At 42.8% G+C, this 72,089-nt stretch overlaps 1 protein-coding gene across 1 annotated transcript; it reads right to left on the bottom strand.

Moving 5' to 3' along the window:
* Positions 1-25,034: 25,034 nt before the first annotated feature.
* Positions 25,035-68,485, bottom strand: IDO2 (indoleamine 2,3-dioxygenase 2). The gene is made up of 10 exons (XM_082680282.1): positions 68,231-68,485; positions 57,277-57,372; positions 50,134-50,253; positions 47,885-48,003; positions 46,840-46,854; positions 45,305-45,404; positions 43,897-44,014; positions 33,601-33,652; positions 27,450-27,598; positions 25,035-26,170 (listed from the first exon to the last, which is right to left on the bottom strand). The coding sequence occupies exons 1-10, from the start codon at positions 68,327-68,329 to the stop codon at positions 25,815-25,817; spliced, it is 1,224 nt and encodes a 407-aa protein (XP_082536408.1). The 5' UTR covers positions 68,330-68,485; the 3' UTR covers positions 25,035-25,814.
* Between the last annotated feature and the right edge of the window lie 3,604 nt (positions 68,486-72,089).

Here is a 72,089-nt window from a genome sequence, read left to right as displayed (position 1 = left end):
TAATGCCTGCGTATCAGTCATTTTACATATGATTTCATTCATTTATTTCATTCGTTCACTTATTTCAGCTAACTGTGAGTTAAATACTGTGGTGGATGTTATTGTTTTCAGTGTTCATACCTGAAAAATGAGGACAATAATACCATACTCTTTGCTTCCAGATGAGTCAACTGAGCAACAGAACAGTTGATTGCATGGCGGGCTTTGAAGCCAGAGGAGTCTGACTCAAAACTTCCTAACTCTTGACTTTAGGACACTCTCTATTATTCTAAGGCAGGTTCTGTCCGAACTGCCTACACATTCATACAATGTATACATACAACAAACGTCTAAAAGGGCTTGTGAAGTAAAATTCATATTTTATGGCAAGAAAAGAGAAATTTAAACATAAAAATTTTTCTCTGCCCTTTGCCCTCCTCTCTCCCCGCACTGTGCATTGTGTATCTGCATTAGGCATCGACCAAACCTCCCCCATCGGCAGAAATACCTGCTCAACCATGAAGAGCAGCATTCTCCTAGCATCAGTAAGACAACTCCTTAAAAGATAACATTCCTTCCTGATCTTGCAAGGGGTCACATGACCCACCATGATGATGCTTAGATCTGGATTATGTGAACTGTCAATCATACATCATTTGATGTACAACCCTCTGTCTCAAAAAACTTATATAATGGAAGGAACAGTTCTCAGAGCTTTCTGAGAAGCTCTTTTTGGGTCATAATCTTCAAATTTGGCTGGAATAAAATTTTCCATTTCTTTCTTAGATAGACTGATCAATTTTTCATTGACAGGCTAAAACACAAGGAGAAATCATAAGCCCTCTAACGTATGATTTGCCACATCTGTTGCTAAAAGCAGCCTCTTCCAGAATTGTGTGTGTCGGGGGAGGATCTTTTCTAAATCTCATCACCCTTCACACTTCCTCACCTGGCCCTTTCTCAGAGTCGGGAACTACATGCCTCACGGCAGCTACATCTCCGTTCTGGGCTCAAAAGAGGGAACCTTGAGGGAACGGGGGATTTGCCTGTTTCAGACTCTCGGGGAAGGTCTCTGACATTCATTTTTCCTTTCTAAGTGCTTCTACTGAGGTCTGGGAGTGAAAGGCCCCAGGCTTCCCTGAAGTGTCAGAGTTAGTCAGCCCTTCCTGAAAGCAAAAGGTACTCCCATGGAAGAGTCACCAGGCTGAATCACCTGCTGTTAGCACTTTCTAAAAGGAAGTGTGTGCAGACAAGTGCCTTCATTTGCAGAAACCACTGGTGTTTGTTTTGGAGACTGCTTGCTCCAGAAACTCCAAGGAAACTAGCCTTGGACTAAACATTCTAACAACCTGTTACAATTGCTGGTACGCTGACTTCCGGACTTGGGCGCTGTGGTTTTAATGTCTTTTTTTTACGTTGAAATCGGAGTGACAAAGTGGTCACATGTTTCCATCTTGCAAAGTTATTTCCCATGAGTGGAACAATGCTCCCCTTTACTTGCTTCTTACCTTAGAGACTAAGATTTGATAACCTTACGAGAAAGTTTATCACCCATAAATTTTGGACGTGTGATGGTGATTTCTGGTTTCATTAGACATTGACAGAAATTAGAATAATGTTTTTGTTAGAGCCTGGAAGTATTTTTTAACTATAACAGTATCGGCTTTGTAGGATGTCCATCTCCAATTAAAATCATATATTTTATATTCTGACATCCAAGTACTATGGTTAAGTACCAAAGTTGGTATTGTGTCTCATTCTGTGAAAGACTTGTCAGCTTGCAAAATTGCAAGGGAAAATTTTGATTGGAATATAAGATTGAGCTTGTGGGGAGTGTAAGAAAACAGTCTCGTGACTGATGGGGGTGGGAAATGTGTCCTGACTGAAAAAAAAAAGCCTGTAAAGAAATGAGGCAACATACCTGAGCAAAAGCCCGCCCCAGGCTCTGCTGGACTGTGGCAGAACAATGGGAAGGTTTTACCTTTCGTGTCTCTTCCCCTCTACCCCAGTTACATGTCCAATGCTAATGAGTTGACTTTGGGAGCCTCTGTGGAAAGGTGCCACGTGGGTCCTGTGTCACCCAGACCAGGGTGGGCCTGCAGCATGGTGGATGGAGACCGTATCTCAGCCACCTGAGACGTATATACATATATATACGTATATATATATATATATACGTTTTTAAGAATACTCATATAGATATATGAATCACTTTACTGTACACCAGAAACTAACACAACATGGTAAATCAACTGTATGAAGCAAGGATAAAGATCTTGGTTGGTGTGAGGTCTGCAGGAGCTGTGGGGAAGGCAGCCCTGTGTCAGAAGAGATGCTCTGCAGGAGGTAGTTCTTGTTATCCAGCTCCAGTGGTGGCCTCGCTGCAAAGCCATGGGACCAGGACAGTCACATCCATAGTCAGCTTTTCCTCTGTCAGCAGCCAAGGTGATTTTTCTGTGCTACAAAACAGAATTACGTCTCCTCTTTCTAAACAAATGTCCTTGAGTCCCTATTGCCCTCCAGATAAAGTCACACCCCCGATACGGCTCCAAGGTCTTTTGTCATCAGAACGCTGGGGACCTCTAGGTCCCACCCTCTCCTGCCTTTCCCACCCCTCACTCCCTAACTGCTCACTCCAGCCCTCCTGGACCGTGTTCAGATCTTAGTTATATTATATTCCTTTAGATCTAGGCTGGGCCTTCATGCTTCAGGTCCCCTCTGTCCCCACGCCTCTCTATCAGCCCTTGTTGAAACACTCCTTTCCCTGTTCACCAGGCTAACCCTTCATCTTCCTGTAGGACTCCGCCTAGACATCGCGTCTTCCAGGAAGCTTTTCTTGAGCCTCCTCGAGCTTGAATAATGTGCTCCTCTTTGCATGCCTCTAGTACCTTGTACTTATTCCATCATGGCTACACTTCTGCTGTGACCACACTTCATTAAACTTCCTTTCTTTTCTTGATTTATATCCTCCAACAGACTACAAGCTCCATGAGAACGAGAACTACAGTGGTCTTATTTACTGTCCTATCTTTAATGTTTAGCACAGATTCTGACATGTAGTAGGCAGGCATTCAATAATATTGGTGGAATAAATAAATTCAGTGTATAATACTGTTTGGTTTTATGCAAATATCTACACAAGTACTTTCTCATTTTGTTCTCTTAAAACTTCTGCCAGCGAGACCGCACAGATCTTACAGATTTCATTTCACAGACATGGAAATTGAGATCTAAAAACACTCAGGCAACAGTGTAGAGACACAAAGAAAGAAAGGGGTGGAGTGACTACCCGTTCCATCGTTCCATCGCAAGCGCCTTGTTTATGTCACAACACTTCTTGCCCTGGCTTCCTCTTTCATATAACGGAGATTCCTCCTCTCTAGGTATCTCTTCAGATGCAAATTTTGTGTGTATCTGCTGACTGCAGCAGACACTACTGATGCCCCAATTCCCTGTCCCCATGGCCCACCTCTGAGTCCACCTGTGGTGGCAGTAGACGGCTTCCAGAATGTCGAGAACTTTCCACCTCAAGCCCCTCCATGTCTCTTCCCCTCTCCCCCGGGATTTCTTCGGCACCCCTTGTGCTCGCTGTCTGCATACCAGTGCAACCCAGCAGTGTGTGGAAGGGGTTTCAGTGACTTTGGAAGCAATTCCCAATTAATGGGGACGGAAGCTGCTAGAGACATCATGCAAGCTTCCGCACTCTCTGGTGGCACAGGTCTGAGGTGAGTTCCCTTCTCATGGTTCCTTACAGGGTCTCCATCGGGGTGGAGCCCCGCCGCCTGCAGAGCTGCATCCCCACAACAGCGCACCTCGTAATGGTCATCACTCTCTCATCTGTGCTTCTACAGATTATGTCACAGATAAACTACTGGCAGCCGAGCCTTTGCCCCAGGGACTTCTTTTGGAGAAAACCAATCCAAGATATTGATAAATCCATAACAAGTAGGAAGGACGTGGGGAAAGGACACTCTCCCGCCATGTTCCCCTCCTGCTTCCTTACCAGATGATCTTTCGGAACCCCTTTCATCTCTGAAAGGTCACCCATTCTACCCTGGGCCCTTCTTGTCCATCAAATGCCAAGCTTGGAGATAACTGTCCTTCCCAATGCAGTGTTCCTATAGATACCCAGGCCCCCTCAGGGCACTGGCCTGTGGCAGCCTGGTAACTGGCACAGAGCAAGCAGTTTCCTACCTCTGTGCCAGTTCTCTCTGTCCTTTGTTTATCAGAACTGGCTGGAATTACTGCCTAGATTCCCTGGGGGAGGACAGACATTGCAAACAACCATGGCCATCACCACTTCAAGAGCTGAAGCAGACAGAGCCGGCAGCACAAGAGGGCATTAACTTCCAGACATACACATTTAATTGCAGAGAGTCTATGAACAAGGGTGGACGGTGCACAGGAGAAAACATCCCCACGCAGCAAAACGCCAAGGAGCGGCACACCAACCGTCCTGGGTCAACTCTTGCACAACGGGTTCCTGAAACCAGTGTTCCCAGAGCTGCTGAAATGTTTGTTTGTTCAAGGGGCCTTTCTCTAAATTCCAAAGGTCAATTTCATTGATGCATGTCAATGCCATCTCCACCAAGAGATGTGTGCTTCTGACTCGCGTCCTTCTCTCCCCTCTCCCCGGGGATAAGGGTGGCTACCTGCTTAGCGCCACTGGGCACCAGCTTACTCTCTTCTTCACCCCCAACTACCTTAACTGACTCTTTGAACCCTGCTCCACCACGCACTTGGCCCCAGCAGGAAGAACTCGCAGGCACAAGGAGGCAAATGAGTTTCACAGGCAGTGCGTTATATTGGATCAAACTTTGGGCATCTGACTAAATTTGCCTGTTTTATCTTCATATCCCTTTCCTAAGTAGAGGCTCTGGCACTTAGCAGTTGCTCATTAAATATGTGTTGAGTCTCATTAAATGTGTGTGGATGCACGCAGGAGTGGATTCATGAATATATGCATAATTCTTTCAGTTTGAAGGATTGGGACTAATGCTATGAATATATTTCCTGAATAATTAGCTTTGTGCATAGTGGGTGCTCCATAAATGTGCATTAATGGATCAATAATGTGCCTAGAGAAGAACAAATCACTACGGAAGCCTGTGGGTATGCTCCCACCTTGCTGTTGGAGGGCTTCACGCTGTACCCCCTGAGTGATTATAGTCTCGTGTAAGTGATTTTCATGGTAGTTTGCACTTCTGAGACTGGGAAAGCATCATTTGAGTTGGGCTTTCCATTTTGGCATATACCCTTTTTCCGTATCCTGTTCTATGTTAGTCTTTTGAGGCATCTAGGAAGAATTAGATAGTGGGGGGAGATCAGGGCTATAATTAGGTTCCAGACAAATTCTCTAATTGAATAAGAGTTTGTCTGTGATCTTAAGTGTAGCCAGTTAGTCCCCATGGGCAAGTACCAGCTATGTTATCTATAGTACACTGTGGGCACGCAATACATTTTATAAAACCATAATAGAGTAATGGGTACAATCATTCATTGTTATCTTTATCCATTTAAGGCTGTTTCAAAGTGTCATATCAAATACAGCTTTTTTTCACTTTATAATAATACTGTAGAATTGAGGTAAATTTTTCTTCTCTCATATAGCATCGAATATTTCCAGAAAGCTGTATAGCTTGGGCCAACCTCTCTTATGTAATAATAATAATAATATGCTAGCACCTGACATTTTTGAGCCTTTACTGTATGTTAGACTCTGTACTAAATGTTTTATATATGCATCATCTTATTTATTCCTTGAATTAAACTTTTGAAGCATTTATCATAATTTTCAGTTTACATATGAGGAAATGGAAATTTAGAGCAGTAATTTGATCAGTATCTTATAGTTGGTAAATAGAAGTCTGTTTGATTCGAAATCCTTTGCTGTTAATTACCTTACTAGCATGCATGCAGGAACACTTTACAGAAGGCTGAAATTAGGGCCATCATTTTAAAAACTGGGACTTAGACTAACAACAGCTGTCATAAGATGCTGTGCTATTATGTAAGTTGTCTCAGTTAAAATTTAGGCTGTGTGCCTAATAAATTAGGTACTATAGCCCCTTTATACAGATGAGAAAATTGGAGCTCCTAAAGGTCATGCGATTTGCTACAGACAATCAGAAACTAGGTAGTAGAACTGTGACCTACACCAACTCTGTCTGACCTTGCAGCTGTATCAGCACCCTGATAACACTCTACTGCATCTAATTGCCAAAGCGTCTATCTAATAGACATTTGTCATTTTTTTGTCTGTATAGCATCTGTTCCCCCTTCTTATCAACACCTTGATTTTGCATTTTACTTTTTTTGTGGGAGATTACCTCTTCTCGTGTATCTGGAGCTGTTGGGATAATGAACCCACGTTTCTACCTTTTACTAAAGAAGCTGAAAGGACCAGATTTTACCTTCAATCAACTCATGTTGACAAAATGTGGACAGAAGATCTAACGTGACAATTGGTATACGTTTTGTTTGTTTGTTTGTTTTTTCAGGAACTTGAATCTTGACAGTCTGATGCAGGTAGTGGAACATTGTTGGAATGTGTTAATCTCACTTCTTTTCCATCAAGTTTCCCTGCTATGAGATTATTCTTGTGATCCCCACATCACTTTAACTTCCCTCTGGCATAGCCCTGAAGCATAATGAAAAAAGAAAATACTTCCATGAGCCGAATTCTAAAGAGCTCATTTCATCAGCTTTGATTAGGAGAGATGGTCAGAGACGAGACCCTGCCTTAAACATGGGCAGTGGCTAACAGTCTGCTCAGACAATGAGGATCTTGGAAGGATCCTGGTTAGGGAATTGATGACAAGGACCTTTTGAGAAGTATGTCGACGGATCTTGATGAATAGATCCTATATTACATATTTAGGATGAGTTGCAGCTTACTACAGCAGAAAATCCTACAAAACAGTAACCAAACAACATGGAAAGTCAGTTTTTGGTTTGCTTTGTTTTCTGTTCACATAAAAAAGAATTTGTAGGTGGGTGTCCAGGACTGATATAACTGCTCCACGGTCATCATGGTTACTTCCTGGTCCAAGATGTCTGCTGGAACTCCAGCCATCATGATGGAAAGAAAGAAGAGGAGAAAAGCAAAAAGGGAAGCATGTCTCAGCTGAGTCAGCTTCTGTTAAGCAATCTTCCTGGATATTCCATATGGTATTTCCGTTTCCATCTCACTGGTCAGAATTTAGTTTCATGGCTACACTTAGGTACAATGGCAGCTAGGAAGTACAGTTTTGTCAGGTAGATGGTTTGATACTCTAAATAAAATCAACATTCTATTTCACATAAATTAGCACAAGCAATTCACCACTGCAAAAGGGAATCTTAATAATCAGGTGGACAAACTTGTTTTGTACAATGCTAAGTTCCTTTACTGGTCACCCCAATTTGCTCAGTACACTCTTGAGCAAAGACCAATTTCTTGAAAAGCATAAACCATCCAGTGGTTTGAGTTGAAAAGCACAACTCATCCAATAGAAAATATATTTTAAGGAGAATTGAATACCCCTATAACTATTGAGGAGATCAGTTACCAAAAACAAAACAAACCACTCTCAAATAGAAATCTCTAGGCCCAGATGGTTTTTCCAGAGAATTCTATCAAATATTTAAAAATTTATTTTCTACATAATCTGCTCCAGAAAATAAAATAAGAGGGAACACTATGCAATTATTTTATGAAACCAGTATTTACCTAAAACCAAAATCAGACAAAGCCTGTACCAAAAAACAAAGCAAACAAAAAAGACCCTCAAATTATAGAACCTGCATAAGGATTGTTCCTAGCAGCTTTATCTGTAATAGCCAAGAACCGGAAACAGTTAACATCACCCACAATGAGTGGCTGATTAAGCAAACTGTGCTCCATCAGTATAATGGAATACTGCACAGCAATCCAAAGAAACTAGCTTTTGACAAACAACAACCCTGATGGATCTCAAGGGCCTTATGCTGAGTGAAGAAAGCCAATCTTAAAGGGTCACATACAGTGTGATTCCATTTATATAACAATTTTGAAAAGACAAAATTATAGAGATGGAAGACAGGTAAGTGACGTTGGGGAGTTAGGGATGTTGAGGGGGGGATGAGTGCAACCATAAAAAGAAATAAAAGGAATCCCTTGGTGGTGACTGAATAGTTCTGTATCCTAAGTGCAGTGGTGGTTGCATGAATGTAGGTAGGACCATACCGATATGCCAATTTCAATGTTCTGTTTCAATATGTTGCGCTGTTAATTACATAAGATGTAACCTTTGAGGGAAACTGGGCGTAGGTTACATAGAACCCTTCTGTACTACCTTTGCAACGTTTTGTGACTCTGTGAGTACATAAATAAAGTTTTGACAGAGCTGGTTATCTAGGCTTCCTTCAGTTCCATTAATTCCTAATATCTTTTCAATAAATCCCTCTTTTGCTCAATATAGCATGTCTTGCTTTCTTCTGAATTATCTTGATATGCAGCATTGATGTAAGTGATTCATCTTACCCTGGGAAGGGTGAGCAGGAAAAAAACTTCTAGAAGATACGCATTGGAAAAAGGGATCAGAAATCACCTGTCTCTTTCTTCTAAGTCAGGTTGTGTTAAATTTGACTCGTGTTTTCCTTTCTGCTGAACACAATTACACATTTCACGCACACACCCTCACCGCCAGATCCCACCCCATGCCACTGTGTCTTCGTCTGTCGGGACAATCACAGTCATCTTTATCTTTGGTAAAGAAGACACTACAATTTTATAACACTTACTGGACTTTTATGGTTGGTTGCAAGGGGCAGAGAGTCACTGCGCTAGGTAAGCACCAGGAGCTCAGTTGGAGAATATTAATTTCTTTCGTGTAGAGTAGTTTGGGAAATGGGCTTTCCATAGATATCCAAAATCAGGATCTTCAAACTGTATTTTTTGAGTCAAAGTGATTATTCACGGACTTTCTTTGAAATTGTCTAGTGTTCCTTCTTCGGCATGAATCAAATATTCAAAATGTAGGTGCTTCTCTCTGTCTTTTCTACTGTCACCTGTTTGACTCCGGATCCCAAGAGGACAAGGTAACACAATACAAAACATGACCCGTTAGTTATCAGGAACCATAGGTGGAGCAGATTTCCTTAGAAGGGAATGTGAACAGAGCAGGAAATGACCAACATCACGAACGTGGCTTTGCTTGGAGAAGCCTGGGAAAGCTTCCAACCCCGCTGACCTGTCGCACTGCTTGAAATCTCATCTGTACTCTTTTTCAGTTGAACACATCTTGGGTTTCAGAATGCAGACGTACCACTGGAGTACTAATGTGGACATACGCCTTCAATTAGGGTATTTTCTTTTCCAGGTTACCTGATATTCTGAATGGGGATTCAATATCATCTGTCCATGCATAGACACAATCTGTGTGCTTTCAGGACAAGTGAGAAAAGTAAATAAAACCAGGAATGGGATGAGATAGAATGTGAGCTTAAATGGGCTGGGGTCATGGGGGCAAGTGAGACTCTCAAACATACTTATGAAGAAAAAACAGAGCCAAGGGCGTGGTCAGCATGAGAAACCTGCTTATCACCAGGGAGGATATAAAACCTTATCCTGGAATCTGTGAGTGTGAAATTCTCTTGATAGCTTTGAGGTCACATCTAGCAGAGTTTAAGAAAGAAGCCATGTACAAATTCCAGGACAGGTACATAGTGAGGAGAAATAGCTGTAGACAGCAGTTCATTGTGTCTAGACCTTTTTTTTTTTTTTTTAATGTAATGGAATTTATTGGCTTATGTAACCGGGAAGTCCAAGGGCAGAGCTGGCTTCAGTTGCTATGGCTTGGAAGGTGTTTTCTAGGTTCACTCTCTCTCCCTCCCACTTCTTCAGGCCCTGCCCCTCCCACTCTTGACTCCCTTCTCTTTTTCTGTTGGTTTTGTTCTCAGACAGGTTCTGTCCACAGCCATCCCCAAAGTGACTTTTCCATTAATTTCTCTCAGCACCCAGATATCTAAAGTAAGAAAAGTGTCCATTGACCCTGTGGGTCTGGCCTGGGTAACAGAACACTCTGTTCAAATGTGATCACGTCACCTATCCATCTCTGTGGGCAGGAGAACTGCAATTGGCTCCACTGTAATACATGAAATGGAAAAAAGCCACTCTCACCTTGACCTTAAACGACTCAAGGGACTGGAAGGTGCTCTTACAGGTAAGATAGACCCAGTCTGGGGAATTAGGACTTGGGCATAAAAGCGTTAAAATGCTTGAGGGATGACATAAAAGTAAACATAGATGGGGGAGGGCACTGCAGGCCAAAAACATTTCCTTCAGCGTTTTGTCAGAAAAGATGTGTGTGGGAGTGAAACCGTGCAACTCAGACTGGGACTCAAACCCACATTCTTTTAACTGAGATCACACACCTGGTCTCAGGACTTAATGAAGCTCAGGTTCTTGATGTCTCATTGCAGAAAGAATTCAGTGAGAGACAAAGTGATAGGTAAGAAGTGGATCTATTTAGAGAGAAACACACTCCACAGACAGAGTGTGGGTCACCTAGAAGGCCCCATGGGACGGGGTTGTCAGTTTTTATAGGAGTGGGTAATTCCAGAGGCTAATTAGTGGGAAGAGTATTCCAGCTATTTTGGGGAAAGGGTGGGGATTTTCAGACATTGAGCCACAGCCCACTTTTTAACCTTTATGGTTGGCCTTGGAACTGTCATGTCACCTGTGGGTGTGTCATTTAGCATGCTGATGTGTTGCACTGAGCAGATACCAAGGCTCAAGGTCTAGTGGAAGTGGATTCATCCTCCATATTGGACTTATTTGGTCCTAATCAGTTTATATCGTGTCCTCAGGCTATGTCATTCTTTTCAAGGTTGTGCCCTGCCCCCTTCCCTCCTGTTTCAGGAGGAGGCCACACATGGAACAATTTTGACATACAGATGCCACGTTGGGATAGTGACACAGAAGATCAAAGGAGGAAACATGGGAGCGCTGTTTCCCTGTGTCCACACCAGGCTGTCTCTGCACTTAACAGTTACCCCTAGGGAGTGCTGACATGGAGTAAAAGTCATCCAACTCAGGAAGAAATGGAAGACAGATGTGCTAGGCCAGCCTGGAATACTCCTCAGCACTGAAGTGAAGAAACTGAAAATCTGGACCCTGGAGTAGCTTTTAGCTACGCTTCAAACATGTGTGAAATAGCAAAGGAACAGGTCAGGAGTACAGCTCATAGAGCAAGTCCTATTAAAATACTTAGTACTCACGGAGTGAAGGATGTTTTGGAGCTTTTCACCTGATAACACCACCAACAGCTAAAGCATCATTTTATGCCTGAATCTCATGGTTTTTAGATACAAGACAAGGCACAGAGTTAGTTCTGGTGTTTTGAAAGTTGCCCCATAACACTAGCAGTTCATCCACACTCTTCTTTTTTTCTTTTAAACATCTTTATTGGAGTATAATTGCTTTAGATCCACACTCTTTATCTGACTTTCTGTGTAGGATCGCAGCTCTTTGAGGACATGTCTTGAGACGATTCTATATGTATAGAGTATAGAACGTATATAATCTAGCGCCTGACATGTAAAAGGTGCTTTAAAATTTATCATAAGATGATACAGAAATGAATGCTCTAAAGACAGGCACCTGAAGTATGTCTTTGGTTTGGAAGCATAAAATCTAGTGTCTTTTTTTTTTGCAGTACGCGGGCCTCTCACTGTTGTGGCCTCTCCCGCTGCGGAGCACAGGCTCCGGACATTCAGGCTCAGCGGCCATGGCTCATGGGCCCAGCCGCTCCGCGGCATGTGGGATCTTCCCGGACCGGGGCACGAACCCGTGTCCCCTGCATCGGCAGGCGGACTCTCAACCACTGCGTCACCAGGGAAGCCCGTGTCTTATCGTTTTTAGCCCTTTCTAAAATCACAAGATGATTTTACTGGGCTCTATATGAAAGATTATACGCTGACACTGATTCAGCCCCTTAGCTGTAGGCAGCACCCACCTCAGGCGGCTCTTTGACCGTGTGGCTGAGAATTTCAGTCTAGGATCTACCCCTCTGTGCTTGGGACAGGAAATCAAGCCTTCCTTTCCTCTTTGGACAGAATAATCGAGGTATATAGCTTTTTGATAATACCATTAGGGTTTCAGAAATGGGCACTAAATGGAACCATGCAGAACCCTGTGGGGCTCCTGGGCAAGGGGGCCGTTCAACCAGCTGCTCATCAGGGAAGGGAGAGGATGCGGAGACAAGGGAGGAGCAGTCACGAAACAACAGTGTAGCCTTGGGGCAGGTCCTGGCTCCGCCTCAAGGGATACAGTGACAATGTCTTTGAGCTTCTACAGCACAAAACCCCCACCAGATGGAAGATGTTCCAGAGAAAAGGTCAAGAAGCTCATCAGGAGACCACCTCAGGCCAGACTAAAGGAGTGCAGGTCCTGCACACACCCTGACCCTTATCAGCAACCCAGCCCTGGAACTATTCCTATGAAACGCCTCACCAAATCCCCCTGAGTTGGACACAGAGTTTTGAGAGGCATGAGCCTGCTGTGTCCCCACTTTGCCTGGCAAAGCAAGAAAGCTATCCTTTTCTACTTCATCCAAAACTCTTGTCTCCAAGATTCAATTCAGCTCTGCTGCACAGAGGCCGAGGCTTTGGTATCATAAGGAAGCACCGAACCAAATCTTGCTCTGTTTTCTCCACCCAGGGCAGCCCTGTTGAAAGCTGGGGAACATACTTCAAAGCCACATCTATGGAATTCCTCTGTCACTGCTGCAATAAAGGGTGATTTATGGCGATGCCTGTCCTTGGTTTATCCCAGAGCCAGGAGGACAGATGACGAAGGCACTCTGTATTACTACCTCTCTCACCATCGAGGAGTCCTGGAGGTGACCACAAGGATGGGCATGGTGGGGAAGATGCTATATTAATGGTGATTTTTACTGAGAACCAAAGGGGACCTCTGCTTTCCTCTTCTGTTCTCTTTTCTCTCTGTAAGGGGACTTCTGGCAATGGGCATTGCCATTGCTCCCGACTTTTAAATGAAAGCTTCTGAAGTAACTGGCACTGTTTATGGAGTATGAATTAAAGATGGAGTTAAGTGGGCTGACTCACTGGCGATTGGTGGGTGATTCACTGCAGGGGAATCGCTCCCCAAAGCCCTTAGTGTAGAGTCACCAATTAGGGCCATCACGTTGGGACCCCGTGTCTCTGTGTTTCGGCGGCCAGAGCAGCACAGACGCTCAGAAATGGACACTGGGACAGGAGAAAAAGCTACAGAAAGCTGAGGCTAATGGACTGGGTCTGTTTAAAATAAAGAATGTTGCAAAAGACAAGGAAGGACACTACATAATGATCAAGGGATCAATCCAAGAAGATATAACAATTATAACTATATATGCACCCAACATAGGAGCACCTCAATACATAAGGCAACTGCTAACAGCTATACAAGAGGAAATCGACAATAACACAATAATAGTGGGGGACTTTAACACCTCACTTACACCAATGGACAGATCATCCAGACAGAAAATTAATAAGGAAACATAAGGTTTAAATGACACAATAGACCAGGTAGATTTAACTGATATTTATAGGACATTCCATCCAAAAACAGCATATTACACTTTCTTCTCAAGTGCACATGGAACATTCTCCAGGATAGATCACATCTTGGGTCACAAATCAAGCCTCGGTAAATTTAAGAAAATTGAAATCATATCAAGCATCTTTTCTGACCACAACGCTATGAGATTAGAAATCAATTACAGGGAAAAATATGTAAAAAACACAAACACATGGAGGCTAAACAATACATTACTAAATAACCACGAGATCACTGAAGAAATCAAAGAGGAAATCAAAAAATACCTAGAGACAAATTGCAATGAAAGATAATCCAAAATCTACGGGGTGCAGCAAAAGCAGTTCTAAGAGGGAAGTTTATAACAATACAAGCCTACCTTAAGAAACAAGAAAAATCGCAAATAAACAGTCTAACCTTACACTAAAGGAACTAGAGAAAGAAGAATAAACAAAATCCAAAGTTAGTAGAAGGAAAGAAGTTATAAAGATAAGAGCAGAAATAAATGAAATAGAAACAAAGAAAAGAATAACAAAGATCAATAAAACTAAAAGCTGGTTCTTTGAGAAGATAAACAAAATTGATAAAACTTTAGCCAGACTCATCAAGAAAAAGAGGGAGAGGACTCAAATCAATACAATTAGAAATGAAAAAGGAGGCGTTACAATAGACACCACAGAAATACAAAGCATCATAAGAGACTACTACAAGCAACTATATGCCAATAAAATGGATAACCTGGAGGAAATGGACAAATTCTTAGAAAGGTATAACCTTCCAAGACTGAACCAGGAAGAAATAGAAAATGTGAACAGACCAATCACAAGTAATGAAATTGACACTGTGATTAAAAATCTTCCAACAAACAAAGGTCCAGGACCAGATGGCTTCACAGGTGAATTCTACCAAACACTTACAGAAGAGCTAACACCCATCCTTCTCAAACTCCTCCAAAATATTGCAGAGGAAGGAACATTCCCAAACTCATTCTATGAGGCCACCATCACCCTGATACCAAAACCAGACAAAGATACTACAAAAAAAGAAAATTACAGACCAATATCACTGATGAATATAGATGCAAAAATCCTCAATAAAATACTAGCACACAGAATCCAACAACACATTAAAAGGATCACACACCATGACCAAGTAGGATTTATCCCAGGGCCACAAGGATTCTCCAATATACGCAAATCCATCGATGTGATACACCATATTAACAAATTAAAGAATAAAAACCATATCATCACCTCAATAGATGCAGAAAAAGCTTTTGACAAAATTCAACACCCATTTATGATAAAAACTCTCCAGAAAGTGGGCAAAGAGGGAACCTACCTCAACATAATAAAGGCCATACATGACAAACCCACAGCAAACATCATTCTCAACAGTGAAAAACTGAAAGCACTTCCTCTAAGATCAGTAACAAGACAAGGATGTCCTCTCTCGCCACTATTATTCAACAAAGTTTTGGAAGTCCTAGCCATGGCAATCAGAGAAGAAAAAGAAATAAAAGGAATACCAATCGGAAAAGAAGTAAAACTGTCACTGTTTGCAGATGACATGATATTATACATAGAGAATCCTAAAGATGCCACCAGAAAGCTAATCAATGAATTTGGTAAAGTTGCAGGATACAAAATTAATGCACAGAAATCTCTTGCATTCTTATACACTAACAAGGAAAGATCAGAAAGAGAAATTAAGGAAACAATCCCATTCACAACTGCAACAAAAAGAATAAAATACCTAGGAATAAACCTACCTAAGGAGGTAAAAGACCTGTACTCAGAAAACTATAAGACACTGATGGAAGAAATCAAAGATGACACAAACAGATGGAGAGACATACCATGTTCTTGGATTGGAAGAGTCAATATTGTGAAGATGACTAACTACCCAAAGCAATCTACAGAACCTTGCAGATCCTCCAGCCCAGCTCACTCTCTTCACAATTGAGGACCCTGACTCTCAGTGAGGAGGGGTGACTGGCCTGTGGTGGGCAGGCAGAGGGGAGTAACACAACCATCCCACCAGGCATTTTATATATTTATTTGCAGAAGAATCCTGATTTATATGGAAAATTTTTCCAGTGCTGTCTTTTCTCACTAACATTTTCTTTTTTAATTTTTACTTTATATTGGAGTATGGTCGATTTACAATGTTGTATTAGTTTCAGGTGTACAGCAAACTGATTCAGTTTTATATATGTGTGTGTGTGTGTGTGTATATATATATATATATATATATATATATACACACACACATCCATTCTTTTTCAGAATCTTTTCCCATATAGGTTAATATAGATTATTGAGCAGAGTTCCCTGTGCTATACAGTAGGTCCTTGTTGTTTATTTTATATATAGTGTGAATCCCAAACTCCTAATTTATCCCTCTCCCCCCTACCCCCCCTTCCCCTTTTGGTAATGATAAGCTTGTTTTCTGTCTGTGAGTCTGTTTCTGTTTTGTAAATAAGTTCATTTGTATCATTTTTTAGATTCCACATATAAGTGATATCATATGATATTTGTCTTTCTCTGTCTGAACTTTTGAAGGCGTATTTTATCCATTAATTTTAGCACCACTTAAGAAATATGCCAAACTTGTTTCAACTCAAGTACCAGAATCAGTCTCCCCTCAGATAAAATCATGGTTAGTCAGCAGTTGATTTGGAATTTTACCATTTGGAGGAAACTCTTCATCTCCTTTCCTGTGTCTTTTGGCCCAAGCTGTCTTGCATTTTTTTTACTATGTCCTTCGTTTAACAGTAGTATTGTTTTTTTCTTTTCCTGAAACTTGAATTTGTGTTCTACTTCAGTTGAGACTTAATGGTGCAAGAGAATGATCAGAAAGAATTGCCTTTTATATAATAAAAACAAACACTTTTATCCAAGTTTTTGGAGAGGGATGGGTAGCCAGGCTATCAGAAGAGACGTAGGCATTTTTTGCTTCTTATTCGGATGATGATAAAGAATTTATGTTTTCTGCTTCAGAAAACAAAACCCTTTTTCATTAAATGTGAGGTGAATTATAGGTAATGGTTCATGGTCTCCTTGCCAACAAGGGAAAGAGGAGAACGCCATTAACCCGTGGGTCTCAAACTTTAGCTTATAATGCCGTCACCCGGAAACTTGTTAGAAAAGCAAATAATCAGGTTGAACTCCAAATCTACGGATCAGAAACCCTGCGAGTGCTCCAACCCCATGTTTTATCAAATCTCAGGCAATTCTGACGTAAGCCTAAAATTTGAGACATACTGGGTCAGCCAAAAAGTCCGTTCAGTTTTAAGTAAAAATAAAAGATGCGGGCTTCCCTGGTGGCGCAGTGGTTAAGAGTCCGCCTGCCGATGCAGGGGACACGGGTTCGTGCGCCGGTCCGGAAGGATCCCACATGCCCCAGAGAGGCTGGGCCCGTGAGCCATGGCCGCTGAGCCTGCGCGTCCGGAGCCTGTGCTCCGCAACGGGAGAGGCCACAACAGCGAGAGGCCGGCGTACGGTAAAAAAAAAAAAAAAAAGATGCATTTTTCATTCTCACAAAGAACTTTACTGAACACCATATTCACTAACCAAACGAACTTTTTGACCAACCCAATAGATTGCTGGAAACTAAGGAATACAACCCATTTAAGAATTGACTCCTGACTATGAGAACAGGTAGAATTTCTTCCAATCTGAGAGCAGCTATTTTATCGAGGCAGGACCTTTTCCATATCAGTGTAGCTGCAAGGTGAAGATAATATTACAGCTTTTAGTGCAGGCTGACTGGCCCGAGGGGAGGAATGAGTTGTCAGTGTGCGGTGATTTCATACTCTGCTCCTATCAGACACTGTCTCTGCTCCCTGTATTTGCCTCTCCCTCCCTTGAAAGTTTACTAGTAACGTTTAATAACTATACTTAAGGCTTTAATCTTAGTATACGTCAAATACCTTAGGGAGGAATACTTTCATCCTTTACCAATCTCTTATACAATGAACTGAGTTTTGGACTCCTTTCTGAGGAAAAGTTTGGAGAACCATGAAAGACACAGAGAAAATTAGACTATTTAAGGAAGGTATAATAAAATATGTCTTGTTGCCTACCTCAACAGGCATTCATGCCTTCTTCCTTTTTTTAACAGAATCCTATTTTTTGTTACGTATACAGCAATTCTGCCTCTGTTGTAGCTGGGAAAGCTATGAGATTAAGATATAGTCAACAGAAAGTAAAACATCCATAGAGGACTTCGTGGAAGTCTTCTAAAAAAAGAAATTGTGGGGGCTTCCCTGGTGGCGCAGTGGTTGAGAGTCCGCCTGCCAATGCAGGGGACACGGGTTCGTGTCCCGGTCCAGGAAGATCCCACATGCCGTGGAGCGGCTGGGCCTGTGAGCCATGGCTGCTGAGCCTGCGTGTCCGGAGCCTGTGCTCTGCAATGGGAGAGGCCACAACAGTGAGAGGCCCGCATACCACAAAAAAAAAAAAGAAAGAAAGAAATTGTCCGTATTTCCCTTTTTCTTCCCATCACCTGGAAGGCAGATATAAAGGCTGGAGCTCCAGCAGCCATATTAAACCATGAGGTGGCAGAAATGTCCTGAGATGTCTGAGTGGAGAGAGAGCAACTTGAATTATTAATGACTGAATGGAACCAGCATTCCATTCCTAGATATGTTAAAACATGAGAGAGAAACAAACTTCTATTCTTGGGATTTTTTTTTTGATTATATAAAATACAACATGATATAAAAGATGGTGCCAAGATGGGAGTGGACAGCACAGAAAGGGGGGATTAGGAGTGTGGAAGCTAAATTTTCCTACTTACAGCTTAGCCAACCCTGTCAAGCAGTAGGATATTAAATTCCTTCTCCCAGAAAATTAGCTCCCCCTTGCCAACCAGCTCATGAGTCTTTAACTCTGTAAGTACTTGTTCTAGTTTTTCAAACTCTATAGTATCTCCACTTCCCTCAAAGAGTGTTGTAAGGTCTCACAACAACACTGACATGATTTCAGTTATATGTTTTAAAGCTAGATATTTTATGTCATTTAGAATCTAGGAGTGGGATTGGAGAAGGTCTTTTATAGTGAACTTGACAGTAATCAAACAGTCAGAAAAATATTTCTCTAAAAAGATGACAATGTAATACCATAGAAATTTCTCAGTTTTCCCCGCGGCCTTCCTCTGGGGTTCTTAGGGCAAAAATTCCCTTCCAGGTGAACAGAAATGAGCAGAGCTCTTCTATGACTCTATGCCTCGGGTCTAAGAAAGCACGTTTCCTTCCACACTGTTCAACTGTGAGTGTAACAGTCCCTGGAAATTCCTAATAGCACCAATCATAGCAGCAAATAGTTACATGGTGTTTGCTCTTTGTAGACACTGGTCCAAACGTTTTATATACAGTATAGTAACTCATATAATCATCATTCCCTATCATGTATGAATCGTCATCACCCTGAAATTGACTCACAAAGATGTCACAAACACATTGAATGGAGGAACTGGAATTTGTACCCAGGCAAGTGACATGGAAAGGAGGATGTTATGAGGAGATTTCCGTGGGCTTCGTGCTCTGTATCGAAATCTGTAATCCCAGAGTTGTTTACTATGTGGCTATGGGGCATTTTGCAGCATAGAGTCTACATTTGCTTTTTTTCATTAGCTTCACATCAGAATTGATTCTCTGTTTTAATTTCTGTATTGGAAATTAATGGGCAAGGGAGATGATAAATACGGACTCTTTAAGTTTCTTTTCTGTTTATGCTTGTTTTGTATTTTAGAAGAAGGGCGAACGTGGTGACAAGGAGCAGATTGGTTAGATGTCACATTGTCTGTTCCTTCTCCTGTCTCTGTCCACCCGAAAGTTCCCCTCCAGAGTCTGAATACAATTTCAGTGATTGCCCTGATAGGACACGTTTAAGTGAAGCGTCTATTTGCCTGTGCAGATTTCATCCCTGTGCTCTTACCACAGTAGGAATTCCACAGGAGTCACACATGGCTCCGCGTGCAGTGGATCGGGATGGGGGGTGAAGGAGGCAAAGAGGAGAGAAATATGTCATCAGTGATGACGTTTTTCCTTTCCTGTAGGCAAAGCCCCAACTAGTCTCTTTCTAAGTCCAAGGCAGTTATTTGGCTTTTCCTGTTTGTAGTATTTATGTGATCTTCCTTTTCAATCCTTAGTTGTGTTATTAATCTTCTTTTCCCAATCCGCCAGCATTTAAGCTTCCCTGACAGTAAAGATTCTCGTATAACAGTGGTCACTGAGGTAGGAAGAAGAATTCCTCTCCAACTTTCAAAACAACAGGGAGTAGAGTTTTCTTTTTGATAAAGGAAACTCTTAAGAAGAGGAATCCAAGTTATCCACAGTTCTACCACCCAGAATATCCCTATTAAAAATTTACAAATAAATAAAATAAGATTTGCTTTTATTTATTATTTTTGGCTGGGTTCAGTCTTCATTGTTGTGCATGGGCTTTCTCTACTTGCGGCGAGCAGGAGCTACTCTTTGTTGCGGTGCGCGGGCTTCTCATTGCGGTGGCTTCTCTTGTTGCGGAGCACGGGCTCTAGTCGCGCGGGCTTCAGTAGTTGTGGCTCGTGGGCTCAGTAGTTGTGGCTCGTAGGCTCTAGAGCGCAGGCTCAGTAGTTGTGGCGCCCGGGCTTAGCTGCTCCGCGGCATGTGGGATCTTCCCGGACCAGGGCTCGAAACCGTGTCCCTGCAGTGGCAGGCGGATTCTTAACCACTGCACCACCAGAGAAGCCCTGATTTGCTTTTGGACACACAGAGAGCTGTCTGGATGGATTACTGTGGCTCTGTCTGGTGCCATGGCCCTGGGGGATAACCTCTCAAAATTCCCCAAGTTCTACTGTGGAGAAAGAGTTAATTCTAAAACATAGGAAAAGCTTTTGTAAGGTACTTGGGAAACCGCCCTTGCTCGGGCTGGTGCTGTCTTGCAGGTCGCTGTTGCCCTCTGGTGGTGATAGGGCAGACTTGCAAGCAAAGTTTAAACTTTTCAAGCCTGGGACAGAGCGAGGCAATCCTCACCCCTGATGTCTGCCAGGGCCTTTGGGGTAAATGGACATCCACATGTCATGTCTACACATATGTAAAAGTGATAAATCAAGAAGCAAATTATTTTAAAAGGTTTCCATCATCCCACCTCGAAAAAGATACTTTCGTAATAAGCTGGGGGCCCATCTTCAAGTTAAAATTCCCAGACCCCTGAGAATCCCATATGAAACCCGGAGGCCTGGAGACAGTGGGTGTCAGGCGTGGCTCACTCTTCCCAGCCCCGCTCTGTTGCACATCTCCAGGGACCGCACCATCGCACCATGACACCCCAGCCTCCTGTCCAAACACCATCCCCATCCCTGCTCTGCAAAGAGTTCCTCCTTCCCACGCACTCGCTGTGAGTCCACGGAACGAACAGCACTGACCCCATCAGGACCAAACCCAGCAGAGGACTATGCAAGTTTCAGAAGCAGTCTTGGGACCCCTTGTGCGAGGATTCTGTGCTTCTCGTACCCAGAGCATGATCTAGAAGGTGGCAGTGGTGGAAGTGGTGTGGACTCTTGGGGGCAATTAGGGTGACCTGACTGGGTTGCCTGCACCTGTCCTGCTCTCAACACTGAAGTTCCATGTCCTGGGAAACCCTTCATCGGGATGTGAAAAATTCCACTTTTCAATCTTGTGTCCAAAGATTAAAGGAGAAGGGCAAAATGCACATGACAGTCGCCTAAACAGGAGCTGAAAGTAACACAGTTTTCAACGTCAAACCGATGTGTTGTAGATTATCCCTCTTCTACAGTCGTGGTCACGGATGTTGGCAACTGTGGTCCATGGTTCACAGCCATAGGTCCCCCACGGATGCTCACTCCGAGGGATGTGCCTTATAATTGCGAGTGTTCACAATCTGTCCAACTTTGCCTGTGGACTGACTATGATGTCTTCTTTGTATTGAGACAGTAAGAGAGTTTGATTTTTCACAGTGTCTGCAATCATGTTTACTGAACCCTATTGAAAAGTTTAGATAATTAAAGTGAGAATAAATACATATTATTGGTTTAATCAGTCCTACTCTTAACCACTACTATTCCCACAGTTAAGTATATTTTTGACGATGCTTATGTTCAAGAACTCAGTTTTTTAATGTTGCAGGCAAGCAGATGCTAAGCTGCAAAAATTAGAGATGGCATTTCAGAAAGCGATGATATCCGACTTCTTTATTAAGTTTGCTGTTAAGCGAACAAAGAGAAAAACATTTCTTCCATTAGCAAAGCAAATAGGACATCTGTGCACAAGGAAATGCAACACACAATTTGGTGGGTGAAATTCATTGTCGTGGAAGGAATAATTGGCTTGTGGGTACAGAGAGTTTTCTATCCCAGATCTTAAATTGGATAAGATCTCACAGGCTTTAAACATTTCTTTGTTGTCATAGTTTAGTTTCATTTTGATTTTAACCCTGGTTCGGAAACAACGGAAAGCAAAGTACAGATTAACAGTGAGGAAAGGGAAACTCAGTCTCTGAACCTCTCTGTCTTGATGTCTTATAAGTTGAGAGACCTTTGCAGATCTTTGCATCCAAGTTTGACCCAAAGGCAGCCCGGGGATCAGGCTGGCGTGGGGCTTGTGAGCCCACATAGGGAGCATGACATGTCAGCTGTGTTTGTTTTCTTGTAAAATCATTCTGGAGTCTTCAAGTCCTCCCTTTCTTTCAGGCATTGTTGTCGCTCTTTCTTCTGAAAAAGACAAATAAAATTAAGTCTTGCCCCGAATAAACGCATCATTTTGAATGAAACAGTGGCTAATCCCTCATGTCCCTGCGGCCCCGTCTAAGTAAAGACACTCATTTTTCAAAAATAAAAATAAAATTGTCATGACAAAAATAAATAAATAACCAACATTTTTGGGGGGTTACAAAACTTCCTGTAGTCTGAAAGCCTGAATCTTTAAAGTCTCTTAAAAAATGACCACACCCATCCTAGCCAGACAAGAGCACAGGATGGAAAGGACTCAGTGCTTCCTTGTCACCAGCAGTGGTGGGCGGTGGCAGCTGCCAAAGGGAAGCTGAGTCTCGTGTACGAGGCTTAGCACTTGAAGGCCTCATCCCTCCTTCTCAGGTGAAGATTTGTCCTACATTCTCAACCTCGGAGCAGTGGAGTTTTATTGTTATTAAGAGAAGCAATGGGGACTTCCCTGGTGGTCCAATGGCTAAGACACTGGGCTCCCAAGGCAGGGGGCCCCAGGTTCGATCCCTGGTCGGGGAACGAGATCCCACATGCAGCAACTAAGACCTGGTGCGGCCAAATAGACAAACTAACAAATAAATAAATAAGTGAGGCAATGGTGCCATTCCACGCAGATCACCCAGCGTGGTGGAGCCTTTAGTTGGCCCTAAGTCAGCTTCCTCTAGGTGGTGTTCCTTGCTTCTCCCTAGTGGCTTCTACCCAGTCCACTGCTGCACCCCTCCCTGGCATGTCTTAGAGAATAGCTCTACTTGGTACCATTTTTTATCTCCTTGCCATCGTTACAAAGGAAGATTCTTCTGCTAATACAGAGTGTGGGGAGAGTGTGGCGTTAGACACCATAACTTCTCAAGGAAGCTGGGGATGGCTAAGTTTAGACATCCGCTGGGCTGGGCCATGATGCCCAGATATTTGGTCAAACACTATTCTGGATGTTTTGGAGGGGGTTTGGGGATGAAATTAACATTTAATTCTGAGGACTTTGAGTCAAGCAGATTGCCCTAACCCTAGGAGGGTAGGCCTCACCCAATCAGATGAAGGCCTGAATAGAACAAAAAGGCTGATCTTCCCCATGAGAGAGAAGAAATTCTCCAACAGTGACCTTCAGACTTGAACCACAGCATTGGTTCTTCTCTGGGTCTTCAGCCTGGGATATATATAGATGTGGATATAGGTACAGATACAGATATATATGTAGATGTAGGTATAGGTATAGATACAGATACAGATGTAGAAAGAGTTTCTAAGCCTTCACTTTGGCCTTCTCTTCGAGCTTGCGTTAACATCCTCACCTCATCATGGTCATGATCAAATCATTTCTACCATTAGTTATTTTTCCCACTGACACAGATTCCCTTTATCTCTAGAGATCTTGAGGAAAATGCATTCTCTTTTGTTCTGGAAGCTTTACTTTCACACTATGCCATAACGCTGCACATGGAACTCACTGGCCCTGGAAATCAAAGCTTGAACGTGAATTAGGAGCTGGTTCTTTGGCAAAGGAGCTCTTCGGTTTGCACTGATTGCATTCTTGTGTAAAGACAACAAACAAACAAACAAACAAACAAACATTCTGAAAGCTTTGAAAGACTACACTTTGTTCACTCCCGTTTCAGCCCCCTTTAATCTATCTGGTTTTCTAATTCTTCAACATTTACTGAAAACCTGCTCAGAGCCAGGCCCTGTGGTCTCTTTGTGTGGACTTGGATCTGTTGAAAGGATACCAGGGAAGAGGAATCTCTGTTAATCCTGTCACTCTCAGGGAAATGTTTTTTTTTTTTTTATTCATACAAACCTAGATTTAAAACCTAGACTGAACTGGCATGCTTTTTTTGTTTTTGTTTTTGTTTTTTTGTTTTCGGTACGCGGGACTCTCACTGTTGTGGCCTCTCCCATTGCGGAGCACAGGCTCTGGACGCGCAGGCTCAGTGGCCATGGCTCACGGGCCCAGCCGCTCCATGGCATGTGGGACCTTCCCAGACCAGGGCTCAAACCCGTGTCCCCTGCATTAGCAGGCAGATTCTCAACCACTGCGCCACCAGGGAAGCCCGAAAAGGCTTTTTGAGTGATGACAGTCTCGGTCTTCTGAGCTGCAACTCTGACTTAAACGGTAGGCAGAGAGGACCTCATCAGACCCAGAGTTTCCCTTGGTCCACTCAGACCACATGCTCTTGGCCCCTTCATGCCCACCTCCCCATTGGCAAGGCCACGCCCTGGGAGGACGTGGGGCAGTAGGAGCCTTCCTGGCACCCCAAGAAATATACTGGTTCGTGACTTCTCACCAAGGGCCCTGGGCATTGAGGAGAGTCCAGAAACCCCTGCCCCACCCCCCATTGCACTGAAGAGTGGAGATTGTGCCTACAGCTCTGGGAGATGCTCTGAGCCGGTCTGGTAGTCGCCCAACATTCCTGGGGGCTGTGGGAATAAGTCAGTGCTTCTCTAGGTGGCGCGATAGGACCTTGAGGGCTGAGCAGCTTTTCTGGCTTAGACAGGATGAGGCACGCTGCGGGCTCCATTAGACCACTACCCACATAGGGAGGGGGCCTGCTTCGCAGATGCTCACTTGCCCACCAGCCCGATGATCAGGTGCCTCTCCCTGATGCTGTGATATAGATCAGCCCTCCGGAATTTAGAACTAGCCCAGGGACGTGTGTGTGCACAGTGAGGGCAACCCTAAATTAACGGAATTCATCCTAAGATTAACGTTTTCTAGTTTTCTACTGCCAGGCGGAGTGAGATCTTGTGATATAAACCAAGTCAATAAAAAGTGACATTTATTTGCCCACGACACATGTGGATTTCCCATGTATTCCCATTTCACTCATTTACTTCCAAAGGGTTCATTCATTTTACAAATACAAACTTTCAGCGTAAGGAGGAAGAATCATTCTTCTAAAAAGAAAGAAAGAAACCAAAATAGAAAGTACAAATTTCTGAACTTTGTGGCTAAGCCTCACCCGTTCCCATATCGTTAACTTCTCGTTTCCACACTGGTGATTTCAGAGTCTTATCAGCAGCTGCCTCTTCCCTTCACATGTCCACTGGAGCATCTCCAAACTTCTGCCCCCAAATTCTGCACACGTGGGGAGAGAGGACTGTAAAATCCCTGCTGTAACCCCTAAGCCAGGACTCAGTATGGGCTGAGTAAGTCAGTAAGTGAACCAACGAATGCAGGAATTTAAATTTTTTTTTTTGAGAAATCAGCAAGGTGATCTGTCCACAAGCAATTTTATTTGATTTGTGAAATTATGTTAGTTTTCTAGAATAGGGGTACACTCACTCCTCCGTGGGGTTCTGAATGAGGGGCTCTCCAGAGCTGTTTGCTATTACCCAGTGATCAGGGAGGGAAAGACAAGTTCCTGGCCATGAAAATTCTCTCAACATAGGAGAAGATGGTGCTCTGTGCAGCGAGAACATGAACGGGTCTGAGGTCCCTTTCAGATTATTCCAGACAGAACCCTCGTCCTCATTCTCCAGGCCCACCTGCTGTCCAATGAAAGGAGGATAAGGAAAGATCTGCATGGTTTGCATTGCTGGGGAGAAGGGCAGTCTCTTAGCCACTTTGGTGGAGAATCGCCTCTATGGTCTTATCCCTGACACTCTTCAGGAATCTCATGACTGCCGTTCCGCCTGTGCCCCTCTCTTCTAAGGCCTGAGGTGGCCCCGGGAGATGGCTCGTCTTCCGGCCCTTTGCTTTGGGTGCGGCCGTGATGAGGTACTTGGTCACCATGGCGAGGTGGTAGCTGCGCAGGGCTGCCAGGGCCTCCACGCACTGGTTATAGGCTGTCAGAAGCTGGCTGTTTCCAGAGGACAGGATGTGGTCCCTCAGGGAAGGAGCGGAGTGAATTTCTTCTATGAAGGCCCTATGGGAAGGAGGCATGTAATCCCTCATTCTGTGCAGAAAATCAGCTGAAAGAAACAAGGCAGAGCAATGCCATGAAACAAGGCAGAACGATGCTGGAGCTCCACGTGGAAAGGTAAGAGAGCCTGTCTGCCTTCCCAGACATCAACACAGCAGATGCTGCTGCTGCCCTCCTAACCGCTCATCCCAATGGCGTCTAATCAACTTGGCTGGCTCTTTTGCATACAGACATCAGATCCTCCAAACGTAGATTGGAGATGAGGCAGGAAAAGAAGCAAGCCCATCACAAATAACTAAGATGGAACCAGCTCTACCGGCCAAGGTATAAATATTTATCATCTACCACATGTGGGCCACATATCTTGCCAGTTACACATGAGGTATATCTACAAATGTAAGGCATGAACCCTTAAACTGATGAGCTAAATACTCTGCTGAATTTTGTTTCCTGAGTGCTTCGTTGTGGAGGGAGTGCTAAGGAAGAGGAAAGTAATAGGGTTTCTAAGGACAGGAAGATAAAGAACAATCAACTGTTTTAGTAGCAGCCTCTTGAAGTCAAATGGTTTAAAAATCAAATCAATAGATATTTATGGGAAATACAGGTAGACGAGAGATCATGTACAGGAAACTCATTATGGGATTAATATTAGGCATGGTACATCAACTACTAACCTCATCAAACCAAAATTCTGTGAAAAGTGATCATGGTTCTATAGAACAGACTTTTGTGGATGAGACTGGACCCTATGACACCGAATTCTAGTCATTGATTTTTTCTTAATCCAACTTGAAAACTCTGTACCAGGAAGTGCCTTTTTGCAGCTGTTGAACATTAGGCTTGATGCCGGCAGGTAAGGAAAGGAGCCATTTCAAGCTTGTAAAACGGCAGAACCCCTCTTCTGGTCTACGTAGCCTTGGCTTGCGGCCACACCATTTTTACGGAATGGGCTTCACGGGAGGAGCCCATCCCCATCCCCAGCTGCATCCAGACCTGGCAACATAGTATCACAGCCCTGGATCTGCAGATCTCTCCCCCACTCTGCAGAAGCAAGCTACTGCCTAAGGACCCAAACAAAGTTACAGGGAACAGCTGGAAATATAGGAATGTTTTAAGATTTAGAAACAAAACCCAATATTCAGCTGAGCTCTGATACTGATTGGCTTGACAGTCCCAGACGGCAGGTGCACAGTCTCCTGGTTGATCTGGAGAAGTATAGACTTCCTGAGAGTTTCATTTACTTACTTGGACATATCAGTTGATAAAAACACCACTGTTCTTCCTCCCTGTTAAGGAAAAAACAAGAAAAAGAAAAACGTCCGACTTACCGCTTTCCTTGCTGTGACGAACACCCAAGAATTCATCAAAGGCATGCAGCACTGTGCTCTGAGCAGCGCTCGCGCCGGAGTAATGCAGGGGCTCTTTGGAGACGCCTTCATATAACAACCCCGCAGGCATTGCTGGGTTATCCTTCCAGCTAGGCGAGAGTAAAAGTCAGAGAGAAGAAGTGGGTGCTAGGAGTTAAGAGTATATTTTCTGATATGGAAACAGAGATTGAGCGAGAAAGTGAACACAATTTCAATGGCAACTTTAGGGCAAGAGGCTGGATATATTTGTAGGATGTGTACTTAAGCATTATCTTGACCCAACTTCCTAACAGGCCAGCCCTTCTCTTTGCTCATATAAAGGACTGTTCCAGAGAAGTAAAAGATATTTAGAGAGAAATCATTGGCATCGGTCCTATGACATGTTTTTGGAAATTTCAATTATAAAGATGACGTCAGTGCTGATCAACAGGAACCATTAACATAGGGGATCTGGAACAATCTTCACTCCCTCTGCTAATCTCAACCTTGATGACCTTGATGCCCGTAACTCCACAAGTAGAGTTTTGAAAATACATGCGCGTGCACACACACACACACACCCCCAAACACCGACACAAACACACAAATATACATACAAATACACACACATCTTTTGCCTTCCCTAAAAGTTATAGCTATAACAGTTTTCACATTAAACTTCAGTTCTAAATGCTACCTAACTTCATGGGAATGCCTTTATCAGATAGTGTGTTGATGGTAGGTGTTAATAATAAGGGTAGCAGCAAAGAGAACACAATACAGCCATGCAGATCACCAGAATCTACGGTCAAGGACAGGAGGAAGGACCGGAATTAAGGCTCAGATTAAATGGTTTTTCCTTCCTTCTCTCTCCTCTCTTCTCTTCTTTTCTCTCCTCTTCTGTCGCCCTGATTCCACGTCTTCATCTTTTTGTCCTTGAGTCCCCCTCTTCCTGAGGACCCAAGCCACTTTACTCAGTTCGCTGTCTGACTTTTTATAGGGTCTTGAACCGTCACAGAGTGTATGTGGGTGACTCCACAATGAGACAGTCAGCAGCGCCAAGAACACACCACATCTGCCCTTACGACGCTTTACAGTTTACGTATCACAGTCACATCCATTTTCTCGTTTGTCCTCTTTGGAGTAGATCAAGGCAGGCATTTTAAAATCCATTTTACAGATAAAGAAATAAAGACGCAAGGCACTAAGTCTCTAGGACCACGTTGTTAGAGAGAGAGGGAACCAGAACTTGACCCCCAAACTTGTCATTTTCTAGTTTCACTTCCCAAGACCACCCACGGGTAAATTTCTACTTTTACTAAAGAACAGAATCGTTTCCTTTTATTGCCGGGAACCCTGTTGTTAACGGTTTTAAATAACAGGCTTATGTTGATGTCTCTCCTTCTTCCTGTAATACGACAAGTCATTCTGCTGGAGAGAAGGGAAACACACACATCTCGTACACACAAAAGCCGCAGACAGACTGCTCAACTCGCATCCGTGACCTTTTCCAAATACTTCTCTGAGGTAGGAAATGCTATTGTTTTCTTTGGGGGCTGTTTTGCGTTGCCTGTTCTGTGGTTTCACTGGATGAATATCGTAGTGACCTTTGCAGTTGTAGCAATATCACTATGGAAAGAGATGACACTGCACAGCAGGGCAGGGGACAAGTTAGAGGAAACCAGGGAGGATTCTGAGTCTAAGATCACAACCTGCTGTCGCTCTTAGGAGAGAGCGCTCTATCTTAAGCAGATATGGAATGGAATCTCAGCTTTGATACTTAGTAACTCTGAGCCTTGGGTGAGTTAATTAACTTCCTGGAGCATCAGTTTCCTCATCCCAGTAATATTAGTATCTACCTTACTGGGTTGTGAGAACTAATTAAAATAATACCTGGTCCGTGCCTGAAAACTATTAAGCATTTGATAAATATTAGCCGTTTTATCATATTATTCACAGTGAATTTGAACCTCTGCTCCCTCCTTTTGTAACTTTGTACAAACCCTTCTGAGTCTCAGTTCTCCTGACTTGTACCTACTTCCTGAAGCTGCTGGAAGAATCAAGTGGATTCCACAAAGGTCTACTGACTCCGCAGAGTTCAGGACACTGGTCCAATAAAATTTCTAAGCAACATTTTATGGGGCAGAAATATTGAAGACCAGACCACTATTGTGTGGTAAGTGGACCAAACACGATGGCTGTACTGGTTCAGATTTTATTCTCTGTAATCCTGTTGATGGTCTCATATAGTCACTTTGGTCTCCTTCTCTAGTTCCTTCCCTTCACGACCACTTCTACGTGCTGGACACTCTCAGGACTCATTCCTTGGGCTTCTCACTACTCTCACTTCCCAAGTGATCTCATCTAAGTCTCCTGGATTTCAAAGCCAACTATATTAGGATTACTGACAAATGTGCACTTGGACCTGGATCTCTGCCCTGTATTCCAGAGACGTGTATTCAACTGCCTACTAGACATCTCCATGGGAGGGGACACATCCCAAACTGACCTCTCGATTCCCCCTTCCTTTGGCCAGACCTGCCCCTCCCATGTCTCCACCTTCAGAGAAAGGAAAATGGCAGCTCCATTCTTTCCATGGATCCGGCCACACACCTCGAGTCCTCTCTGAAGGACCTCATTCTCTTCCATTCTACGTGCAATCCCAGAGCAGATAACTTCAGTCCACATCCAGAACTGCCTGTTTCTCAAGGCCTCTTCTGCTCCTGCCTAGTCCAGGCCACCACCCTGGACTGTAGTCAGAGTTTCTTAGGTGCGTTCCTCGGTCCATTCTATTCCCCACTCAGAAGACAGCGTGGCGATTTGCGACTTCACACAGCTCGTGTCATTCTTCTCAAAACTTGCCTGTGGTGCTCACCCCACTCAGAAAAGGAGCCAACGAGCCTCTACGTGATCTGGTCCCCCCACCGCTTGTATTTCTCATTCTCCCCACATTTACTCCATGGGAGCACTGCTGGGCTCGGTGCAGCTCTTCCTCCAAAAGTGCTTCCACCCCAGGGTCATTATGATGCTTGTTCCTTTCAGGCGGAGCTGGTACCTGGGTGGTTTGCTACTCTTCCTCACCTCCTTCACATATCTGCTTAAGCATCCTTTAGAAATGTGGCATTCGCAGATCACAATAAATAAATAAGGACTTCGGCTACCACCCCTAACACTGCATAATGCTCTATTATCCTACTTTCAAGTTCCCTGTATCTCTTCTTGTTGTAACACATCGAGTATGGTATTGCCTTTGTTATATTTATTTATTCATTATCTGTCTCCCGTGATTAAACTGTAAGCGCCACACAGAAATGAAGTTGCTGTTTTTACTGCTCCATCCCCAGCACCTAGAACTGTGCCTGGCATTTTGTCAGCCCTCGCTAAGTATTTGGTCAATGAGTGAATGAAAAACTAGCCCTCTATAATTAGGCATTATCTACGTAGAATATGTAAATCCAAGTGTATTTGTTGAAAGGACCTGGTCAGCTTAAAAGAAGATGATCGAGAAAAAAAGAGCATGAAAGTCAAAAAAAAAAATAAAAGGAAGGCATCTACTTTCAAAACCCATATTCTCCAACTATGATGAGATTACTATGAGGAAGAAAAATTGGGTTTCTCTGAATAGCCCAAGGATTGCTCCCATGCATTCTCAGGCCCAAACTGCTGTTTGTGAAGAAAAGGAATTAGTTTCCTTACAAATCTCTGTAGGCAAGTTTATTTTTAACATTTCTTGTAGCATATTTCTAGCAAACCCCAGAAAAGGGGAAGTTTAAACAGGAAAAAAAAAAGAAAGGAAAAGAGATGACTTTTATCCATAGGGGCTAACTTCCCTGAGGAATTTGACGTGAGTGAGAAATAAAGGGACTATGTTTCATTTACAGATGGAATTTCTTAATGCTCCTAAATAAAAATGTTTTTTTAAAAAGTCAACAAAAATAATGAGTCAAGCATAAGACAAATCAAGAACACAGGAGCAGATTTAGACTTTTCAAGACAGCCCTACTGGGAACTCTCAACCACCCAGATGCTTTTAGCCACCAACACGTTTAGGATTGGCTACTGGCCACTTAGTTGAGCTACGTGGGAAATAATTTTGAGGATCAGAAATAGAAAAGAGGCCTTTATGTAGATCACAGATAAAAGGCATCACTGACTCAGAACTTATCTTAATGAAAATGAAGTCACCCTTTGGTATCCATTTAACTATGATAGATGGAATTCTAAAAATGTTGTCCCAAGATTCCCATTCTAACTCCTAGAACTATTAATATGATAAGAAAGCATGCCTGTCGATATGATATATCATAAGGCAAGGCAAAAGGGACCTTGAAGGTGTAACTAAGGTCACTAATGAGAGACCTTAACATAGGCAGTTATCCTGGATTATCTAGGGGAGCTTAATCTAATCACACAAGACCTTAAAAGCAGGGAGTTTTCTCTGGCTGATGACAGGAGATCTCTGAATTACCAGAAGGATTGGAAATATCACTGCTGACTTGGAAAGCATACTGGAGGCTTCTAGAAGCTGACAGCAGATTCTGCCAGGAACGAATGAGAGACCTCAGTTCCCAACCCACAAAGAGCTGATTCTACCAAAGACCTGAATGAGTTTGGAAGTGAATTCTCCCCCAGATTCTCCAGATAAGAGCTCAAGCCCAGCAGGTCCCGACTTCAGGCTTTTGAGACCCTAAACAGAGAACCAAGCCGAGCTCACCCAGACTTGTGACCTACAGGGGTGTGAGGTAATAAGTGAGCCTTGCTAAGTTGTGGTGATCTGTTATGGAACAGCGGCAACTAACCCCAACTCAGAGAGTTGAAGCACAAGGAGATTTTCCAGAATTAGGTCTTCCTAAAACGCAGCCTATTTAAAACGTGTTGGAAAAATGGCCCTTTTGTTCTCCCCTCTGATCCTACCAAAGCCTGGCTGCATGCTTTGCTTAATATTTGTTGCTAGAATCTCTATTTTACGATCAGATCTTTGTATTGACCCTGGCTACATGCAAAAGATACAGAGAGCAAAAAGAGGTCCACAGGATGCATAATCCCTTTGTCGGGGTTTCAGGAGTGAAGGGTACATAGGAAGGTGTAAATTGTGAGATACGCTCTCAATTCCACTCCTTTGCTCTTCCCCTTTCCTTCTCTTTTCCCCATAAAACCAGGTACCTGTTACTCTCAAGTTATTCTCTAGAAATTTTGCTTCCACTCACTACCCCTACAATGAGGGGTCCCCACCCAGGCTGGCCTCCCCTGAGAATGTCTCATACTACAGACCTACCCAATCTAGAGAAAATACTTAATACACATGGTCACTCCCTTCGTGCACCCATGGAATATACCACTAAATCTACGGATGAATCAGTACATCTACTGATGTTGGAATTCGGCATGACTCTTGCTACATCCAGACACAGCTTCATATTCTTCCTACCAGCAGCGTTTCAGGCACCTCCTAGTTATCAAGATGGTGCTTTAGATGATGTCTATTTCACATTTTCACCTCTTCCATCCATCACCTCCACCTTTCACTCTTCAGCATTAAAACAAAAACAAAAACTTAGTTTCTCTCAGTTAATGTGAATAGGAAAGCAATCTCATTAAAACATGTCACGTTATGACAAATGTATTTAAAATAAGACATGTATCTAAGAGTAGAGTTCTCTATCTGGAGAAATTGCAGGCCAGGTGACCAAAGAAGAACACCAGAAGTATGAAAAACTGTCTTTGTTGTAGCTATTCCAAGAATGTTAGAAGGAAGCTTTTAAGCTACTGCCTATGCCTCCACCTGCCTGCATAACAGGCGGGAGAAAAGATACACATAATCGAGCTTTGTGGGTGGCACACTGGGCTGTGTTCCCCTCTGTCATCCAGTGGTTTTCTAAGGTGAGTACATTGAATCGAAAGTGATGGCCTCAGGACAATTACCCTAAACTTAAATATTCAATCCTTCAGTGTCATTTATCATGCAAATGGTTCCCCACTTCTTTTATCCAGGAACGGATCCTGGTGATTCCTTTGTTAGCAAGGGTTACTTGGTGTGTTTCTTCCTCTGGGAAGCTTCTGTCTGTTTCTCCCCTCATAAATCTGGGAAAGGCTACAGATGTCTCATGCAGGAGAAGAGTTGAACTGTACTTACCCAGAGAAGAAGATCCGGATGACTGCGTAAAAGATGTCTGGATCTACATAATCTAGAGGAGCAATCAAAATGGGAACTTTACTACAGGCAAAAAAAGCAATTGGTTCCACATGCACGGGCTCTGCTGCCCTCCCAGGACACCCCCTCTATCTGATCTGCACAGAAACCTGGAGGGAACACAGCAGCAGGAGGGGGAGGAATGTTCCCTTCTGTCGCTCCCCTCACTGGCGCTGACGGGAGGGTTAAACGGTTCCAAATGCTGCCTTTTTCTATTTGTGGTTACTTCCCTCTTCTGCACTTAACAACAATCACCAAAAAGAGAGGTCAAGGCCATCTTTAAAAAATTAGTATTTTAAACAGCCAGAGAGAATGAAAGAATGTGGGAAGCAGAAAGGAGAAAAGCAGAGAGAAAGAATCTGCTCTCTTCAAGGCTTTCAGAAGAGAGGACCCCTGAACCCCTGGGTGCATTTCTGTGTCGTCAACAAAGGGCAGAGAGTGGAGGATCCTCTGCTCAGGCTCTGCCACACTTGGTCGGACACAGGCTCACTCATTAGTCCGTGCAGCTCGTTGTGTGTGTGTCTGTTGTTGTTGTTGTGTCTGTTGTTGTTGTTGTTTCTGTTTGGGGGGGTTTTTCTTTTGACGGTGCCACATGTGGGACCTTAGTTCCCCAACCAGGGATCCAACCCACGGCCTCTGCATTGGAAGCACCTAGTCTTAACCACTGGACCACAGGGAAGTCCCTATGCTGCTATTTTGAATGTAAGCCAATGCGTGGGGATAACTGATCCCACTCGCTTGTTAACTTGTGTGTGTAAGGAAGCACGTCCTCACGTTTGCACCGAATTTCTTTTCATCCACTTTTGAACGTTATTCTCTCTTCTTCTCACAATGGGGCCCCTCTGGGAGCTGACATGTTCCTCTCATCCAGATTCCTGTCTATGTCTCTTTGTTTCGGAGAAAAAAAGAAACATCTTTTTGATGAGACCTAAATAATGGCATCTCTACACCATCAATTGACCTTTTCCACCATCACACCTGATCTCTGGTCTTCCATCTCTGTCTTCTCTGAAGCCCCCTGGGCTCAGGTAACTCACATCTCCCATCAGCCTCAGGGCTTCCCAGGGCCTCTGAGGGCTGTCACATCCTCCCTGCTCATTTGCGACACCATCCCATGTGCTGGACTTTTCTCTGGGCCCTATTTCTGGGTCTTTCCCATTTGGTGCTCTGTTCCCACAAATATGCTAAGTACTATGTACAAATTTTTGCTGAAGCAGTAATGACTGGAGATAATTTAATGTTTTACCCAACTTATCATATTTAAGGAGGAAAAGCCAAATGATTACTTCAGTAAATGTGAGATAATTTTTTCTTTTTTTTTTCTGGCTGTACCACATGGCTTGCAGAATCTCAGTTCCCTGATCAGGAACTGAATCCAGGCCCTCGGCAGTGAAAGCGCAGAGTCCTAACCACTGGACTGCCAGGGAATTCCCAAATGTGAGATAAGTTTGATGTAAAATTTTCAATAGATATAAAAAAATCCATTCATGATTAAGACAAACAAAAAATTTTAGCTAATTAGGAATAGGAGGGAACATCCTTAAACTGATAAAAGGAAGCCACAGAAAGCCTCCAGTGCACGTTATACTTAACGTTGAAATATTAAACATGTCTTTTAAAATGTCAGACAAAACCAAGTATCAGCACGTCCATTCAACACCGTGTTAGGCATCCCCTCGCCTGAAGAACAAGAATAAAAATTGAAAGAAAAAAGTTATGAGTATTTAAATGAAAAAACAAAACAATGTTATTCTCAAATAATATGATTTCTTCATAGAAAACCTAGATAATCAACAGATCATCATTAGAATGAATAAGAGTGTTTATCAAAGGGCTAGATTCAAGGTTCACACTAAATATCAATTTCATTCTATAAACCAAGAACAAACAGGAATTAGTTCAGTCCAAAGACGCCATGTTGGCTAGAAACAAAAATATAAAGTAACTATGAATAAAGCAGAATGTAACTCAATCTCTTACGTTGAAATAAGTCAAAGTAATTTAAGAAAATGTGTCTTTGTTCATGGACAAGAAAACTCAGTATCAATATCCAGGAGAATAAACGCATCAAAGAAGAGTTTTTTGTTTTGTTTTGTTTATTTTGTTTTTATTGTATATTCAAATATTTAATGTAATTACTGATATGTTTGGGTTATATATACACTTTTATTTATTTTGTCTTTGTCTCCTATTCTCTGTTCCCTTTTTTCTTCTTTTTTGACTTTCATGAAAAGATGTTTTAAATTATTTTATTTCCCCCCTTATTATCATTAGTTTCCCCCTCTTAATGCTATTCTTTTAGTAGTCATTCTTGAGATTACAACAGGTAGCTTTGATTCAATAGATCTACGAAATTGAGTACTTTGACCACTTCCCAATCAATACAAGGTCTGTAGAATACTTTATCCTCTTTAACCCCTTTGCCTTTTGTGCTATTGTTATCATTTATTTTATTTCGACGTACATTTTAAACCTACATTATTATTGTTGTATAAATTCAATAATCATCTGAATTTAACCACATAGTTACCATCTCTTGCTCTTCATTCTGTCCTGTATTTCTGTGCTTACATCTGGAATCTTTGTACTTTTGCCCGAAGAACTCAATCGAATATTATTTTAGTGTGGGTCCTTTGGCAATAAGTTTTCAGAGTTTTTATTTGCCTGAAAATATCTTTGTTTTAGTTTCAAATTTGAAAGATATTTTGGCTAGGTGTGTAATGCCAAATTGGAAGTTATTTTCTTTCTGCACTTCAGTGGTACCATTCCATTTTCTTGGTTTCTTTTTTTCTGTTGACAAGTCTTATTTCTTTAAAGAAGAGTTTTCTATCTGGATAAAGTTCAGGCCATGTGGGAAGAGAAGAACGCCCAGCAATATGAAGACGTGATTCCGAGAGCACGTTAATGTCTTTACGTTAGTCTCCACCTGTCCATCCGCCCTGATCAGAGGACAGAAGGACCAGATAGAATATCAAAATCAGGTAATTTTTCTCCAAATTAATATACAGATTTAATGCCATTTGAGCAAAATTCTTAACAGAATTTTTTTATTGGGATTTGACAAGCTGATTCTAAGTTTATATGAAAAGCAAAGGGTCAAAGACAGGATGCGCGCCCCTGGAGAAGAGAAAAGTGAGGGGGATTTTCTCTACCTGAAAATGAGAAATACTATGAAGCTATGGTTCCTTTAAGACGGATGGTTTTTGTGTGGGGAAAGACAAACAGACAATGAAACAGAATAGGGAGCCTGGAAAGAGATCCAATCATTTAAGAAAATCTGCTGTAAGACAGTGTTAATATTGTAGGTTAGTGATTATTCACAGAAGGGAAATTGAATTTATTTCCTATGTCATACTGTATAGAGATAATAATTATATGTGTATTAAGGGGTGAAAGGTGAAAGACAAACAACGTCAACTACAGAAAAAAATGTAGAAAAATATATCTATGACCTCTGATTATGAAATTATATCTTATGCCACACTTCCTAAAAATAAACTGTTACAAAAGAAACTACAAATACTTTGACTATACTTAAATTAAGAACTTCTGCTTTCACAAGGCAGAATGAGAAAAACCACAACACTTGCAATCCATAACTAACAAAGATCACCCTCCAGAGTGTACCCAAAAACTTATTAAAGGCAATGAGTAAAAGATAAAAGACATTTCCAAAAATAAGGAAAGCCATGCATTTCGCAAATCAGGGACGCACGCGATGAGCACGCAGGAGCACAGGCCCTTCCACCCCCATCCCAGACACACAGACGGTTAACTCATTAGAAAACAGGGAGATGCAAGAGTGACATCATCAGCATGGCAGAATAAGAGTTTTCGACTGTCTTCCCCCCAAAGAACATTGTTTTAGACAGTCACCCGTGGATAAGACAGCATTTGTGGAAGTCCAGGAGTCCAGCGAAAGGTTCCAGAACACCACTGGAGCAAAAAAAAAAAAAAAAAAATCTAAGAGTAGATGCACTGAAGAGGGTAAGAAGAATATTTCACTTTACCCACATCACCCCTTCCCCAGGGCAGCACAGCACAGGGCCAAGAGAGACCTTCTTGGCACACTCCTGAGGGTGGCAAGAGTGAGCCTTTGCAGATAGGTAGCGAGCAAGTACAGCGGGACTCTGTGGGATTGGGAGAAAGCAAACACACTTGAGAGTTTAGCACTGCCCTAGGGGAAGCAAAGGAAGAATGTCAGCTCCTGGCCTGGCTTTACAGGATCCAAAGAAGGCATGCACGACGATGAGTACTAGAAATTCTGCCACAAGAGGGAGCAAAAAGATTGGAGCAGGTGTATCCATAGACGTGTGAAAAAGCCTCAGAATCCCTACCGGGGCTGACGGAAGGTATTTCTCTCCCTAAACCAGATAGAGAACATCTATTAACGTGGGGCTGGTGAGGGACAAGGGCCACATAAAAACTCTTGCTTCTGGATCTGATGTGTGTACACTTGGGCTGAGAAGGGCAGTTCCTGAAAGCCAGTGCCATTATCCTGCAGGGAGCATAGAAGACCCAAGAAGACACCTGAGTTACGTCTCCCCCCTTTCCTCCCCTGTGTCTTCCTAGAGGAGTGGAAAAATGGCCCCATGGACTGCAGTTTCTGCCCCGATGGCCAAGCCCAGGTGCACTTAGTGGATGGGGCTAGACGTCTTCCAAAGTTGCTGTTGTTATTGTTCAGAAAAACACAAAACACTTTGGTCAAGTATCTTGTTCTTTTAAATCTAAGTGACTCTCAAGAAAAAAACAATGTCTGCTTTTGATTAGTTCACTCTCATCTCATTCTATCATAAGCATTATTTTTGTTTCGCTTGGAAAACCTAAGGAAACTTGTTTTTTCAACTTTTCAGGGGTAGGGATTTAGGTTTTATACTGAGAAGTGGCCTTTAAACAAAACAAAACTCAGCAAATCCTTGCTTTGGGTCAGTACTAAAGCCACAGACCCAGAATCACCGCAGTCTTTTCATATGACGTCATTAATGTTCATTATGGTCATCCTACCCAGAAAGGTAAGGCAGTCAATGCTCCATTACTGACACCCAAAACGAAGCACTGTAGGTACATAACTGAAATATACATCTGATCGACCTGACCACCAAACTGTCTTTTTTGGGTAATTCCCACTTTTTTTTTTTTTTTTTTTTTTTTTTTTTGCGGTACACGGGCCTCTCACTGCTGTGGCCTCTCCCGCTGCGGAGCACAGGCTCCGGACGCGCAGGCTCAGCGGTCATGGCTCACGGGCCCAGCCGCTCCGCGGCATGTGGGATCCTCCCGGACCGGGGCACGAACCCGCGTCTCCTGCATCGGCAGGCGGACTCTCAACCACTGCGCCACCAGGGAAGCCCGTAATTCCCACTTTTAAAGCCACATATTTCCACTGAGTGTCTCACCATCACCTTAAATGTGACATGTTTCAAAGCAAGTATTGTTTCCTTTCTCTGTGTTCCCTATTTACTTTGAAAATCAACCTGCCAACCAAGCAGAACTTGATTCAATCTTCCAAATAACAGATCTTTGCCAGAGGCCTCGTGACTTTTTTCAACCAGCTTTGAAATCATACGTATGTGTATACCCTTGACCCCTCCTCCTGCCTTGGCTCACACCTAAGCTCTGCCAATCCTCAGCCCTTCTCCTCGGGGAGTCTTGTTTATTTCTCCTGTGGCTCCATCCCTTGCCCCATTCCTGGGTGTGGCAGCATTGCTGATAGGGTTTAAGCAGCTATAGATGCCTGGATGAGACCGGGGCTTAAATCTGAGGGTAAACAGGAGTTAAGTAGGCAGAGGGTGAGTTAGGAAGAATGTCTGAGGCAGAAGGAATAGTCCGTACACGAGCCTTGAAGTGGAAGAAGTTCTTTTCAGGAGCTAAAAGCTAGTGTCAGAAAGAATAAGTGAAGGGAAAGATGATGTGAAATAAATTAAAATTAAAATAGCCTGGGGTCAGTTCATCTTGGGTCTTGCAGAATAGGTTAAGGATTTTGGCCTTATCCTTAGAATAATGGATAAACTAGTGCTTTCGGTTGAAATCTAATGTGATAGACACGTGTAGTTTTAAATTTTCTAGTAGCCATATTTCAAAAGGTAAAAAGAAAAGGAAAAATTAATATCAATACTATATTTTAGTTAACTCCAAATATCAAAAATACTATCATTTCGGTATGTAATCAATATAAAAATTATCAATGTGGTTTTTAAAATTAATTGTTTGAAATCCTGGGTATATTCTTATAGATTTAAAATTTATTTTATACTTAGAGTGCATTTTAATTCGATGCTGAATTTTCCACAGTTAAGTGAAAGGTAATCTTTCTAACAATGAAGCTGCATCTAACAGAAAAGTATGTGACACTGATTCAGTTTTTCGACTTCAATTTCAATTAGCTAAATTTAAATACAATTAAAAATTTAGGGCTTCCCTGGTGGCGCAGTGGTTGAGAGTCCGCCTGCCGATGCAGGGGACATGGGTTCGTGCCCCGGTCCGGGAGGATCCCACACGCCGCGGAGCGGCTGGGCCCGTGAGCCATGGCCGCTGAGCCTGTGCGTCCGGAGCCTGTGCTCCGCAACGGGAGAGGCCACAGCGGTGAGAGGCCCGCGTACCAAAAAAAAAAAAAAAAAAAAATTTAGTTCCTCAATCACACCGTCCATATAGCAAGTGTTCAGTGGCCGTGTGTGGCTGGAGATTACCATATTGGACTGTGCCAGGAGGGCAACGGGAGGGTTTTAAGAGTCAAAGTGATGCAACCGATCTGCACTCCTAAGAGTTGATTCAGGCTTCTGTGAAGAGCATGGATTCGACTAGGTAAAGGACAGATGAGAGAAAGGATTGAGAAGGCCACTGCAGGAGTGCTGGCGGGAGATATGATAGCCAGGTGCAGAGGAAGTGATGGTGGAAACACAGGGAAAGGAAGAGATGACAACAGTACGCCAGAAAGAGACTTCCCTTTGTGGTAATGGAATGTTGTTTTACTTGGACCTATCCTTCCCCTGACAAAAACAACAGAAAGCTGGGTAAATGTGAAAACATCCTAAAGGCCATCAAAGAGCTCAAAAGACAGCAAGGAACCACCGAGCAAACATTGCAAGGGAAAGCAGAAACCCAAGGAGGTAGAAAACAAGACCAGCAGAGATAGCGTTCCCTGAAATCACTTGCCCATCCGGGTTCGCCAGGGCTCTGGTTAGGTGGCTTCTCTGTACGATGGGAGCCCTGGTCCCAGCTTTGGTGAGGAATTTTACACCAGACTCTCCTCATATTATCCACAGAGCCCCAAATGCCTATACTCACAAGTCCGAGTGAATCAGGGCCCCCCTGTACCCCCGTTTGCCACAGGAGACAGAATTAGAACTAACTTTGGCACCAAGCCAAAGAGGATTAAAAAAAAAATCTATCCCTGAAAAGTCGTGACCTTTTCTTTTGCACATTTTTAGCCCAAGTTCAGTTGTCGGGTCCTTACGTGTTCAACATGATTTAAGATGATCCAGAATTTTAGAGTGCCAAAGAACCAGGAAGAACCAAATACAAATATTTCTCTCTCCTAGCCCCAAAAGTCTGCCTACAGATGATGTTTCAAAGACAATGAACATTACAAGGTGAAAACAAAATCAAGCATAGAAAAAAACATGGCAACCACTGTGAGGACTGAAAAAGGAAGAGAAGGTTAAAAAACAAGAAGGAAACAGAAACCAGTTTCAAATATTAGAATGACCACATCTTTAGGCGTGACTTTGAAAATTCCTGGAAAGGAGGGTTTGTACAGGAAGGGAGTACACAATTCGTGCTAAAGTTTGGCTCCGAAAGAAGAATGGTTGGGTAAGCTCCATTTGGGGGAGGACAGCAGTGCAGCTGGGCTCTATTTATCAGGCAGAAGAAATTCAACAACCATAAACCACAATCAATCACTAACAAGTCCGTGTGATTCCTTACCCCTTGAAGTTTTTATTGTTCGTGATCATTTTTTTTTTTTAATTGCTGTACGCAGGCCTCTCACTGTTGTAGCCTCTCCCGCTGCGGAGCACGGGCTCCAGACGCGCAAGCTCAGCGGCCATGGCTCACAGGCCCAGCCGCTCCGCGGCATGTGGGATCCTCCCGGACACGGGAGGGGCACGAACCTGTGTCCCCTGCATCGGCAGGCGGACTCTCAACCACTGCGCCACCAGGGAAGACTGTTATCATTTTTATAATTTTACTTTTCTGGTTACTGTGGCTGCATAACAAACCACTCCAAACTCAGTGGCACAAAATAACCATTGTATTATGCTCACGGACTCAGGGCAGGAATCAGGGCGAGACACAGTGGAGATGGCCTGTCTCTGCTTCTCAGTGGTTGGGTCCTCCGCTGAGGAAATGGAAGAGTGAGGATGCCTGGAAAGTGGGAACTCAGACTCATCTGAGGGCTTATTCGCCCCTGTGCTAGGTGCTAATTGGAGCAGCTACAGTTGGCCTCCCTGTGTGGTTTGACATCTTCATTCACAGCCCTGGTGGCCACAGAGTAGATGGAGTTTTTACATGGCGGCTCAGTATACAGGGTGGCAGCTGCAACACTTTTTCTAGCCTTGTCTGGGAAGTCACGCTGTGTCACTTCCGCTGAGTTCTACTGATCGCGAGCATGTCACAAGCCCGCCTACGTCACAAGCCAGGACACGGGCTTTGATGAGAGGAATACCCGGGCCACATTGTAAAGGAGCCCTGAGGATGGATGGCGGTGTTGTGGCCATTTTTGAAAACTGCAGGCTGATACATTCATCTATTTCGCTGCAGTGACTAGTAGTGAAACCTTTAAAATACAGGATGTCGGGCTTCCCTGGTGGCGCAGTGGTTAAGAGTCCGCCTGCCAATGCAGGGGACACGGGTTCGTGCCCCGGTCTGGGAGGATCCCACATGCCGCGGAGCAGCTGGGCCCGTGAGCCATGGCCGCTGAGCCTGCGCATCCGGAGCCTGTGCTCCGCAGTGGGAGAGGCCACAGCAGTGAGAGGCCCGCGTACCGCAAATAAATAAATAAAATAAAATAAAATAAAATACATGATGTCTGTGTGGGAAAATTTGCCTTTGGGGGACACAAGGGAAATCACCCCATCACCTGCCCAGGCCATCAGACCTCCTACAGAGGATGATCAAGAAAGCATCAGGGTTGGCCTGGGTTGAATACGTGACTTTGAAAATGAGTGCTAGGGAAGCGTGTGAGAGCCAGACAGGGCTGTGCCACCTTACTGGGACACGCCCTGGGACAGGGTGGAGGGCCTCCCGTGACCTTCCAAACCACTCACTGCTGCTTATGCCTAAGATCTGAAGACCCTGCAACGCGCCTCTAGCGGTCTTCACATCCTGAGTAATAAACGCAGGCCACCTTGCAAAACTAAAATCCATCTCCCTGAGCTGGGAGAGCTTGTTTGGCAGGAGACCTACTGATGTGATCGGGAGGAATTTACAATTAAAAATCAGGGCAATGGGGAGATGTGAGTCAAACGTGTAAAACAGGGGCCTTGAATGGAAAGAATACATAACCCGGTGACTTCCGATGGACGTCCCAGAGAGTCTGGGATGACAAAGAAATCTATCCTTTGAATGAAAAGTCACAAAGCTGAGTACCATCCGGTCTCCGGCTCCCTCCCTCCTGCCCCGTTTCCTACAAACACTCTCTTTTTCCAGAATCTGTTTTGTTTTCCAGTGAAGAAGGACTTAGGGGAACTGATACTTAGCTGCTTTTCCCTTGCTAAACAGATCACGCCCATTTTCCCCCTTAAATTTTTGAGATTCTCCTGCTAGGGGAAGTTGAAGAGCTGCCCAGACATTGGAGAGGAAGGCAGTTGCCAGAATAATATGTAACCAGTTGCAGCAAGGGTGGGCCCCTTAAGTGGCCACACTTGTGGTAACCCATCCCTGCACTGGTCACAGACGAGGGCTGAAGAAGCCAAGGTCAGTCATGTCCTCCGGTACCAAGGTCACTGCTGGATAAAGCAGGTACAAGCCATGTAGTGTGCCCTTCCCCTCCTCCCAAGCTTCGTGCAAGACCTCAACGCACAAAAAAATACGTGGCAGCCGAAGAGAGGAAACTAGCCTAATCACATGAAAATAGAAAGACTGTACCAGGAGAGTATCCCTGCCAACTGAGAGATCATTTTCCAATAGCATGAGCGGCAGTTACCTAAAACAAAGCTAGCACAGCAGTGCCATCTCATGGACGTTGCCAACCTCCAGGCCCTTTCTGCCCCGCAAGCGATCCCTCAGCCTTCAGGAGCCCCTTACCATGCATTTGTCCCAAGGCTCTGGTGATGTCCTGAATGGAGAGCCGCAGTTGCTGCAGGGCTTGGAGCAGGGAGTCTGGGCTGGGCAGCAAGACGGCATTCACCGCCTGAACCAGGGCCTGGGGATGAGATTCGGTCTCGTAATGCATTAGCATTCACTGAAGGCCCACTGAGATGCAGTGAGCCTCAGAGATGGGGGAATCCAGGAAGGGCAGCCCTCCGCCTGCTGGACTGTGTGACAGGGCTCCCCAGGGAGTGCTTCTAAACTACATTTGGCCATGAGGTCCTTCTCAAAGGAGAATCTTCCTGGTCACCTCCCAGATGGACCTGGTTAGGTCTTTCTGGATCTTTCCACTGGCTGATACTTCGTGTGCCTCTCAGGGGCCTCACTCTGTCATTTTCCTCCTTTCTGCTTCTTGAGTTATTACACATAATACTCCTGCGTCTTGACTCCTGCGTCTTGACTCAGGACGGCCTCACCCCTGAGCTCTGTCTCACAGAAAATCAGAATTGTGGAGCCCTCAGCTCAGACCCCCCCTTCATTAGCAGTCTCGACCTTATCTGAGCTATATTTGGAAGACCAGTATTTTATTCTGTATCTTTCTATGGAATAAACACACGGATGAGAAGTAAAGTGACCCCATAGTTTCACTTCTGAGAGTGCAAGAGGGAGCTATAATAATTGTAGCCCGATCTGGTCACCCTACAGTAGGTACAGTAGGCACCCAGGGAAGGTGGTGAGGAAGGACAGAGATCTAACTTCAATATCTTCAGGCAGGGCATGGATTCTCTGACAGACACCTGACCTTTCTGGGACCTGCCTGACCCCTAAAGGAATTCAAGTTTACAACCCCAGGGCCAGGTAATCTCAAGGATGATTCATTTGAACTCAGAGCCCTTGCATGGTAGTTCCAGGCATCAGCATCTCTCTCTGTCTCTGTCTCTCTCTCTCTGCTTAATTCCTTTACATTACTCAGGTATTAACTTTCAAACCTGTCATTTCCCTTGGAAAGCTTTGCCCGACCCTTCAAGTCTGAATTAGGTTTTAGACGTCTTTTCATGAAACACGGCACTTTTTTTCATGTTACTCCCTCCATCGATGCACCCTCCTCCACTGGATCCTGAGCCTCTGTGGAAGCCAGAGCAATGTCTGTCTTATTCCCCCAGATATCCCACTGCCTAGAACAATGCTCGTTTGTTGATGGGTAAACGGTCAACTGCGTGTTTTACAGTAGTTTAGGAAAGGTAGATACCTCTGTGGGCCAGAACTTAAATCTCTTTGCTCAACTAACCAAGTAAGATGAGGCCTGTATTGATGAATTCACTGCAGGGAAAGGGCCTGGGTGGGAAGCAAAGCTCAGACTGACTTTTCATTTAGAAAAAAAAAAGTTCTGTGTGTGGGAAGATACCTTAATCCCGGGTACAGCTGCTTTCTCCACCAAAACAGTCACCAGTATAAAACCACGCAGGCTTTCTCCCCCTGGGAATAAGACAATGGGGTCCAAGTTCCTTGGGAGGGACATGACCACGTGGTTAGAAAGGTCTGGACACAGTGGGTACGCACGGCCCAGCGGTGGCCTCGAGTCAGGTAACTGCTATAGTCCAAGGTGGAACCAGAGGTTGATGCTCTCCTCTCCACAGGGCAGCCCGAAGATGGGCCTCTTCCCTCCAGCAACATTCAGGTAGGAAAGAGACAGATCTGCTCCAGCCCAAGTTCACCTGAGGACTCCCAAGCTAGCATGGCCCGGATGGTCCCAGACCATCTCCCCCACCCCCCACCCCCACCCCGCTGTGGAACTGCTAAAGCACGAGGGGACAAGTAGGGTTGATTCTTCACAGGGCCAGTCAGGGGCCCATTGCACCCTTCCCGTTAGGAGCACAGTGTCTTAATGCTGCAGTGACCACAGGCAACAGCTAATTCCATGCTCCTTTCCTACAGACAGAAAACTATGGCCCGAAGAAGCAAAATCGCTTCCCCAGTTGCATCCAGCTGCTTAGTCACTGGACCTGGTCCAGAGCAGTTTCATAGCTCAGGCTAGTGCTCTCTCTCATTAGTCATTTTCCCCCCCCAAATTCTGTATTATAATAGTGAAAGCTGAAGACTGTTATAGAGGGATCATTCTTAAATGATCTGTTATCACACGGATTCAAATAGCCCAGAGGCGGATCCAGTCTACAAAACATAAAACTTCATTCCATAAGTCACTTCTGCCTCTAAAACATGAGAAGACATGAAAATCAAACACAAAAGATAACTCAGTCAGGGACCCCCGTAGTTTCAGCAGAGTCACGTTAGTGTGGAAATGGGGTCTTCAGGCTTCATCTCTCCATCTTCTGAGGTACAGCTTTTATACTGAGCCCCTTTATGGAGTTGAGGTTTGGTGACCGGAGAGGCAGTGTCAACTTAGAGGTTAACTGTGCTCCCTGGGGAAACAGGGGCCTAAGAACATCTGGACCAGACTTGCCCCACGAGCTCCAGTCTATGTAATATTTCAAAGGGATTCTGTAGCTGTAGCAGCCACAGCCTGCAATTCGGCCTTTCAGAGAAGTTACAGTGAGACCAGAGATCTTCCTCAGATCATTAGACTTCAAAAAATCACAGAGAATTGGAGAACTGGTGAAGTTTTGGTGTTTGGGGGGGTTTTGGTTTGTTTTTTTGCTCTTCTTACATTGCATTTTACTTGTTTTATTATGTACAAATTGGAAAATGTAGTCAAGAAAATTAATCCCTTAATCTCTACAAAGCAGAGACAATTACTGTTAACTTTGGGGCTGTTGATTTGGGGTACATTTCCTTCTACTATTTTTTCATGCATTTTTATATGTTTTATGTACTATACGTACAATGTGGTATGCTTTCTCTTTTTTTTGCTTGTTGTTTTTATTGTAAGCTTTTACAGTTAGCAAGAATTCTGAAGTGAGTGAAGGATTTCTGAGAACTTACCTGATTTCCAGGGGTCTAGTCCAATTTCAGTTATTGACAAAAGGAAAGAAAAAGAAGAGAACAAATCAGTTTGCAAACCTGATATGCCTTCTAGGGTCACGTGGACACAGGCATGCACACTTGTGTGCAAATGCACGCACAGACACACACACATCGTGCACAGTTTGGATGTCACGGGTTGTGACTAGACCGTGGGCCTGAGGGGAGCAGAATAGACCACCTCAAATATGCCACTTAGTGGATTGATTATTTTGAATTAAAGATACTTGAGAAACAGCCGGTGCCAAAAGGACACTAGGACCTCTTTGTGCCGCTGAAAGTAGGAAATAAATCTCCCATGTGAAGGTCCCCCTCCCTGTACCAGGAAGTAGAGAGAGACAGGCTTATCACCAGAGACAGGAATTCAGGGCTGAGAAGCCTGTATAAACGAATCTTGTTACTTCTTCCCTAGTTGGCTAACCCAAGCCCCAAAGCCTGTGTCTTGTCAATTCTTCATAAATGCAGTGCTGCCTCATCTAGAAGATATACAAGCTTCCGGCTTTAGTCGCATATTCGAGTCTCATCTTTTTATGGGGATCTAATAGGTACAAAAGTAAATTTGTTTTTCTCCTGTTCCCCTATCTGATGTCAATTTGATTATTAGACCAGCTAAGCAGCCTAAATGGGAAGAAGGGCAAGGTTTTCCTCCCCTACGGTCCTCGGAGCAACAAAGAGGCAGATAGATCTCAATTTACATATCAGCCCCAGAGCATTTAGCCTGTGGCCATCCTGACAATTGAAATTGCTCCTTTTATATACTTGCAATTACCTGCCCCAATGTTTTCAGAGTGGGTTGAGAGGAAGCTCCTGGGAACTGTGATTATTGAACTTGCGTTCAAGTTCACCCCTTCTTTGGCACCATAAATCGGGTAATAAATATGAACATCCCTAATCACAACATAGCTGACAAAGCCTGGATTTTTCCTGCAGAGAGAAGGAAAAGTCAAGACTCTCCCTTACCCGCTTTTAATCTGTGCAAATCCCAAGCGCCTTCTCCCGCTCTTACCTTCCTGGGTTCCTAGTAGCCCAGTTGGCCAGAACCACGTCCGAGTGAAGCAGGATAGGAGGGAGCCCCAAGGTCCTGGAGACCTCGACCAAGGGAAGGGCAAGGGTTCTCGGCAGAACCTTGAAGATACAAATCCAGACAATTAGCACATTCTAGAAAGAATGCAGCAGAGGAAGCAATCTGTCTTTTATTCTGGCAATCTTGGGGTAGAGCAACGAGCCGGGGATTAAACTGGAATTATATGAGTGATCTATAGACACACACCTCATTCTCATATTTATTCTGTTAACAGCCTAGTGGGTATATTGTTTATGAGTGCGGTCTGAAATATATGTGAAGATTACAAAACTGGAACACACACACTTACACATAGGGTATAAAATAATCTCTGAATATTGTGCAGAGAAGGGCCTGAGCAAATGTTTAAGCATAAATGGGGGCTGAGTTGATGAGCAGTGGGAAAAAACTCTCTCTATCTATATATATATCTCCAGAGAAATAGATCAGACAGATATGTAGCTATCTAGATATATGTGTGTTTTTGTGTATAGTCTTAGTTTTAGGAACATATGCGTATGTGTTTGTATGCAAGCGTGTGTGTGTGAGTGTGTGTGTGTGTGTGTGTATCCTCTCCTCAGGGAGAGGGATGGGAAGGATAGAACGCTTCATCAAACCCAATAACAACTTTGAGTAAGTCACCTCAAGACAGTCCCCATTCAACCCCTGAGTTATCCTAGGACACTCTAAAGAACCCTATATGCCCCAAAATCCAGAAAAACTACCCATGTGGGTACCAGTGGGGGACTCCAACCACGAACAAGGCTAAACTAGTCCAGATCCAAAAGAACATTCTTATGCTTCCTGTCTCCCACTTCCCATTTTCCTTCCCCTTAATCTACTCAAAGAAGTCCAGCTTCTGCCTTAGTTTTCCGTTAGATTTTTAGAGAGAGTTGGGACAGAACTGTTTCTCAGGTAGAAAACAATAAAGAGCTTTAAAGAGTTGTCAGATTCAAACCTAAGGCCAGCTTCCCTTGGGGGGCAGTGGATGAGTAGGGCAGCGCAGAAGCGAGGTGTCTCCACAGTGAGGAAGCGAAAGGAGGAGATACAAAGAAGGTAAGAGATGGCCCGAGGCGGGGGTGGGGTGTGACAGGGGGCTCCCACCCCTTCCCCTCATTGAGGATTGTGGTTTGGAGAACGGAAGGAGGGAAGCCCATTGGGATGTCCTGTCGTATGTGCCTAGATCTCAGACTTTCCAACATCAGACACATGACTCTTTTTAAAGAGTCTGAAGCAGCTCTATGCTTTCCTCTTCTCTCCTCTCTTACTTTCCTTTCTTTTTCTCACTGGGAGTCTCCTGTATTTACTTGAGAGAGAAAAGGTAGAATCAACCCAGCAAACAAGATAAGCACAGGCTGCTGACTCAAGAAGCAGCAAGTACTAGAACAAGGGTAACACCTGCATTTCTGGAGAATGTCCATTTATAAAAAAATGCAGCTAATAGGAATTTATCCTGCAGTTGGGAAACAAAGACTTCACGTTCCAAGTTTCAGATTGAAACTGTAAACAGTTATGAAAAGATTCAGAAGAGATTTACATGAACTATTGAGAGACACAGACCAATATTTGGTAGATAGCAAGCAACATTCAAGAAAGGAAGATTAGTGTTATAAATGGCAATGTGTGCTCTTCCCCGCTGGGGAAAGAAGGTTACATTAGTGAAATCAGAAGGTCTGAGTTGTGGCCCTGGATTTTCCACGAACTTGCTATCTGACCTTGGGCAAGGAATTTAACTCCTGTAGTCCTCAGCCATCTGTAAAATGGGCACAGCATTGCTGTACTTACCTTATGGGATTGTGAACATTGACTGTGATTACGGATGTGTATAAGAGCACAAACTGCTGTAAAATGGAAATCATTAAGTTTTCCATGACACCTCAGAGCTTGCCTTCAAATGCAGCTCTTCACAATTCTTGGAAGAGGGTGAGTGCCAGAAAAAACAATATTCAAAAACTAATGAGAGGGCTACCAGTTCTAAGGAAAATTAACCTCCTGGCCAGGGGAAAAAGGTGTTTTCATTTAAATGGGCCCTTTGCCCTTCCTTCACCTCATACCCAAAGGAAAGAACAAGAAAGGACCCATTTTCCAGGCAAACAGAGAGCGTTTGCCAGGTGCAGCAGACCTTTGTAGAGAGCGTCCTCCAGGTGCAGCAGACCTGCCAGATGACAGGACAGGTGTCCCTTTGTCCCTACCTCTTTGGGCTGTGCCTCTCCATCCTGCCAGACATATCCCATGGTAATAAAGGTTAGGACCAGGTGTGCCAGCCGCTGTTCCCGGTAACCCGTGAGGAACTGGCAGTTCAAGAGGGGCATCTGTTCAAGAGAATTTCCAGAGATTACCAGCTGCAGGGGTGTGAAGGGTGCAGGGGTTCTGTGGCTTGAAGGGGTTATATTTCAGTGACGGGGATCCACACACCCCCTCTCTACCCTGATCTTAGGACACTGCGGTAGAGGAGGTATCCCAGATGATATTGTTCACGAAGTACCTACACCAAATTGTCCCCATGGTTGTGCCGGACACTGGTCACCATCACTGACAGCTTGGTTAGAGTGTTCTAGAATAACTCAGTCCCAAGACTGACATCATTTATTAAACGGGAGTCTCCCGGGGCAACTTTTACAATCCTGCCTTATCAAAGCACCTCTGCGTAACGGGTACCATTTAACCCTAATAACAGCCCTGCTGCTGTGGGCGTTACTGTCTCTGTTTACTCTGTTTAATTCGTAGGTAAAGAGTACACGGAGGCCAGTGGAGTTAGGAATCCGATCAAATCCCTTAAGGGAGGTTGCTGAGCGGGAATAAGAGGTTGTTCAGTCCTTGTCCGAACACTCACCGTGACCCTGTGACCTCTCCACGCCCGCTCCCTCCCTGTCAAGATGCGTCATAGAGAGGTGTAAAGGTGATGTCGTTGAAAGCAACACCCTGTACACAAGTTAGTTATTACTGACAGTCCTGCCTAAGCAAATATTACCAGTTTCTCAGTTTTCCCCCGGCCAACCCTGCCTGTCTCGGTTGACGTCAACAGCCTCTGAGCTCCAGCTTCCCTGTACTTCCCCCTCGGCTTTCCTCCGTCCCCTATCCCTTCCCCAGCTCTAGACACAGTCTGATCTAGTTCTTCCCAGGTGCCCCTCTCCAGGATCCGAAGCGCCAGAAGGGGCGGCGGTGGATGTGTGTATCTCTTTAAGCTCCGGGCTCTTAAAGGATGAGTGACAAGTGGGCTGGGACCGCGGTTCCCCACGCCCAGCGCTCGGCAGCCGGAGCCGCAGCCTCCCCGATGGTAATCCTTCCTCCGCTGGCCCCTAGGGGGCAGACTTTCTGAGTCTGTCCTCACTGTGCCAGACTGTTTATTTCACCCTTAAAATTGGCTCTGAGATAGAATCGCGAAAGTTCTGTGCAGAATCGCGAAAGTTCTGTGCCTTAGGGTGTGTGTGTGTCTATTGGAGGGATTGCTGAGATGTTGCATTTTAACAGGAACCAGCCTGAGAATTATAACCACAGTTATAATGTATTCAGTTATTTCTTCAGCACTTATTCTAAGGCAGTTACTAAAGTGTCCAAGGCATAGTACGAAAAGCGTCCCAAGCAGGTTGATACTCCATTTTCCCCCAAACCCACAGGCCAAAACTGAGGGTCAGAGCGGGTAAGATATTTGCCCAGAGCCACAGAGCCAGGAGGGACTGAGCCAGGGTGCTAGTTCAGTTCTGCTGACCACAGCCTTGCCCTCTGAAGTCAGCACTGCCCGAAAGAAATATGAGCCATACGTGTAATTTGACATTTTCTACCAGCCACATTTTAAAAATAGCAAAAAACAAAAAAGCCCCAGGTGGAATTAGTTTTAATAACATTTTATCTAGGTCAATGTATGCAAAATGTTTACACATAATCAATATTAAAAATATCGAGATTTTTACACTCTTTCTAGTAAGTCTTCAAAATCTAGCGAGTGTCTCACATGCCAACTTGTCCTGGCCACATTTCCACTGCTCAGTAGCCATGAGTGGCTACTGGCTACCTACAGTGCAGCCTCAAGGTAAAGGAATAAGGTCCCAAGATGTTCTGGGGTCACCTTCTATTTTTCCCTGTTCCGGATTTATAATCAGCTCTTTCTCCGAGAAGCCCCAGTTCCATTTATTGGCAAAGAGTTCCAATAAATGGACACTGGGTTTGCTCTTTGCTAGTGGAATGCTACTGTTTCTAGATCCCTCACAGTGGACAAAGCTAGGAAATGTGTGTTCTCTGTGTGTGTACACGTATTACGTACACATACATACAATGCTTGTTTACCCATCTATATATCCACAAAATGTGTGTGTGTGTATATAGACATTTTAGTATCATATGTATATATGATGCTAAAATGCTAAACATGTCAGACGTCTCCAACTCTTATCTGGTGTCACAGGTTGATCTTATCTTTCCCCCCTTGCTAATTTATAACTTTCATCTCTGATGGTGAAATATTATCCACCATTCATTTACTTATTTATTCATCCTAACATTGGGTTGGCCAGAAAGTTCGTTTGGTTTTAAGTACAAATAAAAGACATTTTTCATTTTCACGAAGAACTTTATCGAACAACATATTCACTAACCGAACGAACTTTCTGGCCAACCATATATATATATATATATATATATAAATGTCACATGAAAGGAATCATACGATAGGTAGCCTTTGGGTTCTGACATGTTTCATTTGGCAAAATGTATTTGAGGTTCATCCATATGGTTGGATAAATCAATAGCTTATTCATTTTTGTCACTGTACAGCGTTCCAATGTGTGAATGCAGGAGTCCTCGTTCAGACTGCTGTAACAAAGCACCATAGACTAGGTGGCTTAGAAACAACGGAAATTTGATTCTTACAGTTTTGGAAGCTGAACGTCCCAGATCAGGGTGCCAGCATGACTGGGTGCTGGTGAGAACCGTTCTGCTGTCTTCTTGCTTCATCCTCACGTGACAGCAGAAGAGGGCCAGAGAGTCCTGGGGTCACTTTTATAAGGCATTCATCCCATTTATGAATATCCCATTCTACTTTCATGACCTAATTACCTTCTGTGTTGGTCAATTTGATGTGTCAACTTGACTGGGCTAAGGGATGCCCAGATACATTATTTTTGGGTGTGTCTTTGAGGATGTTTCCAGAAGAGATTCTGGAAGAGATTGGGAGACTGAGTAAAGCCCATCACCCTCACCAATTCGGGTGGCATCATCCACCCTGTTTAGGGCCTGAATAGAGCAGAAAAGTGGAAAAAGGGTGCATTTGCTCTCTGGTTGAGCTGGGACAGCCATCTTCCCCCAACATTAGCACTCTTAGTCCTTGGATTTTCAGACTCGGATTGGCAATTGCACCACTGGCTCCTCTGGTTCTTGGCTTTCCTGGGCCTCCAACTTGCAGGTAGAAGGAAGATTGTGGGACTTCTCAGACTCCATAATCATAATCATGTGAGTCAGCCACTCCCAATAAATCTCTTTCTACACATCTCTGTATTGGTTCTGTTTCTTGGGAGAACCCTGACTAATACACCTCCCAAAGGCCCCACCCATAACAACATCATGTTGGGGATTAGGATTTCATCATATGAATTTGGGGACCACACACACATTCAGGCCATTGTACTCAGTTTAACCATTCCCCTGTTGAGGGACATCTTGGTGGTTTCCGGCTTACGGGATCATTTACCCACAAGCTTTTCCAGGCACATAAATTTTCAGTTTATTTGGGTAAATACTTAGGAATGTGATTGCTGGGTCATATGGTAAGTCGATGTTTGCCTTTAAAAGATTCTGCCAGACTCTTCTGCATTCCCATCAGCAAGGTGAAGTAGAGTCTCTTTTGGTTTATAGCCTCACCAGTGTTTGATGTTGCCAGAGTTTTAAAAAAAGTTAGCTGTTCAAATAGGTTTTAAATTGCCTTTTAGTACTTATTAATATAGATACATAGTCCTATGTTTCTCTGTAAGTCACCTAGTTTCATTTTTCTTCCTTCCTGATTAAGACTTGCAAAACTTTCCTCTTATTCTACAAACTCTGAAGTTTCACCAGGATATCCATGGGTGGTCCCCCGCCCCCATTGTCTTTCTGATAGAAATACTCCAGTCTTTCATAAGAGCTGAAAAATTGTTTTTATGCGTTTAAAGCTTTGCTTTTTCTTCACCCACACTAGTCTACTTGTGGGACTTCTGTTCTGTGGAATTTAGATCATCCATTTCTCTTTTTCATATACTTTTATTTTTCTGATGCTGGCATTTAATTTTTGCTTTCTGCTTTATAAAACCGTTTCAAGGAAGTCCCTAAATCACCATTATTTTTCTATAATCAATGTTTCCCTCATTTACTCGGGTCGCTATTGAGCTTTTAGTTTATTTCTTTGCTTTCCAATAGTTCCTTTTACCGAGCAACTTTATTGATTTTTATGAAGTACATATACTGAAGACATTAATGCAATTTTTAAAAGCACCGATCTCATCTTTTGGCTTCTGTCGGAGACCAAATGTCCTGTGTCTCCCTCATCCTTCTTGACTTGCTTATTCTCTTCATATCGTTTGGTCATTTGGGGTTATCCATTCGTGTTCAGGAATGGAGGCCAGGGTTATCAGAATTAGTAACTATTAGAGCTTCCCTTATCATGTTTCCAGAATACTTCTGAGCTTCCTCTTGTGACCTTCCTGTGAGTCCACCAGCTGTCTGTAGTGTTTTGTCCCAGAGGGCTGGAGAAGGGGGACCCTTCCTGGAAGAAGATGGTTGAGTCTAAGCCAGTTAACAAGTTTTTGTCTGTCTTGTTTTGTTTTTTACCAACATACGGATAGGGGCCTTGGGGGCCTTCTAAGAGTAAGGTGGTTGGCCTGGAGGTACTGTGAGATTAGAAGTGCAAATTCACTTTCTGTCTTGTCTGTGCCAAGTAAAGGCCTCAAGAGGACAAATGTCTTAGTCTGTAGCTCTATGTGTGGTCCTGGAAGCCACAGTATTTGCTTCTCATGACGGTTTTCCAATGGATTCAGTCTCCATCTGTGGTGGTGAAGTCTAGAGAGTGGTTTTATCCAGTTAGTTGTTTTAGAACTAATTAGAAGCATAGGGAATGGCCACGGATGTTATATTAGTTTCCTGGGGCTGCCCCAAAGAAGGAACACAACAGAAATTTATGCTCTCACAATTCTGGGAGATGAAAGTCTGAAATTAAGGTGTTTGTGAGGTTTGTTCCTTCCGGAGGCTCTCGGGGGAGAATCTGTTCCCTGTTTCAGTCCAAGTTTCAGGTGGTTGCCAGCAACTCTTGGGATACTTTAAGGGCCTGTAGATGCAACACTCCAGTCTCTGCCTCTATCTCCACATGATGTTCTAACCTGTGTATCTGTGTCTCTGTGTCCAAATTCCCTTCTTGCTCTAAGCATGCCAGTCCTAGCGAACTTAGAGTGCACCCTAATACAACACACAGGACCTAATTTAACTTGATGACATCTGCAGAGACCCTATTTCCAAATGAGGTCATCTTCACAGGTTCCAAGACACAATTTCTGGAGAGAAACTATTCAACACAGGAGAAGTATCAGGGGGATTAATTCCATTGCAGTACTGAGCTGTATCCCCCATGCCCATGTTTACAGTGACCAGAAATTAGCTGCACACTCCTGGCCTTTCCTCATTGACACTTAACCTATGAGAAGCACCGATTCAACAAGTTCTTCACTTCGTTTATGGAGGTTGAGTTACATAAAGCCCGAGGAAAGCCTTGTACAGAGGACCGTGAAGTTCACATATTGAACTTGAATCTACCTTCCTGCAAACTGCCCCTTGCCTCTGTGCGCTCTTACTCTGAGATGGGAGAGGGAGCCTCGGGGGTGTTCTTTGTGCTTTGGTTGAATGCTTGGCATGGGTACAATAGACTCATTTCTGGATCTGATATAATTTGATTAATATGGTACGAAAGTCCTTAAGGGTTTTATTCCATCATTTCTCTGGTTTTCCCTCACTCAGATATCTCCTTTTTTCTTCTTTTTGTATTTCTTTGGTCATTTTAATGAGACTTTAGGCAGCAGGAAAATAAATTCTTAGGCTTAGTTTCCCATCTTCATAGACACTGAAGACAGTGTCTTACATCTCTTACAGGGTTTTAAACCTTGTGCTTGCATTTAGCAGGCATTCCATAAGTATTTTTAAATGAATTTGTAATTATAGACATGAAATATGCATACGTCAGTGAAGGAGAATTTTGGAGGGAAAACCTCTTATATGTCTAAAATCACATGGCACGCCAATTGGTGAGATTAAAACAGATGGAAAAGAGACGAGATGGAAGTGTAAATATAAATATCGAACACTGTTGTGTGGCAGGAAATACAAAAGCACTATTGCAAAAGTCATTTAGTTTTCACAACAATTCTAGGGGCCCCGAATTTCTCCCATTTTATAAATATGGAAACAGAATAAGTAACTCGTTAAGTCAAAGTTTATAGCGACTAAGTGATAAAACCAAGAGTCCAACTCAGGTCCTCCTGAGTCAAATCTGTGTTCTTCCTATAACACCTTCTTCTTATTCCTGTGGGGTCATGTCAGTTCTCCCAGGACCAAGGAGTTTCACCGTTCCTTACATAATTTGGGGAAACATTGCTCATCTTGTCTCATATGTGGCATTTACAGACTTATCAATGATTTCTGAAGAATCTGCCAGCCCTGACTTTATAACTGGGAAAGTCTCTTGACTCAACTATTCTGTGAAACGCCGACAGTAAATCAATGTGGCTTCACTCATGGGGAGGGGAGTCCTGACCATGTGGCTTGGCGTGAGGGCACTGAGAATTTTCACACCTGTCCTTCCCCAGCTAGGTCTTATTCATCAGTTTCCTGACACTTCTCAACCAGACTGTCTTTCTTCTTTAAACACACGCTTGTTGAGTGCCCAGGAACTGTTCTGTGCAGGCTCTGGAAATTTTAGGGAAACACACTTGTCATACCAGAAGCAAGTGTCATTCTGCTCATGATGAAGGGTGAGATAGTTTTAGTTTCGTGGATAAACTCAACAGCAGTGATTGGTCAGCTGACCCACTTCCACAATGCTGAAAAAGGAAAATGGTGTGAGGATGAAAATAGGGTAGTGAGAAGGGGTTAAGGAGAAGAATACAAAATGTTTGGGGCTTCCCTGGTGGCGCAGTGGTTGAGAGTCTGCCTGCCGATGCCAGGGACGCGGGTTCGTGCCCCGCTCCGGGAAGATCCCACATACCGCGGAGCGGCTGGGCCCGTGAGCCATGACCGCTGGTGTCCAGAGCCTGTGCTCCGCAACGGGAGAGGCCACAGCAGTGAGAGGCCCGCGTACCGTCAAAAAACAATACAAAACCTTTTACCTCGTTCACTTGAGCTCGAAGCTGGTGACTCCCAATCAAGTGAGGCAGTCGGTTGGCAATTTCCATCCAAGGTCTATAGTGATCAGGGAGTTCTTTCTGCATTGAAAAAATAAAAATGTCTCAGTATTTTAGAGCTCTCTGGGAAGCAGCTTCGTGTAGTAGCTGTTTTCAGATTTCAGTCTTAAGGCAGAATTCAGGTCAATTCCATTCAACAAATATTGAGAATTCACTATCTGCTGTACCCTATGCTAGGCACTGCAGATACACAGGTGACTGATATATAGTCCTTGTGGTGAGGGAGCATATGGTCTAGTAAGGATAAATAAAATGTAATCAGACATACCCAATGCAGTATAATATGTTCAATTAAGAATATGTGTAAGCTTAACAACCAGCTGAAGAGGAAGTAGTTAATTCCATAAACTGTGCTAGGGAATAATGGGAAATGGTCATAGAAATATGATAGTTGGGGCCAGTAGTAGGGTCTGAAAGTGACTTTTCTAGTTGGAACTTTTAAGATGGGAAGCCAGTGAAACAGAGGAGATAGTGGATAAATAGAGATAACTGTGCTTCTTGGGATTACAGATGATTCAGTGTCACTAGAATATAAAGTTCAAGAGAAAGGATGATGGAAGATTTGACCAGAAAATCAGATCAAATATGCTTTTTATTGACTACATAAGAACTTTATTTTTTATGTATGTTGGTGACATGATTCAATCTGAATTTTAGGAAGATAACTTTGCTTTGGGATTTTAAGGTATAAAGTCAGATTAGGAAACCTTTGAAATATTGTCTGAAAATTAAGCTTAGGCAATGGCAGTGAATTTGGAAAGGAGAAGGTATGTATTCAAAAATATTTGGAAAATAAAATTGAAATAATTAAATTTAGAGGCAGGGATGGGGCTAAAGGCGAGGTGATCCCTAGCCCAATAGCACAGTTTATTTGCCCACTCTGGGTCGTTGGTTTAGCCAAGAAGAACACAGGTTGGATTTCAGCAACCCTGACTCTATCCCAAGAAATGGCAAACTGCAGCAAACTACACTCATGAATAAGCTTTTATTAGGACACAGCCAAGTTCATTTGTTTCCACATTGTCTACAGTGGCTGTCACTTTACAATGGCAGAGTTGCATAATGGCAACAGAGATCATATGGTCTGCAAAGCTTAAAATATGTACTATTTGACCCTTTACAGGAAAAGTTTGCCAACTCGTGACCTGTCCCCAGGGTCTGGGCCTCCTTTTACAGAGTACAGTCTGCAAGACTGAAATGTTGTGTCTCTGGGTTAAGAAGGAGTTAAGTGAGGATGATTTCCATGTTTCTGAATCAGATGACTGAATGAATTGTTGAAAAGACAGATTGAAACAGAAATGCAGGTGGAAGTCAAAGAGAGGACATGCAATAGTGAATTTGTTTTTACATATGTCCAACCTAAAACATCTGTGGAATGTCAAGATATGGCTATGTACTTGGCAGTTGGATATACAGTTGGAAGCTCAGGAGAGAATTAATATTAGAAATATACAATCAGGAGGCGTCATAGTAGTGCAAATTCTGCATTGTGGTAAAAACCACAAGTGGGTACAAGACCATTCGGGAGAAGTTGCCAAGTGGAGGGAGAAGGCTTAGATCAGCGCACTGGGGGGATACTTACAAGGCAGGCAGAGGAATTGAATCCAGCACAAAGAGATATGTATAGAGGCTAAATGAGCCAGAAGAGAATCACCCTATAAAAGTCAAGACATTAGAGGATCTCTCGGAAGCAGGGATTCATCAGATGGCCAAATGCATCATTTAAGTAAGGTTACCCCTTTGGAAGACAAAACTAAAGAGTCACTAATATATCAATATATACACCAGTCTTTCCACGTATATGGCATAGAAATTCAGGTCAGGGTCATGGAAACAGGGTTCAAATTTTAGTGTGCTGAGAAGGGAAGAAAACAGAGATTGGAAATGTGAATTACTTTTTTGGGAGAGCCATAAGCCATCACAAGGCGACAGTTTGTGTTTGAGAGCTGTTTCCACTTTCGAATGGGAAACTTGAGTGGTTTACAGCCTGCTAGTGTATAAGAGGCAGAGATTGAAGAGAAAGGAGAGAGGGAATAATTAAAAGTAAAGGGTCGTGAGGAAGAAGAGGAGGAGAGGAAGAGCCCAAATGCAGCGCCTGGCTGCGAAGAGCTGGAAGGAGAAAGTCTGGAGTTTGAGGGATTCATTTCTTATGAATTCAATTTCTCCGCAAATGGTGAAGATTCAGGTTACATGACTTGGGGAGAGGGGTGGGTGTTCAATTAATTATCGGAGGGAAGGGAAGAGGAAATTAAACATAAAAATGCAAACAACATAATATATTGCAATATAGAATATGTGTATTATAATACACTATAATGACTTTCAAAACCCAGGGAAGTTTGAAAACTATAAGTTTGGAGTGCTGTAGATCTGTAAGTTACCAATAAGTCACTTGCTGGAGATCCTCTGTCTCTCAGACTCTAAAATAAAACTAGGTGAATCTAACATCCAATACACAATCTTTGAAAATTATAGACTTTACTTAATCCTCTGCTTCCTATCTTTGCCCCTGAATCAATTTAGGACAAATTGGGCACCCTTTACTACCTTTCTCGACAAATCAAATTACACCAAACATCATAATTTAACATTTTTAATATAGATATTGTGCAGGAGGGGGCGATTTAACCCTCTACTCCTCTTGAGTTCTTGTGTCAGGAGTCAATAAAATTGACGCAAAACAGATTAACAGGAGAAACAGAAAGAAATGTTAGTTTGTACGTACAGAGGTCTCATAGAAATGGGACCTAAGAAGTGGCCAAAGCAGGCTTTTATACTTTGTAGACAAAGAGACAATAAATCTGTAAGGAATGGACAAGACAAAGAAACTTAGGCTTCAGGTGCTTATCTAAACAGAGTTTGGTCTTGGGGTCGTCAATTAAAGAAGTAACAGGGTTTTATTTATTCAGGCCTCTCACCTTGAATTCCCTACCTCTGGTGGTAAGGGTGTCCTATCTCCAGATGCGTGGAGGGTACCTTTCATAGGAGAGATTTATTTCCTGCTTTTAGGGAGACAGAGAAGAGGGTCAAATTTCCTCTTAAATTGACTGTTTCTTAAGTAACTTTCACCCAAAATAATCAATATGCATTGAGGCATATTCCTGGGTGACTTGCCCCAGGCACCAACAATACAGATATTCACAAAGAGGAAATCACACCGTTCTCCTCAAGCATTCCAAATCCAGTACCTCAGCTTCTGAGAGGTAGAGTCCACTATGCTCCCCTACTCTTCTCCCAGAGAGAACATTTATAAGCATAATGGTATAATTTTCCCTAGCAGTGCTCAGCGGTAGTGCAGAATTGAAGAAAGCCGCTAATTGACCCGAGTTTGGGGATTTACAGAGCAGTGGCCGAGCTGAGAATGCTCGCACACATAAAGGCAGAGAGATTTATGGTAAACTGACTCTGAACTGGCAGCTTGTTTTTCTTCTCGTCTATATGATGCATATGTTTTATGAACAAAAACTGAATGCATCTACAGAGACAAAGGAATATAATATTTATAAAAGAAAATCACAGAAGCAGACTCATAGTATTCAGAACCCCTTTTAAAGTGGGTTTGAAGAAAAGCTGTAACTAAATCTGTCCTTCCTTCTTTGATGCCTAGAGAGGGGATCGTGTTCTGAGAATTAAATTAGAGCACCCTGGAGAATTCCCTGGTAATCTAGGGGTTATGACTTGGCACTTTCACTGCAGTGGCCCAGGTTCCATCCCTGTTTGGGGAACTACGGTCCTGCAAGCCATGATGAATAGCCAAAAAAAAAAAAAAAAAAAAAAAATTCAAGCATCCTGGATTTCTGCTTCCGGGCTTGCGTGGGAATCCTTAAATACTACACTTTGCCTCAATCTAAGCAGCACTCTATTCTTGAATATCTCTTTTTCTTTCCCCTTAGATTCCTAGAGGCTTCTTTTCCTTCCTTCTTCTCTTCATCCTCTCCCTTCTTTAAAGAGTTCTAGTCTTTGGACTCTGGTATCACCCCACAAATGTAAGAAAACCATGAGCTTTGAGAACCTCTGGGTTCTCCGAGTGTGGTTCCCATCCAGCAGCATCAGCATGATGTGGAAACTTGTTAGACATGCAAATTCTCGGGCTCTACCCCAGACGTACTGAACCTGAAACCAGCTGCCTGTGCTTTAGCGAGCCCTGTAGGTGAAGCTACAAAGTTTGAAAGTTCGGTGTACCCCAAAGCTTGAAAACCACTGATGTGGGGACCTCAAAGGAAAGGGAGAAAGGATTTTAAAGCTAGTTCATAATCCATTAAAAATGTATTCACCCTAAGTGTCCATTGACAGATGAATGGATAAAGAAGATGTGGCACATATATACAATGGAATATTACGCAGCCATAAAAAGAAATGAAATTGAGTTATATGTAGTGAGGTGGATGGACCTAGAGTCTGTCATACAGAGTGAAGTAAGTCAGAAAGAGAAAAACAAATACCATATGCTAACACACATATATGGAATCTAAAAAATAATGGTTCTGATGAACCTAGGGGCAGGACAGGAATAAAGATGCAGAGGTAGAGAATGGACTTGAGGACACGGGGAGGGGGAAGGGTAAGCTGGAACAAAGTGAGAGAGTGGCATGGACATATATACACTACCAACTGTAAAATAGATAGGTAGTGGGAAGCAGCTGCATAGCACAGGGAGTTCAGCTCAGTGTTTTGTGACCACCTAGAGGGGTGGGATAGGGAGGGTGGGAGGGAGACACAAGAGGGAGGGGATATGGGGATATATGTATATGTATAGCTGATTCACTTTTTTATACAGCAGAAACTAACACAACATTGTAAAGCAATTATACTCCAATAAAGATGTTAAAAAATAAAATATACTCACCCTTTCAATGGGATTTTCCTCTAGAGACTGAATAAAATATTGAATTATGTTACTTACTTTTTGATTGCCAGATCTTGTTTTAAGTTACAGTATGGGGGGACAGGATCAGCTGATGAGTTTTTCACTAAATAGCACCCCTTTTGGTATTAGTTAATACTTATCTATCACATCTATTTCAAAACCTATATACAATTTCAATATTCTATTAATGAATATTGGTAATTGCTTACAATTTTTCACTATCATTAACAAGTTTGAAAGAGTCATCCTTATACATGTGTTTTTAGATGTTTTCTCATTATTAGGACAAATTTATAAATGTGGATTTACTGGATTAAAGATTTTGCACATAGAAAGGTTAAGAGCTACTTCTTGGTTTTCTTACAGAAAAGTTACATGAATTTATAATCACATTTATAGTATGTAATATATAATGGGAGTGCCAGTTTATTTATGATTCTAACAACAGAGCATCACCAAACTTTTTTGTTATTTTTAAAGATATAATATGTATTATCTGCACTAAAATTCTATAATTATTTCAATATTTAATAACAATAAAATAACCACCCAAAAATATACCTTTCACAGAAATGATTAAAATAATGCAATCAATATTTATGGCAAGACAGTCAAAAAGCACAAAATTTATAAAGTGGAAAGTAAAATTATTCTTATTCTCATCTAGCAATGATGACCCTTGGAAGTTTGAGTGGTTTTCCAGAAATTTTGTATGCTATCATTTTATTGTTTAAATTTACATTTCTGTGATTATTAATGAGTTTGAATATCTTGTCATGCTTTGGTCATTGCATTTTGTGTGCGGGTGTGCAATGCCATTCAAACCAGGGTAGTCAAATGAACCAACGTTTTCATTTATGCCATTGGGTTTTCGATGATGCTTAGAAATTTCTTCCCATCCCAATATCGTTTCTTTTAGAGAATTTCTAGTTTAATTGTTGGTGCTTACATCTTTCATCTATCTACAGTTGTGTTGTGAGTTAGGATAGATTATCTCATTATTTCCATTTCAAAATAGAGGAAGTTCAAGCCAGAGAAGTTTTATAACTTTCCCGAGTTTACACATCTGGTCAGTGGTCAGGTCAAACCTCTTCTGACTCAGAGTTCAGTGTACTTTCCAGTACCTCCTGAGAGTAAACACATGGAGAACGGTGACTGCGGAGGTGGTTAGTACAAAGGGACAAGAAATTGAAAGAAACTTTACATGTTTTTCTTCCCCTCATTCCAATAATCAGAAGACCCAGAAGTGGGATGGACACAAATAATAAAATCTATGACCTTCTATTCTATTTTTTCAGTTTCCTATTTTATGTTATTCTTTCTCTGCACTTTTATATCTGTCAAAGTACAATTTTCAAAAAGTTAAAAAAAAATGACTCATGCAAATATGGAATGTGTGTCCAAAATATATTTAGTTTATTAATGAGGAACTCAGCAGGATGGTCCAGTTGATTCAAAAGCACTTGATAAACTGAAGTGTTTAGAGTTTTGGTAAAAAGAATGTTAAAATTAAATTGCTAAGGTAAAGACACAGTAATTGGTTAACGTCCTCTATGGCAGAACAGTCGTAAGCTTTAGGGTTTTATTTTCTACTCAGCGGAAATCACTGGCAGCTCTTTTGAACAAAAATCTGCAAAAGCTAATGTGCAGCTTCGGTCCTAATCGATAGGAAGCAGCATGTCAAGAAAGGAGCATCCCTTAGGTAGTTAAGTAATCTTAAGGTGAGACTGCTTAGTTAGACAGGGCTCCGGATGGCACTAAATAAAAGCCCTCCTTTTGCTCTGTTTTGGATAATTCTTCTCAACACATTTATAATCTAGAGAAGAACAGACTTTTAAAAAAATAATGTATTTTATAGAAACAATAAACTGTATTCGCACTGATGAAGTTAATGAAACCAGCTTCTGGTTAAGAAAATGGCACAGAAAGTTTAAAAAATGAAAGTTTAAGTGAAGTTAACGCGGGCGAACGTCAACAAAGGAAGTTGGGTGACAATATTATGATCATAAAAATTAGAATGTAAACTATGGGACAGAATAGAATGTGAAGGAGAGGGTTTTAAGTGAAATAAAAGACAAGTTTCAATGGGAAGAGGCTGGTGTGTCATTGCTGCCAACTAAAGAGGAGAAAGATATTAGATGACTTTGCAGGGGTGGGTAAGCAGCATGAGAGGGCCTTGGAGGCGACCCTAAAACATAGGATTTTGTTCCAAAGAGCGGAGTGATGTGATTTGATTTTTGTTTTAAAGGGTCGCTCTGACTGCCATGCGGAGACTGTACTATGGCAAGAGGGGAAATAAGAAGGCGGGTTACAAGGCAATAGTCCAGGGAGAAATAGTGGTGGATGGGACTAGGGTGGAAAAGAGAAAGGTGGGCAGCTAAAAGACAGTTTTCAGAGACAGGGCTGAACTCCTTAATTATCACATGAGTCACTTGAGAATAATGAAGATCACTGTGAGACTCAAATGGGAAATGTGCAGTTAACACAAGGCCTAGTACAAAGTGAGCACCTATTAAATAATAATTACTACTCTTACTGTATATTATAAGAAGGTTACCATAGGAAATAAGAAAAACTCCATTCTTAATGAAATATAGGAGAACGCTATCAATAAATTTTGCTAATACTTTGAAAATCTGAATTAAAACCACTGCTTCTCTCAAGTGCTTTGAATTGCTACAGGAGATTATATATGACTTTATTTGTCCTAAATCGTTGCTTGGCCGCTATACAGAGCAAGGTTCCCGGCATCCCGATTCCTTTTCTTCTGCTCCATGGCACCCTTACAATTTGTTTTTGTTTTTCCCTTTCCTTTGTTTTTGTAGTTAAACTACTTCCAAGCTCTTCTCACTGTTTCTCATAGTTACGACACCTTTCTTTCCACAAACAACCTCCTACGTGTAGCCCCTCAGCCCTCACCTGGACCTTCACTGTCCTTTACGTATTCTGTCGTTTTCAAGTACCAAGCGAGTTAGGCTAGAGGTTCTGAATTAACTCCTGGCTGGGGTTCTGGCATCAGTAATTTTTAAGCTTCCCAGCCAATTTTGATATGCAGTTCAGGAACCATTGCTGGAACCCACCCTGCACTTAACCTTCTGCTAGGAATATATTCACACACCAGGGCATTGTTGCTTACCAGACACATGAAATCCAAATTCCTGAGCCTAACGTTTGAGTTCCCTTGGTCTCACTCCAATCTAATCTCGTGCTATAAACTCTCTTGGTTCCTCCCTTCCTGCCAAGCAAATTTCCTCACATTCTTTATGTCTAAAGAAAAATTACTCCTCACCCACGCACCAACCCAAACACACGTACACAACAGACACACGATCTGGCAATGGATTTCTGTGGCTTCCTTATGGACATAGGTCTGAAAGGTATACATTTTCCTCACTGAAACATTACACCCTGGAGGTGTTTGAGAGTTTATAGAAACAGTGGGATGGAGTACTTGAAACCAAGTCAGACCCTTCCCCCAAAGCCAGAATGATTGTTTATTCATTAGTCTGACTGTGTTTTCTTTTCTTTTTTGTTATTATTAAAAACCAGAACCGTTTCCATTATTTGTTAGTTTTAGTCATAAAAATGCTATTAGAAATAGCATACAGATTGGTCCAATATCCATAAAATCATTGAAATATAACAAAATATTTACTACCTGTGGTACATGATGACACTCACATGCTTTAAGTATTTACGGTAAACAGCCAAGCTTGCTGAAAGAGTATGTTTGGGCTCATTGACATGAAGGGATAGCCAGCCCATCACTTACCTAAAGGCAAACAAATCCTACTCATGCCCTTAGCAAAGTCAGCGGTTCCTATTTCACAATTTGTGATCTATTGCGACACCACTGTTCTCCGATGACGGGTGATAGATTCCCTCCTGATCAGGTGAATAAACTGAGGCAGATTCTGGTGTAAACTCTCTTCCCTTTCCTCTTCCCAGAAAGGGAGATGTTTAAAATTCTTCCACAAGTGAGAGAAAATTAAAACTGAAACAAAGAATCGCATTCTTCAGAAATCTGACACATGACTGCGAGCGTAGGCCCAGTTTGCCAGGAAATTCTGAGCTCCAGAATGGAAATTTCTTCTAAGGAGTATCCATCAACCAAACTACAGGGCAGATAGAGTCCTGTGTTTCCTCAGAAAGTCACAAACACTTGATGTTCCTCTTGTTTCCCGTCTGGTTTTCTTATTTATAAGAAAGGAAACAGCAAAGAAAGGAATACAATCGTGGTGGCCCTATCCAATGTTTACATACTTTTAAATATTATTTTTCTTAGCTCAGTGTATATGTTTAATCCCAATAAGAGAGCGTTGGCCTGTTGACAGACTCTTCCTTGTGAACTAGGGATGATAGAAATATTCCTGAATCAAGTTATACACACAGAATGGAATTTTGAATAAGCACTGGACCGAGGGTTGTGCAAACTAGCTTCTATCCTTCCACTGGATTTATGGAAGTGCTTTCATACTCCACAGCAATCCAGTGGCGGGGGGGCACTAAATCTCTCCAAGTACATGTGAAAACTGAGGGTCAGGCAATGCTGGTGGTTCATTCTAGGTCACGAGAGTTAGTAAGTGAAACTTAGGGTGACTAAATAATTCTGTTTTGCCCAGGACTTTCCTGGTTTACCATGGAAAGTCCTGCATCTTGGAATCCCCTTCAGCCTGTAGCAAATGGACGTTCTTGATCACCCTAGTGGCAGGGTCAGAGAACACAGTCCAGTGTTCTGGACCACAACCCTCCTCTGCATAACACCCTAGAGTCATTACTTTTAATGCTCAAGTTACTTGCAGATCTGTGACTTGGTCTCACAACTAACAGCTCTACAGAGGGCTTTGGGGATCAGCAGATAGATCCTATCTTCATTTTTATTCTTCTATTCACACTCAGAAGAAGGTATTCCATAAAAGCTCCTTAAATGCCAGATCATTGATCACAGTTAAACCCCCTATTAGACCCCTAGAAGGAAAAACTGGATCTAATAAATGGTTGCAGTGATTGTAACTTTGGATCCCTAGATTCTTAGCTGAGTAGGCTTGGCCCTTATTTAGAATGTAGTAGAAAAAAGATGTCAAGGGTCCTGAGTACTGCTTCTGCTTTTTCCAGTAATATAACTTTGGGCAAGAACCCCTGGCCTTCAGCTATGGTTTCTAAGGACTCTTGCAGTTTTGACATTTTAGACCTGACCATTAAAGTGTTGAAAAGGAATTGCATTACAGGTTGAGCCTTAAGAACAATTAAGAAAGAGGTACTGGGGCTTCCCTGGTGGCGCAGTGGTTAAGAATCCGCCTGCCAACACAGGGGACACGGGTTCCAGCCCTGGTCCAGGAAGATCCCACATGCCATGGAGCAACAAAGCCCATGCACCACAACTACTGAGCCTGTGCGCCACAACTACTGAAGTCCACGCACCTAGAGCCTGTGCTCCGCAACGAGAGAAGCCACCGCAATGAGAAGCCTGCGCACCGCAACGAAGACCCAACACAGCCAAAAATAAATAAATAAATATTTTAAAAAAGAAAGAAATAGGTACTGTTTGTCCTCAAAGGTTCTTTCCTCTTCTCAGCACTTTCTGTGAATATCTAATCCCTCCTACGAACCTCGAACACAGCCAGGGTCCCTTGTGATCTCTTTTCTCTCCCACTAACAAGTCAAGATAAACTGATTTACTCATATAATTGATCTTTATCTAAATTCTCTCTCTCTCTCTCTCTTTTTTTTTTTTTTTTTTTTTTGATAACTGCACATTGGCTCATGAATTTGCTGGAATGATTGACAATCCATTAAAAAAAAACTGACATTAAAACATTCCATTTGCTCTATCCCCTGCTGCAGCGGTCTCTTCTCCTTTGTTGGTAATCACACTGTGCCTTATTTGAATTATCTGTCCCAAATCAATGGCTTGGCATTTATATTGCATCAATTGCATCAATTAAACAGACAAACACCCAAGTCAGCATCTCAAGAAACCTATACTGACCTGCTTTAAGACCCTATCCTTACCAGAGGATTTGGAAGAAGAAAGCCATAATCTTCAGAAATATGAAATCTTCCTAAAGTCAAAGATGGTGCTGTCTTCAAATTCTGACTTTGAGGCTCCATAATTTTGTTTGAAGTATCTGCGCAGAGGCTGCTGCCAAAGAGACAACTGCTCCAAATACATCAAAGACCCGGGGTAAGGGAGCTTCAAAACAGCATCTCTTCCTCCCAGTAAGCTGTACAGTTGTCTCGGGAACAGGGGAGAACCTTGCTCTCAGGTTGAATTCCACACTGCCATAGACTTCCTCTGACATAAGGTTGAGTAAATTATTAAAGACTGCTGATTAAAACAAACAGGCAAACAAAATCACCTCGGGAGGGGGGGAAACTCCTTTCTTTTCATATATGTGAATATAAGAAGATTGATTTTAAACCCAGAGACAAATCTGCTCTATTTTAGGAAATGGGAAATGAACAAGCGTTTTGGCTGTTGATGATCCCAAACACCCCGACGGGAACCTGGTCCATGATAAACTTTGACAACTGGGTCTTTATTTCAAAGGTGTAAACTATTTAAACTAGAAGTTAGTTACATTCAGATATTTCGGTGGATGGGCCATGGTTAGAGTGGGAATGAGGACTCTGAACGCACATCAGACCCTCAGAAGTGTTCTGCACGTATTTGAACAGTGTATTGTAAAGATTATTATTGCTTTGATTTACCTTAAGAAATATTATTGTTTTTGAAACCTTCCATGACATTAAAGGAGAATATTTACTTTTGTGAAGTTTAACAAATGAGGTATAGCAGATACTAATGAATTTGAGAAAAGCCTAACAGATCATTTGATTTAACCTTCTACTTTTATTAAACATCTTTTGAGAACCGACCACTGAGATGGAAGACTTTACCTATGAACCAGGTACAGATTAGTACACTGAGGCATACACATGTGAATAATCCTGTCTACTGTCACTCCACTAATTATGTACTAGAGCTGAGGTAGCTTGATCTCCAAGCCATTCCTTTGTTCACTCGATCAGGCTGCCAGGCTGTCTGTCAAAGGCGCCATCATGGTTTGAATTCACATCAGTATGGAGCTCATCGGTAAGTTCCAGGCCATAAATCCACACCGTGAAAATTCCGAAGCCTCTACCTTTTGCCCAGTTGGACCCTGAACTTAGGTCGTCAGGTTGTCATCAAATTTATTTGGAAGCTGATTTGTCTATACACATCTTCTCCTCCCTACCTTTCTCTAAGATAAGTATAAAAGCTAAAGCAGGAAGTGCTCTGATAACTCCTGTAACTGTTCCCATGGAGCGTTCAACTTTGAAGGTAGGATGTCAAAAGTAACCTAATTGATTTATGGTTCATTAGATCCTAAGAGCCATCCTCAATTAACCACTTCCTCTTAGCCCAGTACCCAACCAGTTTTGAAGATTCGTTTCTTATGCCTCCTAAAGGCAGTTTGTCAAACTTAATTCGTTGAATCATCTTCTTGTTTTTTCCTTCAATCTCAGGTGAAAAGAAGGCACAGGTATCTTTGTTTACGCTAGTCCTGTTATTTTTCATCCATTCCCTATGCAGCCTCTTAAGGATTTACTGTAACATTGTAAGAGTGTGGCATCAAAATACCAAAACTAAAAAGAGCATGACGGAATAAGTGATCTAGTCCAATGCTCTCAGCAAATATGAAAAACCTGAGGTTTATTGGAGTGAAATGACTTACCAAATGTCACCCTGGGTATTACCATCAGAATTGGACTAGAATTTGGACTTCTTAGCCCAGAACTTTCCACTCAGCCCACTCAGCTTGGCCTACCCGAGTGTGAATTTCTACTCCGTCTCCTATTAGCTATGTGGCTTTTTAAACAAGTGGCTTAAAATTCTAAGCTTCTGTTTCCACATCTACAGGAAATAGTAATGTTTATCCCAGTGAATAAATGAGGAACATTAAGTAAAGTACTTATCAAATGGGTAACAGTAAATACTGTTTTTCTCATGTTCTTTTCCCCTCATTCTGGAAGTACATTTTTAATATCTTATTTTTTCTGATATCCTTCCCTATCATTCTGAATATATCTTTTCTGTTTCAGTAGCTGACTCCTTTCCCTACTTCAGACCTAAATGTATAGATATTTGCAGCATTATTATAACCATTTCCCCACCTCAGTATTCTTATGTATTTCCACCTGATCTTAACCATCAGTTCTATGCTCAGGTATCCAAGCCTGCATATTCAGCCTTGACTTTTCTTACTTCCAAGGTCTATGTCCATGGAACTTGTGGGTCAGTGAACATCTCAGATTCTGCCACAAAATCATTAAGAACTCCTCCCTGTAAATTAAATAAAGTTCAAATTTCCTTGCCCTGACATTCAAGGATGTCCATCTCCTGACCTCTAAACACCCTCTAGCTGTGCAAAATTCTTCTATCACCTTGAACCTGTTTTACATCGTGTTTCAAGTTCTACCTAGTTGACTGTTACTAACACTCAAACATTGTCTTTATCTAATCTTTTCTTTTTTTATATAAATTTATTGATTGATTTTTGACTGTGTTGGGTCTTTGTTGCGCGCGGGCTTTTCTCTAGTTGTGGCGGAGCGGGGCCTGCTCTTCGTTGCGGTGTGCGGGCTTCTCATTGCGGTGGCTTCTCTTGCTGCGGAACACGGGCTCTAGGAGCACAGGCTTCAGTAGTTGTGGCACGCGGGCTCAGTAGTTGTGGTGCATGGGCTTAGTTGCTCCGTAGGATGTGGGATCTCCCCGGACCAGGGCTCAAACCCGTGTCCCCTGCATTGGCAGGCAGATTCTTAACCACTGCGCCACCAGGGAAGCCCCTCTAATCTTTTCTATTAGATTGTAAGTTCCTTGACGAACCCATATTTAACACAACTTTGTATTTTCCTTTATCAGCAAGTTCAGTGTCTGAAGTTCAATAAATGTTGGTTAAATGAATGATGTCTCTCAACGTCTCATTTTTAGATTTGGTGTCTTGATGCCAGGCAGAAGTTTGTGCTGTTCTCTGTTACACCATTGTAACCCTAGTCCCAGAGACATATTCTGAAGTAGGGAACACAGTGGCCTCATGAAGCTTTGCTTGGCATCTTTCTTATTTACCAAGAGGAAGTTGGTTAAACATAATTGTGCCCAAGAACTCCCTCTCCTAATAGTAAGGTTGGTCATTTCAGAGTCCTGGGTTCTATAATCAGCTTTCCCATGAATTATTGTAGTTTCAGTACACAACGAAGGTTCCCCATCTCTTAAACAGGGCATTAAGGCCTTTTGGAAATGTACCAAGAAATGTTCAAAAAAGAAAGAAAAACATTCACAATGGAAAATTTTCTGTGTGTGATTTCAGATATACTCAGTTTTAGTTTCAAATTGATAAAGTCCCAAATCTGAATTGTCAAAAGCAATCAGCCCAGACAGCACTGGTACACTGAGGTTAATCTGGTACAGCTCATTAATTACACCTTTGTTCATAAATTCAATGGGAATTTCTAGTCCTTTCTAATTGTTCAAGCATCTGGCATTTTGCTTTTTTTTTTTAAACTCTCTTCTCTTTTTGACCTTTCCTATGACACGTATTCCTTCTGGTTGCACTATACTTAAAACTAATGAGATAGAACTGATACTTAACACTCACTGATTTTTTTCCTCTGTGCCAAGTCCTATGGTAAGCATCTCCCATGGAGCACCTTACTTAATGTTCACAACAGCCCTGTGAGTTAGGTGCTATTATTATCCCCATCATTCAACTGAGGAAACCGCAGCTTGGGAAAGTTAAGTAAGAGCCCAAGGTCATACTTTTTGTAAGTGGTAGAGTCAGGGCTGGAGCCATTTGACTTGAAAGTCATCACTTTTAACCACTAGAGGCACGGC

Source organism: Grampus griseus (assembly GCF_964374135.1).
Source record: "Grampus griseus genome assembly, chromosome: 21".
NCBI classification, from domain to species: Eukaryota; Metazoa; Chordata; class Mammalia; order Artiodactyla; family Delphinidae; genus Grampus; species Grampus griseus.
Note: the sequence above shows the minus strand (reverse complement) of the source record. Positions and strands in the feature narration are given on the sequence as shown.

Bases quoted from the DNA above. Each gene is read 5' to 3' on its own strand.
- IDO2 (XM_082680282.1), bottom strand. From the start codon at position 68,329: ATGGAGCCTCAAAGTCAGAATTTGAAGACAGCACCATCTTTGACTTTA. The intron at 50,254-57,276 runs GTAAAAGGTTTT...TCTCTTGAACAG, and splicing joins TTCGAGCTCAAGTGAACGAG to ATGCCCCTCTTGAACTGCCA. The intron at 26,171-27,449 runs GTAAGTCGGACG...TGTTTCTTTCAG, and splicing joins TCGTCACAGCAAGGAAAGCG to CTGATTTTCTGCACAGAATG.